Source organism: Corythoichthys intestinalis, chromosome 7 (assembly GCF_030265065.1).
Source record: "Corythoichthys intestinalis isolate RoL2023-P3 chromosome 7, ASM3026506v1, whole genome shotgun sequence".
NCBI classification, from domain to species: domain Eukaryota; kingdom Metazoa; phylum Chordata; class Actinopteri; order Syngnathiformes; family Syngnathidae; genus Corythoichthys; species Corythoichthys intestinalis.
The window spans coordinates 44233637-44305725 of record NC_080401.1 but is presented as its reverse complement, the minus strand read 5'-3'; the positions used below and the strand labels follow the sequence as shown (position 1 = coordinate 44305725).

Sequence of the window (72089 nt, the reverse complement as noted above, 5' to 3'; positions counted from 1 at the left end):
AGCTGAAGAGCTTAATTTAGGCAAATATTAATACATTTTTTAATTCATTCAGTCTTATCATACTATTCGACGACCCCCTCTTTTTCAAGACTCGTTTAAAAAAAGACTTTTTGAACACCACATTAATATTTATACAGAAAATAATTACAGTACATCCGAAACAAATGGTTATAACAATAGAAACCACATGTTATTTTGCCTCATTCAAACCTTAATATCTGAACATTTAAATATGTAAACTAAAGTGCAATCACATTTGTAAATGAATGGCTTCTGGTTTTTGAAATGTACAGTGGGGCAAATAAGTATTTAGTCAACCACCAATTGTGCAAGTTCTCCTACTTGAAAAGATTAGTGAGGCCTGTAATTGTCAACACGGGTAAACCTCAGAGACAGAATGTGGGGAAAAAAAACAGAAAATCACATTGTTTGATTTTTAAAGAATTTATTTCCAAATTAGAGTGGAAAATAAGTATTTGGTCACCTACAAACAAGCAAGATTTCTGGTTGTCAAAGAGGTCTAACTTCTTCTCACGTGGTCTAACGAGGCTCCACTCGTTAACTGTATTAATGGCACCTGTTTTAACTCATTGTCGTTATAAAAGACACCTGTCCACAAACTCAGTCAGTCACACTCCAAACTCCACTATGGCCAAGACCAAAGAGCTGTCGAAGGACACCAGAGACAAAATTGTAGACCTGCACCAGGCTGAGAAGACTGAATCTGCAATAGGTAAAACGCTTGGTGTCAAGACTTCAACTGTGGGAGCAATTATTAGAAAATGGAAGACATACAAGACCACTGATAATCTCCCTCAATCTGGGGCTCCATGCAAGATCTCACCCCGTGGTGTCAAAATGATAACAAGAACGGTGAGCAAAAATCCCAGAACCACACGGGGGGGGGACCTAGTGAATGACCTACAGAGAGCTGGGAGCACAGTAACAAAGGTTACTATTAGGGTTGTTCCGATTATGTTTTTTTGCTCCCGATCCGATCATTTTAGTTTGAGTATCTGCCGACCCCGATATTTCCCGATCCGATTGCTTTTTTTTCTTCTCCCGATTCAATTCCAATCATTCCCGATAATTTTTCCCGATCATATACATTTTGGCAATGCATTAAGAAAAAAATGAATAAAACTCAACATTCAACATACAGTACTTAAGTACTGTATTTGTTTATTATGACAATAAATCCTCAAGATGGCATTTACATTATTAACATTCTTTCTGTGAGAGGGATCCACGGATACAAAGAGTTATTTTGTATATTGTGACTAAATATTGCCATCTAGTGTATTTGTTGAGCTTTCAGTAAATGATACTGTAGCCATGCCCAAATGCATGATGGGAAGTGGAACCATGACTGTGCGTAGTGCTACCAATTGATATATCTACTCTGCGTTGTGAAATAACATAAGGTGTTAAGAAATAGATCAATTGCTACCTTGCTTCCCCACATTGCTTCCCATGATATTTCTAATCGTAGGGAAAGGGATTGTAAGGCTTCAGCCAGTTAAAAAAAGGCTCCAAAAGCTGCCAAAATTCACTACTCATTTGAAGCTGCCTTTTATCTCACTATATAGGTAAAACGGCGCCATTACAGATTGAGCACGACAATGCGTGAGTGGGTCGTGCAACGCATGCATTAATTGCGGTAAATATTTTAACGTGATACATTTTTTGTTTTTAAATTAATTACTGCCGTTATTGGGATAAATTTGATAACCCTACCTTAAGCCTAAACTAAAGACTCTGGATGAGTATAACATATTATGTCTGTAACGTTAAATACAATTAGAGAACGATTTAATTAAAAAAAAAAAGATATATATATTAAAAAAAGGCATGGCCGATATTTTTTTGCCGATTCCGATACTTTGAAAATGACGTGATCGGACCCGATCGATCGGGATGCCGATCGATCGAGACATCTCTAGTTACAATCAGTAACACAATGCGCCGCCAGGGACTCAAATCCTGCACTGCCAGACGTGTCCCCCTGCTGAAGCCAGTACACGTCCAGGCCCGTCTGCAGTTCGCTAGAGAGCATTTGGATGATCCAGAAGAGGACTAGGAGAATGTGTTATGGTCAGATGAAACCAAAATGAAACTTTTTGGTAGAAAACACAGGTTCTCGTGTTTGGAGTAGAAAGAACACTGAATTGCATCTGAAGAACACCATACCCACTGTGAAGCATGGGGGTGGAAACATCATGCTTTGGGGCTGTTTTTCTGCAAAGGGACCAGGACAACTGATCTTTGTAAAGGAAAGAATGAATGGGGCCATGTATCGAGAGATTTTGAGTGAAAATCTCCTTCCATCAGCAAGGGCATTGAAGATGAGACGTGGCTGGGTCTTTCAGCATGACAATGATCCCAAACACACAGCCAGGGCAACAAAGGAGTGGCTTTGTAAGAAGCATTTCAAGGTCCTGGAGTGCAAAATTAGTCAAAATCCAGTAAAACGGCCGGGAGCGAAGGGGGTTGCACCGGTGAAAATGGCTGGGAGTGAATGAGTTAATGTCAAAAATTCTGAACTTCAAACTTTAACTCCATCAATTTGCCTGCCCCAATGACAGCTATATATGTCAATTCATGACGTCCATAACCATCAGTTCAAATTTGCCGCTTTATTATTCTATTGATGTAAATGCTAATGATGATCCTGTGTATGCTTGCAGGTGTGCCTGCGGTACCACTGTAAGCTGTACTCTGAGTGGAGAAGAAAGGATCAGCAAGTGCATCTGCTCATTCCCAAAACCAAAGAGGCCGCCTCTTCCCAGAATCCTTTGCAGTCCCCATTGCCTCGCAACACACTTTCTCCCGAGACTTTAGTATGAGACAAATGTGTGCTATTTTTCCTGTGTTGAACCTCATTTTGCAGCCATGACATTGACTGGCTTTGACATCCAAACCATTTGAACTGAATGATCATGTTTCATTGTTATTAATTGCGAGAGACATCCAATGCATTTGGACTGGAAAGCAATCCCTCCCAGTTCAAATGGATTGGACGTCTATTGCTGTCAATGGCAGCATAAGAGTTAATGATTCAGTTGTTTTAATTGAGCTGACAACAGTCTACCAACAACTCCTGGTATCGTTTAAAAAGAGAGGAAAAAAAAAAACATGCTTGCACTTTGTTGACAGTATAATGTCTAATTTTATTTATTTGAATTCATTGTTGAGTGCTCTTATTTCCTGGCTGCGTGATTGTATTTATATTGATGATTCTTATTAAAAAAACATTTTCTGTACATACAAGCACTGACATGAAATGGACAACAAAGTCCTTGCCCACAAAATGTTTTTCAATGGTTTTGTTTGTGTTTTTAAAGAGCGTTGAAAGGGGGCCACGAGGGGATCATCTGTTTTACAAGCTTATGAGCGGTTTGTTTATCCGTGTGTTTACAGTTTAGTGACGAGACTCCGCCCAGATCATCATCAGATGCCAGGGAACATTCGTTATGTTGTCGTTATGTTTACGGCCCCAGCCTGCTTTCAGTTTGGATGGATTTCTTATATTTTAGAACTTTTGTTTCCTTATTTTGTATTTTGTTTTTGTTAGTTTTTTTGCTCAATTGGGCACATCTACAAGGAGATTCCAATTTTGATTCCTTAATTTGTTATGAATTTTAAAAAATATATTAAATGTACATATATGATATTTAAATGTTTGATTTGCTTGGTTTGTTGAATTCTTAAATTTGAATTATAACTAGGTACATTTTTAGATTTACAATTTTGATTGCAGTTACAATTGAAAATTTCGAATACAATTACAATTTCACAATTTAAACTAAAAATTAGGGCTGTCAAAATTATCGCGTTAACGGGTGGTAATAATTTTTTAAATTAATCACGTTAAAATATTTGACGCGTTTAACGCACATGCCCCGCTCAAACAGATTAAATTGACAGCAGTGTCATGCCTTTTTTTTTTTTTTTGTCGCCCTCTGCTGGCGCTTGGGTGCGACTGATTTTATTTTACAGCAGGGAGCCCATGTGACGTCTCGCTCTGCGACATCAACAATGGTGAGCTACTAGTTTATTTTTTGTTTGAAAATTTTACAAATTTTATTAAAAGAAAACATTTAGAGGGGTTTTAATATAAAATTTCTATAACTTATACATTTAGCTTTTAAGAACTACAAGTCTTTCTATCCATGGATCGCTTTAACAGAATTAATAATGTTAATGCCATCTTGTTGATTTATTGTTATTATAAACAAATACAGTACTTATGTACCGTATGTTGAATGTATATATCCATCTTGTCCAATCTTTCCATTCCAACAATAATTTACAGAAAAATATGGCATATTTTATAAATGGTTTGAATTGCGATTAATTACAATTAATTTTTAAGCTGTGATTAACACGATTAAAAATTTTAATCGTTTGACAGCACTACTAAAAATGCGTACTTATTTAAATTTCAAGTAATCTTAACAATCACAATTATACTAGAACAACGTGCAATTTTTTGGTTGGGATATTTCATGCTTTTTTAATGTTAATGTAACATTGTTTTTCATAAGAAATGAGCACTTACGTTTGCCTTTTTAAAGTTGTTTTGAATTGTGATTAATTACGATTAATTAATTTTTAAGCTGTGATTAACACAATTAAATTTTTTAATCATTTGACAGCCCTACTAAAAATGCGTACTTATTTAAATTTCAAGCAATCTTAACAATTATAATTATACTAAAACAAAGTGCAATTTTTTGGTCAGGATATTTCATGCTTTTATTGGTTATTTTTAACCAATGTAACATTGTTTTTCATAAGAAATGAGCACTTACGTTTGCCTTTTTAAAGTTGTTTTGAATTGCGATTAATTACGATTAATTAATTTTTAAGCTGTGATTAACACGATTAAAAATTTTAACCGTTTGACAGCCCTACTAAAAATGCGTACTTATTTAAATGTCAAGTAATCTTAACAATCACAATTATACTAGAACAAAGTGCAATTGTTTGGTCGGGATATTTCATACTTTTATTGGTTATTTTTAATGTTAATGTAACATTGTTTTTCATAAGAAATGAGCACTTACGTTTGCCTTTTTAAAGTTGTTTTGAATTGCTATCAATTACAATTGATTTTTAAGCTGTGATTAACACAATTAAAATTTTTAATCGTTTGACAGCCCTACTAAAAATGCGTACTTATTTAAATTTCAAGTAATCTTCACAATCACAATTATACTAGAACAAAGTGCAATTTTTTGGTTGGGATATTTCATGCTTTTATTGGTTATTTTTAATGTTAATGTAACATTGTTTTTCATAAGAAATGAGCACTTACGTTTACCTTTTTAAAGTTACGTTTTTTTCTCAGCCATTTTCAAAGAGCCAAAAATAGCAAAGAGTGTTAAAACTCATGATTTGATTTCGATGGGTTAAGTTTCGCCCAATTATCTCCCAGAAGTGGCAATAGCAACTAAACTCAATGTATTTATTGATTTAGAGACGCGAACGCGTCATGTCCTTCAGCACCATGTTGAGGTCTGAAGGGGTTAAGTACAATCTCAAATTTAATATGATTTTCATTCCATTCATTTGATATATAAAACTTTTTTTGATATATGGTGGAAAACACAGACAAGGCTGAAAAAGCATATTCTGCTCTCGCACCACTCTTTAAAATAAACTGCTGTATTTTAAGCCAAAACAACTGTTGTGTTTGATAGAACAATGTGTCTATATACTGCCGTAGCAGTTTCATGGTGCATTTAGCACCCCAAGCTATTTTTATTCGTCTGTTTTACCCTGGGGACCCATGTTTACAGACATCGCGCAACCGCTTTTGTGTCAACCCAGTCAAAAAAAGAAGGTAAGTACCGTACTGGCCCGAATTTAAGACGTTTTTTGCATTGAAATAACACTGAAAAAGAGGGGATCGTCTTATATACGCGGTCTAGACATTATACCCATTCACGACGCTAGATGGCGCCAGATATCATTGAAGCGATGTTCTGTCATGACAGATCTCAGCTACTCTCAAGTTTAATCAGTTTGCATTATTTTATTGCAATGTTTTTCTTTATTCAGATTTGTTTCAAGACTACAGTTACAGTTAGACTTCACTTTGATGGTTAATGCAGTTATTGCAATTTTTTTTGTTTTATCGCAATAGATTGGTTTATTTACATTTCAAAAACCAGAAGCCATTCATTTACGAATGTGATTTCACTCTAGTTTACATATTTAAATGTTCAGATATTAAGTTTTGAATGAGGCAAAATAACATGCTTTTTCTCTCAAATATATTGTTATAATCATTTGTTTTGGGTGTACTGTAATTATTTTCTGTATAAAAATTAATTTGGTGTTCAAAAAGTCTTTTTTCAAACGAGTCTTGAAAAAGACGGGGTCATCTTATAATCAGGGCTGTCTTACATTCGGGCCAATACGGTAATTTTAGTTATTATTCGAAATGTCTATCATTTTTAGCTCAGAATCATTAATTGATGTCTAATATTTAGTTAAAAAAAAAAAAATTAAAAATGATTCACTCGCATATTTTAAACGTTTTAAACAAATTACGTCTCAATGAAAAAAATAGTGTCTGTAAATAGTTACGAGATATCCGTGACCCATCGCTTAATTGTATTTTTCTGTTTGTTGCATTTCCCCTGATATTTCAAATATTAATAATCGATCCAAACAAACAAAAATTGGGAAAAACAAGAAAGCCCACAAACAGTTTGCTGATGACATGTCAACAAAGTACATGGATTACTGGAACCTACTGAAATCCTATGGTCTGATGAGATGGGTGGGCTTTCTTGTGTACAGTCTTCAGAAGAGGCTTCCTCCTGGGGTGACAGCCATGCACACCAGTTTGATGTAGAGTGCGGCGTATGATCTGAGCACTAACAGGCTGACCCCCCACCTCTTCAATCTCTGCAGCAATGCTGACAGCACTCCTGTAACGAGTGACATGACATTTTGGAGGGAAAATGACAAGCAGTACTCACTTTGGACATTTAGGGATGTACGGAGTTCCCATGCGGTGGACTCACTTTTGTTGCCAGGGGTTGAGATATTAATGGCTATATTTTGAAGGGAAAATAAATCAACTATTATATAAGTTGCACACAGACTTTTCCATTGTGTAAAAGTGTCATTTTGTTAGTGTTGTCCCATGAAAAGATATACTTGAATATCCGCAGAAATGCGAGGGGTGTACTCACTTTTGTGATGCACTGTACCTGTAAAATACATATATACAGCTTGTAAGTATTGACAAAAGTATTTGAAAATATTACAAATAATTTTTGTTGGCTCAGTTTTATTTTTCAAACATTTAATATAATCAATGTTTAATTGCTAAACTACTTTATCTGTAAAAAGTTTTGTTATGAAGCTATAATAAACCAATTTATTAAAACTGAACTTAGTAAAGGCAGAACATTTTTGTCTATTTTCAGCAACTCCAAAAATAAGACAAAGATTTTATTCATTTTATTGTAAACATTAAGTTTTGAACTCTTTCCCCCTAAAAAAAAAAACAAAAAAAAAAACAAGACAACTCAAAGCATTAAGCGTTCAATAAATACACAATGACGTTCTATAAATATATTTGGCATGACGCAAAAGAAGGCGGACGGGGAGCCACTAATACTGCTTGACTGCCATTAAGACTTTTTGGTCAGGGCTGAAATGCTCGCTGGCGGCGGCTCGGTGAGCATTCAACATGTGTCTTTGATGACAACGTGGGGGGAAAAAAAGTGCTTGTCCTAGGTGATTTCAGGTTGAAGAATGATGAGGGGTCACAGGTTCTGGCAGCATTGCACTCTGGGCCCCTTGTGGCCGTCGCTGGTAGGCGGGACGCTTATGTCCACCACGTTGTTGCCCGGCGACTCGTCGTGGGCGCACCGCTCAGCCATCTGCTTCTGGGACACGATGCGGTAGATTTCTGCAAAGGAAGTGATTAAAAAATGAGAAATAGTGTTTTAAGTGAATTAACGCTTACAGGGCACTTTAACTCATGGTCATTGCGTCAAAATGGATTGGACGCCTCGTGCCGTCAATGGCATGCAATGAGTTAATACTATGGGGGGGGGGGGGATCAACTTGTCTTTATTTCATCGACGTACCGTTTTTTTTTTTTTTTTTTTTCATTTTGACGGTGAGACGATACCGAGCTAAATCTCGGGAGACAAACATAATGAGATGAATGCCTATTTTTGTCTTACGAGAACATAACAGACGAAAATGCGCCAGTTTCCAGCATGTTTACAAATTACAATGTTTGATATTTTCTTCTTGTATAGTGGGGCATTTAGTCAACCACTAATTGTGCAAGTTCTCCCACTTGAAAATATTAGAGGCCTGTAACTGTCAACATGGGTAAACCTCAACCATGAGAGAGAATGTGGAAAAAAAAACAGAAAATCACATCGTTTGATTTTTAAAGAATTTATTTGCAAATCATGGTGGAAAATAAGTATTTGGTCAATACCGAAAGTTCATCTCAATACTTTGTTATGTACCCGTTGTTGGCAATAACTGAGGCCAAACGTTTTCTGTAACTCTTCACAAGCTTTTCACACACTGTTGCTGGTATTTTGGCCCATTCCTCCATGCAGATCTCCTCTAGAGCAGTGATGTTTTGGGGCTGTCGTTGGGCAACACGGACCTTCAACTCCCTCCACAGATTTTCTATGGGGTTGAGATCTGGAGACTGGCTAGGCCACTCCAGGACCTTGAAATGCTTCTTACGAAGCCACTCCTTTGTTGCCCTGGCTGTGTGTTTGGGATCATTGTCATGCTGAAAGACCCAGCCACAACTCATCTTCAATGCCCTTGCTGATTGAAGGAGATTATTACTCAAAATCTCTCGATACATGGCCCCATTCATTCTTTCCTTTACACAGATCAGTCGTCCTGGTCCCTTTGCAGAAAAACAGCCCCAAAGCATGATGTTTCCACCCCCATGCTTCACAGTGGGTATGGTGTTCTTCGGATGCAATTCAGTATTCTTTCTCCTCCAGACACGAGAACCTATGTTTCTACCAAAAAGTTCTATTTTGGTTTCATCTGACCATAACACATTCTCCCAGTCCTCTTCTGGATCATCCAAATGCTCTCTAGCGAACCGCAGACGGGCCTGAACGTGTACTTTCTTCAGCAGAGGGACACGTCTGGCAGTGCAGGATTTGAGTCCCTGGCGGCGCATTGTGTTACTGATAGTAGCCTTTGTTACTGGGGTCCCAGCTCTATGTAGGTCATTCACTAGGTGCCCCCGTGTGGTTCTGGGATTTGTGCTCACAGTTCTTGTTATCATTTTGACACTACGGGGTGAGCCCCAGATCGAGGGAGATTATCAGTGGTCTTGTATGTCTTCCATTTTCTAATAATTGTTCCCACAGTTGATTTCTTTACACCAACCGAAGAGTGAAGAGCAACAGAAAACCTTTGGCCTCCGTTATTGCCAACAAAAGGGTACATAACAAAGTATTGTATCTGTGCATTGTGTTACTGATAGTAGCCTTTAGAGGTGGGAATCTTTGGTCACCTAACGATTCGATTACGATTCAGAGGCTACGATTCGATTATGAATCGATTATTGATGCCCCCCCCCCCGAGGGGCCGGGTAATGACAAGCATGATGTTTAGCTACGCTCGCTCCGTTCCTCATTGTGTCCCGAAGACCGCGCGGCGCACTGAGTGTGTTTTACTTCCGCTTTATTTGACATGATTCAATAATCGGAATTTGGATGTTTGTGAATCCTTCTCGAATCTTCCACGGCTGAATCACGAATAATCTAAGAATCGGAAATTTCGCACACCTCTAGTAGCCTTTGTTACTGTGGTCCCAGCTCTCTGTAGGTCATTCACTAGGTCCCCCCGTGTGGTTCTGGGATTTTTGCTCACCGTTCTTGTTATCATTTTGATGCCACGGGGTGATATCTTGCATGGAGCCCCAGATCAAGGGAGATTTTGCCTTGTATGTCTTCCATTTTCTAATAATTGCTCCCACAGTTGATTTATTTACACCAAGCGTTTTACCCATTGCAGATTCAGTCTTCCCAGCCTGGTGAGAGTCTACAATTTTGTCTCTGGTGTCCTTCGACAGTTTTTTGGTCTTGGCCATAGTGGGGTTTGGAGTGTGACTGACTGAGCTTGTGGACAGGTGTCTTTTATACCGATAATGAGTCAAAACAGGTGCCATTAATACAGGAAACGAGTGGAGCCTCGTTAGACCTTGTTAGAAGAAGTATGACGTCTTTGACAGCCAGAAATCTTGCTTGTTTGTAGGTGACCAAATAGTTATTTTCCACTCTAATTTTCTTTAAAAATCAAACAATGTGATTTTCTGTTTTTTTTTTTTTTTTTTTAACCACATTCTGTCCCTCATGGTTGAAGTTTACCCATGTTGACAATTACAGGACTCTCTAATCTTTTCAAGTAGGAGAACTTGCACAATTGGTGGTTGACTAAATACTTATTTTCCCCACTGTACTATCCGGTGCGCACAAGATGGTTTAAATTTATTTTATTTCTGTCGATGTCCCTTTAGGGGCTCCATAGTATTTTAATAATTGACACATTTAATGACACTTATTTATTCAATTCCCATTTTAACCGATAAATGACACATTTAAGTATTTATTTAAAGATTTATATATTTCATTCTGTCTCATTTGGTCCTCTATACATGAAAGGGTTTAAAAAAAAAAAAAATCTTACCTGTTAGGATGTTCTTAAACGCTTCTTCCACATTTGTGGAGTCCAACGCGGAGGTCTCGATGAACGCCAGTGTGTTCTTTTCTGGACCAGGGAATAAGTTCAAAATATGAGGTCACTTCTGAAAGGGTCCATTTTTTTCATTTGTCGTATTTACCCGCAAACACCCGCGCCTCGTCGGTGGGCACGGCCCTCAGGTGTCGCAGATCGCTTTTGTTGCCCACCAGCATGATGACGATGTTGTTGTCGGCGTGGTCCCTCAGCTCCTTCAGCCAGCGCTCTACATTCTCGTAGGTCAGGTGCTTGGCGATGTCATACACCAGAAGAGCGCCCACAGCACCCCGGTAGTACCTGCCGCCGAGATATTTTCAGTGTTAACTTAAGGTCAGGAAAACGGAGCCGTCGGCGGCTGACACTAACGCCGAGGTGATGGCGCGGTAGCGTTCCTGTCCGGCCGTGTCCCAAATCTGAGCCTTGATGGTCTTGCCGTCCACCTGAAGGCTGCGCGTGGCAAACTCCACCCCGATGGTGCTCTTGCTTTCCAGGTTGAACTCATTTCTGGTGAAGCGAGACAGTAAGTTGCTCTTGCCCACTCCGGAGTCGCCAATCAGCACAACTGCAGGCAAAACCAGAAAAAAGGGATACCAAAGGTAATACCAGTATGTATGAGACAGAAAACATTGCTCACCGTTTTAAAAAAATTAAAAAATTAAGGTAACGTACAAGAAATTTTACCAAAATTTGTCACATTACAAGACAAATACACACGAAAAAGGCGTATTTTCATTATGCAAAACATTCCTACATATAATTATAATATATACAATATATCGAAATGGTGATATATCGTGATACTTTGCATCCCAAAAAGTTATCGATATGCTCCTGCCAAGAATCGAGACATTGTTTGAAATACAGTGCCTTGCAAAAGTATTCGGCCCCCTTGAATCTTGCAACTTTTCGCCACATTTCAGGCTTCAAACATAAAGATATGAAATGTAATTTTTTTGTCAAGAATCAACAACAAGTGGGACACAATCGTGAAGTGGAACAACATTTATTGGATAATTTAAACTTTTTTAACAAATAAAAAACTGAAAAGTGGGGCGTGCAATATTATTCGGCCCTTTTACTTTCAGTGCAGCAAACTCCCTCCAGAAGTTCAGTGAGGATCTCTGAATGATCCAATGTTGTCCTAAATGACCGATGATGATAAATAGAATCCACCTGTGTGTAATCAAGTCTCCGTATAAATGCACCTGCTCTGTGATAGTCTCAGGGTTCTGTTTAAAGTGCAGAGAGCATTATGAAAACCAAGGAACACACCAGGCAGGTCCGAGATACTGTTGTGGAGAAGTTTAAAGCCGGATTTGGATACAAAAAGATTTCCCAAGCTTTAAACATCTCAAGGAGGACTGTGCAAGCCACCATATTGAAATGGAAGGAGCATCAGACCACTGCAAATCTACCAAGACCCGGCCGTCCTTCCAAACTTTCTTCTCAAACAAGGAGAAAACTGATCAGAGATGCAGCCAAGAGGCCCATGATCACTCTGGATGAACTGCAGAGATCTACAGCTGAGGTGGGAGAGTCTGTCCATACGACAACAATCAGTCGTACACTGCACAAATCTGGCCTTTATGGAAGAGTGGCAAGAAGAAAGCCATTTCTCAAAGATATCCATAAAAAGTCTTGTTTAAAGTTTGCCACAAGCCACCTGGGAGACACACCAAACATGTGGAAGAAGGTGCTCTGGTCAGATGAAACCAAAATTGAACTTTTTGGCCACAATGCAAAACGATATGTTTGGCGTAAAAGCAACACAACTCATCACCCTGAACACACCATCCCCACTGTCAAACATGGTGGTGGCAGCATCATGGTTTGGGCCTGCTTTTCTTCAGAAGGGACAGGGAAGATGGTTAAAATTGACGGGAAGATGGATGCAGCCAAATACAGGAACATTCTGGAAGAAAACCTGTTGGTATCTACACAAGACCTGAGACTGGGACGGAGATTTATCTTCCAACAGGACGATGATCCAAAACATAAAGCCAAATCTACAATGGAATGGTTAAAAAATAAACGTATCCAGGTGTTAGAATGGCCAAGTCAAAGTCCAGACCTGAATCCAATCGAGAATCTGTGGAAAGAACTGAAGACTGCTGTTCACAAACACTCTCCATCCAACCTCACTGAGCTCGAGCTGTTTTGCAAGGAAGAATGGGCAAGAATGCCAGTCTCTCGATGTGCAAAACTAATAGAAACATACCCCAAGCGACTTGCAGCTGTAATTGGAGCAAAAGGTGGCGCTACAAAGTATTAACGCAAGGGGGCCGAATAATATTGCACGCCCACTTTTCAGTTTTTTATTTGTTAAAAAAGTTTAAATTATCCAATAAATTTTGTTCCACTTCACAATTGTGTCCCACTTGTTGTTGATTCTTGACAAAAAATTAAAATTTTATATCTTTATGTTTGAAGCCTGAAATGTGGCGAAAGGTTGCAAGGTTCAAGGGGGCCGAATACTTTTGCAAGGCACTGTAGGTGTCAATGTTCAAAAAAAATAAAAGGAACCAACAAGTTGCTACCAAAATCTTCCACCATAATAGTGTCTCAGTTAACTATATGGCTTCAGTCTGTTAAGACTGGGAAGGGGGAATGAACGGTCGTTCATTCGAAACCATTCTTTCCGATTTTCAGGGTATTTGGAGGTCACTTTCAGTTCGTTTGAGGGCATTTACAGGTCATTTCCTGTTGAGTTTTAGTCACTACCTATTAAGGGTGTAATGGTACATGTATTTGTATTGAACCGTTTCCGTACGTGGTGCTCGGTTCGGAACGGAGGCGTGCCGAACGAGTTTCTGACGTTATGTAACCCTTACTTTTCGAGGCTGTGAGCTTGTGTAGATTATATTTACTCCGTCTTCTCTACTATAATGAGGACCAACACGGTAGGACAGTATAACCCAGAAATGTCAACGGCGCGACAACGTGGCCGCCGCGCAGTGAAATGTGGGCGTTAAAGTTAATCAGCCAATGCACAGCAGTCGCAGTGAGGCCGCGTGTTAGACGCGTCCCAGAAGCGGCTCAAAGCGGCGCACGCGAAAAGAACGGCAGAGTTTATTATTTGACGCGAGACGCGACCCTCCTGCGTCAATACTACTACCGGTAGCTAGGATCGGGCAGACCGGAAGTCACTCGTGTAAAAATACGGTGGATCCGGTCAATTTTCAAACTAATATGCAATTGTAACCCACTTTTTGAGTCCATCAGATCTCGAGTGGTAGATCGGGGCACAGTTGACTTGTCTTTGTTGATTTACTGCTGTCTTCTCTGCTGTAATAATAACCAACACGGCCCCGTGTTCAATACAAAACCCTCCTACCACAACAAAACAAGTAGGAACTAATATTCACATAGGAACTAAAGTTATACGACATAAAATATACAATATAAATGAATACTACATCACATTTGTAAAATATAAACACATAATAAAATAAATACTAGCCCATTTAAATAAAATAAATTGAAATGAGCTAAAACACCTGTAAATAATAATAATACACAGATCCTGCTTACACAATGAAATTTACTAATTTCTGTGAGGCGCTTTAACTTGAGAAAATCCACCAATAAAGCTTTTGAAAACCGTTCATAAGAAAAAAAAATGATTCATTGAGGCATTTCATTTGTAAAATACATGTAAAATCATTGTCATTGGGATTGCTTTTCTCTTTAGCACAGGACTTTTTTCTTTCTTTCAGAAAGAAAGCTGACCAATATGCGGGGTCTGAAAGGCCAATTGCTGTTGGATTATCTTTAAATACCCGCTACTTTTTGAGCAGAATTCTAGCTTTGTATAGACCCTACTCACCTACGTCACAAAATGACGTGTCGCTGTATCCGGCCACCATATTGTCCGTCATTTTTTAGCCCTATTCTCAATGGTTTCAATTAGTCGTGCAATTTATAGAGCAATTCATGGAAGCCCTGGTGTTATCTGACGCTGTAAACTCATTGGATGCGTTGCATAAAATGCGTTATGTAGAAAAGCTTCAGTTTATCCATTCGCCAGATCCATATTTGATGCCTAAATCGATGTTTTTCCACCCGCTGTCTTCGCCGTCTCTGCCTGACATCTGCTACCCTGATATTTACAACTATCTTGTCCACACAAAATCAGCCTATTCTCACGAAAGTTTGAAAAACTAAGAGCTTGGAGGCTTATAAATACTTCGTTGCTGGTTGGGTGAAACAGGTCCTCGTCCACGAAAATTTGGCAGGAATCTATCTTGTGCTCAGGAAGGTGAGTTATGAAATTTTCAATTCAAAATCTTTTGTTCTTGCTAACATCCACTGTCAAGTCTAATGTATTTCATGTCATTTGTCAATAGAGCTAGGGCTTTTAATGTTTATATGGTTTAGCTATAGCACTCTCACTACATACATATATTATATGCAATAAATATGAAGTGCGATAGCACTACTCCAGATTATCCCTAGTTTAATTTATTTTTTGGCTTTTGACCTCAATAGTGAAATTGTAAATTAATTGTATGACAACTGTCTTATTATCCCCTTATATATTTTCAGGTAGTTCATTCACAACGTCTGAGTGTATGTTGTCGGCGATTAGCCTAGCAATGATCTTAATTGTGGTTGTCAGCCCAAAACCCTCTAAATATATATTAAATGCATTTTACCAGATATAAAATGACTACTACATAATCTGTGGTAATCGTTTGGAGCCCAGTTTTCTCGTCGAATTGCAGCAGCCATCTCGCTCTCCTCTCCGGGTCTCTCGGAAACCGGTAGAACTTCAAGTCTCTCCGTCTATCTTCTCTGTTATTGCAACCGACCGCCACACACGCCTTCACCATTTTGATTATTAATGTTAACGAGCAGAAAAACACGCCATAATAGGAGGAATTTACGTAGCGGTAATGCATCAACAGTGACGAGTTGACGGACAATATGGCGCGGGGGCGTGGTTGTGACGTCATGTGAGTAGGGTCTATAGGCTAATGTTCCTATTGTCGAAAGCACAAAAGTGTATAATAAACAACTAGCAAATTTATATTTTGTATTTTGTTTTCTTACTGTAACGAAAATGAACCGAACCGTGACGTCAAAACCGAGGTACGTACCGAACAGAGATTTTTGTGTACCATTACACCCATAGTTTGCACACATTTTCTTAACTACACATTTTCTAAACTACAGACACAATTCCTGCTTTACACTCATATTGCAGTTCTAAAACACTTTTTTTTTCAAAACAATGTGCAAATTTAAGAATTTTTTTCTGTCGTTGCGTGGGTTATAAGAGAAATTCGAACAAAGGAGCGAGGCACATTGTAGTCAGCAGTGGTCAGCTAATCCCTCAGGTAGAGCAGTTTGATCAACAAAGGAGGCTAATTGCGTCAGTCGTCATCTTGGAATGTGATCGCAAAAAGGCCCTGGTCAATCATTCATATGTATATCAAATAGTCCCAAGAAAAAAAAAAAAAAAAAAAAAGACTTGATAACCTTTCAATAAGTGCAGTATAGAGGACAGAGGGTGTATTAGAGGTACCTTTGTGTGTGTTTTCTATTGTATTTCATAGTTATGGTTTGCTGTGATAACCCTTGTTTGAATCCTGTGCATCAATAAATACCAGAAAGAAAAGACAAACAAACTGTATCAGACTTTTCAGTTTTACATTTGATACTGATTCAGTGTTCTAATTTCTGCAGGCATCACAAACATACTGTTATAACAAATATGCAGAGGCCAAATCGGCCATCACTTGGGAATATTAGGAGTATCTGTCCTAGGAAAGGCCGATTCGGCCTCTGCTGGGTTTTCTAGTGTTAAGCATTTACTCACAAGAATTTTCAACAGAAAAAGCTTTTTGTTTACATATGGCGGCCGCTAATTTCCTTACTGACTAGCCTCATAGTTCACAATATTTACGTAAAATAAATGCTACCTCTACGTTTTGTTTTTGCTTTTAACCAAGAATCAAGACTGTTTTACGTCCATATCTATAAAGAATTCAGGGATTTAAGCATTTATTCATAAGAGTTTAACAGAAAAAGTTTTTTGTTTACATATGGCGGCCGCCAATTTCCTTACTGACTAGCCTCATAGTTCGCAATATTTACGTAAAATAAATGCTACCAGCAAGTTTTCTTTTTTTTGCTTTTAACCAAGAATCGAGACTGTTTTACGCCCATATCTATAAAGAATTCAGGGATTTAAGCATTTATTCACAAGAATTTTCAAGGGAAAAAGCTTTTTGTTTACATACGGCAGCCGCCAATTTCCTCACTGACTAGCCTCATAGTTCGCAATATTTACATAAAATAAATGCTACCTCCATGTTTTTTTGCTTTTAACCAAGAATCGAGACTCTTTTACGTCCATATCTATAAAGAATTCAGGGATTTAAGCATTTATTTACAAGCATTTTCAACAGAAAAAGCTTTTTGTTTACATATGGCGGCCGCCAATTTCCTTACTGACTAGCCTCATAGTTCGCAACATTTACGTAAAAATTCTACCTGCGTGGTTTTTTTTTTTTTTTTTGCTTTTAACCAAGAATCGAGACTGTTTCATGTCCAAATCTATAAAGAATTCAGGGATTTAAGCATTTATTCACAAGAATTTTCAAGGGAAAAAGCTTTTTGTTTACATATGGCGGCCGCTAATTTCCTTACTGACTAGCCTCATAGTTCGCTATATTTACGTAAAACAAATGCTACCTGCACTTTTTTTTTTTTTTTTGCTTTTAACCAAAAATCGATACCGTTTAATGTCCAACTCTATAGAGAATTCGGGGATCTAAGCATTTATTCACAAGAATTTAAGGGAAAAAGCTTTTTGTTTACTTATGGCGGCCGCTAATTTCCTTACTGACTAGCCTCATAGTTCGCTATATTTACGTAAAATAAATGCTACCTGCATGTTGTTGTTTTTTTGCTTTTAACCAAGAAGCGAGACCATTTTACATCTATCTATAAAGAATTCAGGGATTTAAGCATTTATTCACAAGAATTTTTAATTGAAAAAGCTCTTTGTCTGTGTTTCCACAGCTTTGACGGAGATAGGCCCCCTATAAATCGGTCAATACATTATGAAGTCTATGATGGAACATTCGTCCTAGTGGTTGGAGACTTTGAACGCACCTAAGGTGGCAATGTCATCATGATACGCTAGGCCGGCGAGCAAAATAAAAACATCATTATTTTTGTCATTTACAATGACAAAATCTGAAGCTTGTTTGTCCAAAAAAAATACATAAATAAGCCACTTTGTCACTAAAACTGCAGGGTACAAACGGAAACAAATTGATATGTTATTGGTTCCCTTTGTATTATATAAAAACCTCACATTTAAAAATGGGTCACGCTGACTCATTGTGATGGGTCACATTTGGGTTTTTGATTTTTTTTAATTAAATTGGGGATACTGCTGTGTGGGATAATTGTCTGTACGCCTGTTCAACCGAAACTATAGCGCTTCCAGGAAAATTTAATTGCAACCTCTACCTCTGCTTTCCTCTGCCTCGGGCAATGCAGATGTTAATTGTTTAAACTTGCATAAGATCCAGTTGCCAAATAAAAGCATGTTGTGTATACAGCAGTGAAAACCCCTAAGGGGCTGTTTTGTGTTTTTATATGACTGGCAGCAGATGTTCAATTCCATTTTAACTAGGAGGACAAGCAGCGAATGAACTGTCAGACCTGAAGTGCAAGGTGCCATTAAGTCATTTCTTATCAACATTGATCCTACAGCTACAGGCAGGTAAAATTCAATACTTTTTAATGCCATTTGAAAACAAATACCCTCATGCTACATTGTCTAGATTTTTTGTAAATTTTGGAATTTCTCATCTTAAATCAAAGACAACACATATTAAAAAAAACACCAGAGAGCTGCTATTTCCAGGGGGTGTCTAAAATGTCCTGAATTTCAAAATGCCACCTGCTGAGCTTTCTAAGGTATTGCAGCAATGCGATTTTACTTTTGATACTGAAACATAGCATTTTTACATTTTTTGTAGCATAGACACCCATTATAATTCCAATTTTTGAATGCATTGTAAACCTAATGTGCAAAAATGCATTTCCCGCAATTACCACATCAATTGCTTTATTTACACTTGTTCAGACGTATGCATGCCAATTTTTTGGGTTGAGAGCATTTACACCCCTTCACCATTAGGTAACGCCAGAGGCTCGCAAATGATTTTGCCTTTTTGCAGCCGGCTGCAAAATTTTGCATCTTTGTTCAACAATTCCGGTCGGGATTTTAGTAGGGCTTGGTGGGGACCTCCAGAAATGACTGGCCGAGTTCTTTTTCAAAAAATAAAGTGTTAGTTTGAATTTTGTACGTCTACGCAATACGCATGCGTGTGAGCGTCTTTAGTTCAAACGGATGTTCTGCATAGAGATTGGCTCAGATTTCAAATTCAAAGGTTACGTTTTGAGTTACGTTTTTGAATCTCAACTATGATTGGTCCGCCTCGTGTTTGAATTTATTAGCCCGCGATTGGTCATGCTCCGATTGGTAGAAAGAGGAGGCGCTCCTCTTCTTACACAGCGTCATCCTAGCGAACGTCAGGATGACAGGAGTCATAATAGTCGGGTCGGATCCATCGGGCAGCGCCGATCATACTTATGGAACTCGGAAAACAAAAAAGTGATATGCCATCCAACCAACGAAGTGGCTGGACATTACGTCCCTGCGCGAATCCCCACGCCTGGCCCCACGTTGTATGCAGTATGATGCCAGATGAGCAGTCGGGAGACGGCGTTTGCGTTGTTTGTGAACCAGGAGATCGTCGCGAAAATAGTCGCAATGACCAACATCCAAGGGCTCCGATCGCTCAAGAACTGGTCTCCCCTCACGCCTTAAGACCTGCGCGCGTATATCGGACTGCTTATCCTGGCTGGAATGTACCGCTCCAGGCATGAAACGACGAGCAGCTTGTGGGGCGTCAAGACCGGGCGTTCGACGTTCCCCGACGCCATGGCTCATCGGGGGTTCATGGAGATCAACCGAATGCTCCGGTTCGATGATAAGCTGCTCAGACGTCAGCGGTACCATGCAAGCAAACTGTCGCCGATTTAAGATTTGTGGATCAGCTGGATTTTCCGGCTGCAGGAAATGTATAACGTGGGACGTGACGCGTGCGTGGACGAACAGCTAATTGCCTTTAGAGGACGCTGCAGCTTCAAACAATCTATGCCGTCAAAGCCCGCAAAGTATGGCATTAAGATTTGGGCCCTCTGTGACGCTCGTACCTCCTACGCATCAAAGCTGGAGGTCTACACCGGCAACCCTACAGGGGGCACGCGTGAACACAACGTGGGATTGCTTGTGGTGCAGGGACGCACTGACTGATTGCTTTATATAAATTCTGTTATAAATTCTTCATAGCTGTTGTGACTTTCCTTTTCAAGGTTATAGTGTATGGATAGCTCTGACTCCAGAGAACTTGACCTTTTCAAGGCTCTAATTGTCTGATATGAAATTTTCCAATTCATGTTTCATATATATATATATATATATATATATATATATATATATATGTATGCAGCATAGTTTGTTTTGGTTATAGCACAGTACTGCTTTTATTGTCCATAGAGGGCAAAACATACAAATAAAAAAATCAAAACTATATATGTATGGATAGCTCTGAGGCCACTGAATCATTTTGAGTGGTTGAATGTAAAAAAATATTCAGAAATGACTTAGTTATCGCACCTCAAAACATTTACAATTATTGTAAACAATTGTATGTTTAGGGCTATTATACACAAAAACCGCCATTGCCAAAAATGGGCATGGATTAAAAAAATCTGTTGTTATAACTCTTTGACCTTTTCAAGGCTCTAATTGTGTGATCTGAAATTTTCCAATTTAATTTTCTTTTATACATATATATCCAACATAGTTAGTTTTGGTTGTAGCACAGTACTGCTTTTATTGTCCACAGAGGGCAAAAAATACAAATAAAAGAATAAAAACTATATATGTATGGATAGCTCTGAAGCCACTGAATCATTTTGAGGGGTTGAATGTAAAAAAAATATTCAGAAATGACTTAGTTATCGCACATCAAAACATTTACAATTATTGTAAACAATTGTATGTTTAGGGGTATTATACACAAAAACGGCCATTGCCAAAAATGGGCATGGATAAAAAAAATTCTGTTATTATAACTCTTTGACCTTTTCAAGGCTCTAATAGTGTGATATGAAATTTTCCAGTTCAATTTTGTTTTATACATATATATCCAACATAGTTAGTTTTGGTCGTAGCACAGTACTGCTTTTATTGTCAATAGAGGGCAAAAAAGTACAAATAAAAAATAAAAACTATATGTGAATAGATAGCTCTGATGCCACTGAACATTTTGAGTGATTGAAAGTAAAAAAAATATTCAGAAATAACTTAGTTATCACACTTAAAAAACGTTTACAATTTTTGTAAAAATTTGTATGATGCGTAATATTTTTTTTTTTGCTAACACAAGGGTTAAGAACTCAAAAACCAAAATGAATTCATCTTCTTTGCCACTTATCTACGGAGCTCCAGACATGACATGAATGAAAAAAAATTTGTGCGCACTAAGTATTTATTTCATGCAGTGCTGCAACGATTAATCGATTAAATCGAGTAATTTGATTAGAAAAAAACTTTCGACTCAAATGTTGCTGCTTCGATGATTCGTTTGATTAGAGTGGCACTGTAATGATTTGTTTTGAAAGTGTTGCATTTAGTTTTATTGATTTGGGTGGATACACTGCCCTCTAGCGGCAACAGTGAATATGACATAGCTCGTCTATCATGGCTGAATCCGGCTGCTCCCTGTTAAGACCAACATAAAGTTGTAAGTTTTTGTTTGAGCTAATATGTTTATGCTAGGCCTGTCAAAAATAACGTGTTAACGACCATGATTAATCTGGAAATATTAACGTAATTTACCGCTCACACTAAGTTTGGCCACAACAACAAGTCCCACACGCTGATGTTTACATTCTCCGCGCGGCAATGCAGGAAAAAATGCAGCCAGCTAACCCTGATGACCCAGGACTGCTTCATGGCAAATTCCGTTTTAAAAAGCTGCCAGAGTTGTGTGCACATACTGCTGTGATGAACTGTCCTTCCATCGAAGCACAAAAATTCATGAACTTTTTTGAAAATGAGAAGGCAACGAAGGTGGACCAACTAGCCAGAGCTACGTTTGTTGCACTGACATCGGTAAGCAACCATAAGTATCTCGGAGTAACGGCACACTTGATCGATGATAGCTGGCGGCTGCATTAGTTGGCGTTATGTGTTGTGAAAACCGAAGAAAGACATTTCGCTGAAGCATGTGCTTGTCAGTTTCTGGATGTTGCTATGGGGTTGGGGGGTAACAGACAAAGTTACTACTATTGGAACAGATAGCGCTCGAAATATGATGGCAGCAGGCAGGAGTCTGCCATTCGAGCATTTGCCTTGTGCTCCGCACATGATACAGCTGAATTTATTTGTGTGAAATGTTCAATTTAACAGACAAGTTGTTTACACATTTTTTGAAACACTAGCTATTGTTACTAGGGATGTCCCGATCCAGGTTTTTGCACTTCCGATCCGATACCGATATTGTTTTGCACTTCCAATCCGATACAGATACTGGCCGATACCGGAGCATGTGTTTAAGTTTCAAGTTATGTAGCCTCCTTACTTAGTTGTCAGACTCATGTTGAAAAGGGTTTTAGTACTCTTGATAACAAACAGCCAGCTGAATTAGGTGAGTTTGAATAACACACAACGGTTGGTAACAAGAAACTGACCTGTTTATTCAGTGACAAACACAAAACACTAAATAACAAACAGAAATGGCATTGTCAGTCAGTGAAACGTGCAAATAATATTGTAAACTGTCTTAAAAAAGCAAAACACACAACCTCAGTGGAAAATTTTAAACATTTTAAAACAGTAAATAAAATACTCAAGTCCCCATTCTGTATCAGCAGCTTTAAACTACATTCAATTCATTTAATTTTGCGAATCAACTGTTAAAGTTGTTGAAATTGCTCCCGTTATTCCATAATTTCCCTTCTGTCTACTTTTGACATGTTAAAGTTTTAAAACTGTTTTGAAGATAGACTCAAGCCAAGATTTTGCCGATTTAGGAGTATTTTAGATAAAAAGTTAATTAGGTTCGCTTGGAAGGTTCACAACAGCCTACTTGGGAAGTCTCTGCTTTAAGATGGCGGCTGTTTACTAATGCATGTAATTTTCCATACTTCAATGTTGCTAACGCCGTCGAGTCTGTCATCTTGCATCTAGTTCTATATACATATTATATCTATTATCTACAGTAAAACGATGTTGACGTAAATTGTAGCGGCTGTCAGCAGCAGTCAGGTATTGTTGTGTTTTTTATCCAGCGGCATGAGTTGAGCTAAAGCCGTGAGTCGAACACTGGCATTACCCGGGTCATGACAAGCATGAGGTTTACTCTCGGGACGCAATGCGATCCGTTTCTCATTGCGTCCCGAAGACCGCGCTGTGTATTAGTTCCGCTTTACTTGACATATTTCAATAATCGGAATTTGGATGTTTGTGGATCGTTCTCGAAAATTCCACGGCCGAATCGCTGAAGGATGTAATGACGGCTGGGCATGTTGTACCGTGGTTCTAAGTGTTGGATGGTGCGTCTTTACTCACGAGAGATAATGGCTCGTCATCCAGAATGAATTCTTCGGCAATGACTCTTGTTATTCCCTAGGCTTTGGGACTGTCGAGTGCCAGTTTGTCACGCATAGCATACGTTTCTGCCAGCGTTAGTTGCGTAGGACCTTTCTTTTTGTCTTCGGTTTTCTTAACATACTCCTCATATTGTTTGTGGTGGTATTTCGCTTGATTATGTGGCTGTATTAAAACTTCTTACAGCTTTACCACCACGCTTGACTTTATTGTGGCATATGTTGCACTCTGCCTCTTCGTCTTTGTCGTCCTTTAAGGTGAAATGATCCCACACAGCTGACATTTTTACCGATAAAGTCTCTCGGTAAATTGGGAGACGGTAATGTAGTGTGTTGAAGGTGTGCTGTAAAATGCGGACCGGATTTTAGGCAAACCGATGCAAAAACTGGAATGGATTATGGAAATTGGTGCGTTCGGACCGGACTTAAAAAAAAAAAAAAAAAAAAAAAAGGATCGGAAGTCTGGATCGGAATTTTTCCGTGTCAGCCGATCCGATACCGATGCGCATTTTTTTGCCCATATCGGCGTCCGATCCGATCCAAATATCAGATCGGGACATCTCTAATTGTTACTGTATTGTGCTTCTCTGCTCTTTAAGTTGGCAGTTCATTTTGGGTAGTACGCCAAACGGTAATTGAGCTACTGTGGCGGATGCGATGCGGGACTCTTGGTGGCTCGTTGAGTAGACGAGTTGCTGTGTCCGGTGTTGTGTCGAAAAATAGCTGCCCCGCGTGAAATGTCCCCCCTGACGGGAACGCTTATTTATAACGCTTTATTGAGTGTTTATTTTATTTATTTTTATTTATTTGTTTATTTATTTTATTATTGAGCGCCCACACGTCACTCGTACAAACAGCTTTTTCGTACCAATCGATGGAAATTGAAACGATTTTCTTGTACCGTGAATATGTATTATTTTACTCTGCTTGAACTAATAAATGTCATATCTGTGTGATTGTCATTGGGATATGGTCGTGAAAACCTGTAGACTAATACATTTCTGTTCAAAGATGGTTATGTGGCCCAGTCCATGATTTGTTACTAAAATACAGTACAAGTATTTTGTGTAATTTATTTATTTAAAACTAGGGTTGTTCCGATCATGTTTTTTTGCTCCCGATCCGATCCCGATCGTTTTAGTTTGGGTATCTGCCGATCCCGATATTTCTTGATCCGATTGCTTTTTTTTGCTCCTGATTCAATTCCAATCATTCCCGATATTTTTTCCCGATCATATACATTTTGGCAATGCATTAAGAAAAAAATGAATAAAACTCGGACGAATATATACATTCAACATACAGTACATAAGTACTGTATTTGTTTATTATGACGATAAATCCTCAAGATGGCATTTATATTATTAACATTCTTTCTGTGAGAGGGATCCATGGATAGAAAGACTTGTGACTTTGTATATTGTGACTAAATATTGCCATCTAGTGTATTTGTTGAGCTTTCAGTAAATGATACTGAAGGCCATGCCCAAATGCATGATGGGAAGTGGAACCATGACTGTGCGTAGTGCTACAAATTCATATATCTTCTCTGCGTTGGGAAATAACATAAGGTGTTAAGAAAAAGATCAATTGCTACCTTGCTTCCCCACATTGCTTCCCATGATATTTCTAATCGTAGGGAGAGGGATTGTAAGGCTTTAGCTAATTAAAATAAGGCTCCAAAGGCTGCCAAAATTCACTCTATTCATTTTACGCTGCCTTTTAGCTTTCTTTATAGGCAAAACGGCGCCATTACAGATTGAGCGCGACAATGCGGGAGTGGGTTGTGCAGCACATGCATTAATTGCGTTAAATATTTGAACTAAAAAATTAATTACTGCCGTTATTGGGATGAATTTGATAACCCTACCTTAAGCCTAAACTAAAGACTCTGGATAAGTGTAACATATTATGTCTGTAACATTAAATACAATTAGAAAACAATTTAATAAAAAAATATATATATATATATATATATTAAAAAAAGGCATGGCCGATATTTTTTTGCCGATTCCGATACTTTGAAAATGACGTGATCGGACCAGACACATCTCTATTTAAAACTGATTTTACAGTCGTAGATCCATTACTGTAATGCGTCCATGAAAACGTGATGTTTTCACCTCAATAAAGCGTTATAAATAAGCGTTCCCGTCAGGGGGGACATTTCACGTGGGGCGGCTGTTTTTCGGCACAAAACCTGTTGGCCGCTTGGGACTCTCTGTGAACTCTGAATTCAGCCGTTAGCTGCACGGCTCTTAAGTGTCTGTCACATGACTGTGATGTAGCTGGTAACGCGCTCGGCCAACTATACACACAAGTTCCGTGGGTGAATTATGTCATATAATGAAGGGTCACCACACTACATTGTTAGTCTGAGGCATTTCACTCTGTTAAAGCTCTTTGCTGTATAATACATTTTATTTTATACGTGCTGAGTTGTTAAATAAAATTTTAAAACTCTATTTGGTTAAGTATTAATTCATTCACACATCATACATTTAATCTTAAAACAAATTTTAAGTCAATTATAGTATTTTCCTAGATTTTTTTTTTCCTGAAGAGCAACTTTATTCATCCCGAGGGAAATGTGATTAATCATGATTAATCACGATTAATCACACACTTGACATATGATAATTTTTTAATCATTTGACAGCACTAGTTTATGCATTCATTATTAAGTATATTTAGCAGTTTTTTTGTGAGAATATGTTTTGGAACGATTTGTTAAGAGCATTGTTAAAAAAAAAAAAAAAAAAGTAGCATTTTATAGCATTCAGGCTAGCAGACTTTTGCTATGCAAGTTAGCCAATTGTTCTTTTGTTGTATTTCGACCCTCATTTATGTATTTTTACATCGTTTGAGGTCAAGCTCAGGTATTTTAATTTAGTTTTAAATGCATTTATTGATCTTGTGACATGAAAGTGCAATCCTGCATCATTTGAAGAAACACTCAGGTATTTTATTTTGTATTTGCATTTAATGCTCTTTTGAAAGTGCAATCTTAGCTAGCCAAAATAAATGTTATTGCAGGCATAAACACTTGTTTCACATCTCCGAAAATGTATTCTGCACCGCATTAAATGTTCGTCATCCGACCACTCAATTAGTCAAACTAACTAATCGATTACTTAAATAATCAATAACTGCAGCTCTAATTTCATGTGTACGAAATCGTTACAGCGAGCTCACGAAGTATATCTAGCACCGTATGGGACACGAGGGTAAACACATGGAGCGCACTTTGTTTGTTATTTCGGCTAAAGCTACAAGATGGACAGAGAAGACATGATTGAATTTTATTTTAGGCTGAGGATGCATAAATATAAAGACGTATTAAAAAGCCTGGCATTGTGAGAAGTCTTTATTAGCAGAAGATATTTAAACAGAATACTGAGAGAAAGGTTGCTTTATCGGCTGAAGTCTGACTTGGACGCCGGCATAGATTTTAGGGCTTCAGCTATCGATTATTTTAGTAGTTGATTAATCGATGAACTAGTTAGTTCGGATAATCGAGTAATTGGATAAGGAACATTAAAAAATACAAACACAACATCATGAATATAAATACAAAAACAATACCTGAGCTGAGCCTCAAACGGTATAAAAAAAAACACAAAAATTAGGATCTACAGTGGGGCAAATAAGTACTTAGTCAACCACTAATTGTATAAGTTCTCCCACTTGAAAATATTTGAGAGGCCTGTAATTGTCAACATGGGTAAATCTCAACCATGAGAGACAGAATGAGTGAAAAAAAAAAAAAAACCAGAAAATCACATTGTTTGATTTTTAAAGAATTTATTTGCAAATCATGGTGGAAAATAAGGATTTGGTCAACACCAAAAGTTAATCTCAGTATTTTGTTATGTACGCTTTGTTGGCAATAATGGAGGCCAAACGTTTTCTGTAACTCTTTACAAGCTTTTCACACACTTGCTGGTATTTTGGCCCATTCCCCCATGCAGATCTCCTCTAGAGCAGTGATGTTTTGAGCTGTCGTTGGGCAACACGGACTTTCCAATCCCTCCACAGATTTTCTATGGGGTTGAGACCTGGAGACTGGCTAGGCCACTCCAGGACCTTGAAATGCTTCTTACGAAGCCACTCCTTTGTTGCCCTGGCTGTGTGTTTGGGATCATTGTCATTCTGAAAGACCCAGCCACGTCTCATCTTCAATGCCCTTGCCGATGGAAGGAGATTTTCACTCAAAATCTCTCGATACATGGCCCAATTCATTCTTTCCTTTACACAGATCAATCGTCCTGGTCCCTTTGCAGAAAAACAGCCCCAAAGCATGATGTTTCCATCCCCATGCTTCACAGTGGGTATGGTGTTCTTCGGATGCAATTCAGTATTCTTTCTCCTCCAAAAACGAGAACCTGTGTTTCTACAAAAAAGTTCTATTTTGGTTTCATCTGACCATAACACATTCTCCCAGTCCTCTTCTGGATCATCCATATGCTCTCTAATGAACCGCAGACGGGCCTGGACGTGTACTGACTTCAGCAGGGGGACACGTCTGGCAGTGCAGGATTTGAGTCCCTGGCGGCGCATTGTGTTACTGATAGTAGCCTTTGTTACTGTGGTCACAGCTCTCTGTAGGTCATTCACTAGGTCCCCCCGTGTGGTTCTGGGATTTGTGCTCACAGTTCTTGTTATCATTTTGACACTACGGGGTGAGCCCCAGATCGAGGGAGATTATCAGTGGTCTTGTATGTCTTCCATTTTCTAATAATTGCTCTCACAGTTGATTTCTTTACACCAAGTGAAGAGTGAAGAGTCACAGAAAACGTTTGGCCTCCGTTATTGCCAACAAAGGGTACATAACAAAGTATTGAGATGAACTTATGGTATTGATCAAATACTTATTTTCCACCATGATTTGCAAATAAATTCTTTAAAAATCAAACTGTGATTTTCTGGGTTTTTTACCATATTCTCTCATGGTTGAGGTTTACCCATGTTGACTATTACAGGCCTCTCTAATCTTTTCAGGTAGGAGAACTATCACAATTGGTGGTTGACTAAATACTTATTTGCCCCACTGTATATCGACACTTGATGGGTCTAATCAAATGATGTTCAGTAGACGTGCTGGTTTCCACATTGTAATGGAAAGCAAGGTGGATGACGGCTAGAAATCAGAGCAGTTCTTGAACACGACACGAGCAATACCTCGCTCATCTGCACACGACCGAGAACTTTCTACCTACTCTATCCTTCCTACTGCAACTCCGCCCGACCACGTTGGAAAAAAGTGATATTGGAAAATTTCTCACGACACACCAGACGATTTCTCACGGCACACCGGTTGAAGAACACTGCTTTAGACAGTGAGTAATTACATATTTTCCCATGTAAAAACACACGCACACACACTTACACTATGGCCATAACAGAAATAAACTGATAAATGTTTTTTTCATTTCAAACTAACAAAATATTCAGATTTTTAAGACTGACATTCATTAATTAATCGCTAAATGTTGGCCTGATGCGTTTGAACTCTATTTGTGGTATTTCAATTTGCTGTTTCTATTTTTAGCATGAATTTTTGTATTCACAAAGCACTTCATGTTTCTGTATTTGGGGAAATACACTTACTTATCTTTGTGCGTTGTCTGCACTTTTCTAAAGCAAATATGCATACTCATAATGTTCCTTTTAGCCAGTGCGTTAAGTGCGTTTTTAAAAAAAAAAATTTTTAAACGACTTTTATTACAAAATTTCAACCTTTCATGCACGAATTCTGATATTTTATTTCTTAAATGTTTCTGTTATTTTCTCATAGGACAGGGCTGCTAAACTTGCGGCCCATAGGACGATAATTTGCAGTCCCCATTTGACATCCAATTGTAGTTATGGTGCCCGTATGTATCTTGCGATGGGAAATAAAAAGTAGAATGCAGTATAATTATATATATATTGTATACCGTAATTTTCCCACTATAAGGCGCACCCGACTAAGACACCACACACCAAATGTGGCACGAAAACGGCATTTGTTCATTGACAAGCCGCAGCGGTCCTCACTGTATTATGGGATATTTACACCAAAAGATATTAACCAGTACCACTTTATTTGACAGCGGCATCATACGACTGTCATAAGACCAAATGAACCACCAACAAGCTTTGAATCCATTGGTTACAAAGCTTCATTGCTTCAAGAAGCTTCATTTGGCCATCACTGATCCCTTGGGGGAGACAGTTAACCTCTGCTGCCACCTGCCGTCAACACTGCTGTTGTCCAACATGCCTCCTAGCATGCATTGCAGCTTTCCAGATGTAAACAACAATCAACATTCATGCTATGTGCTAAATATTTATTCCGTTTAGTGCTGATACGATTAGTTGATTAACTTGAGTATTCGATTAGGAAAAAAAATTATTCAAATCAAATTTTGCTGCTTCGAGTATTTGTTTAATTAACGTGCCATTGTAATGGTTTGTTTTGAAAGTGTTTGCATTTAGTTTTATTGATTTGGGTGGATACACTGCCCTCTAGTCTACCTCATTTCACATGGCTGAATCCAACTGCTCCCTGTTAAGACCAACTTAAGCTAAGTTTTTGTTTGAGCTAATTTTTTTTAATGCATTTGTAATTTAGTTTAAAGGTATATTTAGCTGTTTTTTGTGGGAATATGTGTTTGAACTATTTAAGAACGTTAGAAAAAAAAAACCTTGGCATTTCATAGCATTTAAGCTAGCCGTAAGTTAGCCAATTGTTCTTTTGTTATACATATATCCCGTGTATATATATGTATATACCGTTTGAGGCTCAGGTCAGGTATTTTACGGGTATAATATTTTATGTTCCTTCTCCGATTACTTGATTATTCGAACTAACTCGTTCATTGATTAATAGACTACTAAAACAATCGATAGCTGCAGCCCTAATTCAGCTACTGTTCTAGTTGTTTCATTAATTGCTAGTTATGGATTTGGTCACACTATATATCTGGCAAATTATCTCACTTTGAATGGATGTAAAAGATCCAAGCTGGACATGACTGGAGTTAGTCACTTAATTTGCCGGATGACACTTAATGAAATCTGTCATAATCATTCAGTAATGCCCATGATAGTAATGAAACAACTGGAACAGCAACTAATTAAATAATTAGGACAGAACATACATTTTGATTGTTATTTACAGCTGTAGTGCTGCAATGCATGCTTGGAGGCATGTGTTACCTATTAAGCCAAATAAATCAACAAATGAGCCGCACTGGACTATGAGCCACAGGATTCAAAAAGGAAAAAAGTAGCGGCTTATCCGAAAATTACTGTAATTTTAAATAAAACTAAGGAATTAATTGAAAAACTGATTTTGGAAAAGAATTACGTAAAAAATGCAAATAAAAAAAGAGGAGGAATCAATACAAGTTATTTAAAATGAAAAATAGAAAAAAAAAAACATTCATATAATTGTGGCCAGTTTGTATTTTGTTCTGGGATTTTTATTGTTTTGTTTTATAGATCTCTTGTGACTTCACATATCTTATGTCCAATGCATTTTATCGCTTCCATCCCCTCCCAACGGAGATGGATTGGATTGCTGGCAATAGGTGTTTTCAATGTCAATATCTTTTACTAACTACTAAAACACATCTTGTAACCTGTGCTAGCAGTGAAGGAATTAAATCAGTGAGTCAAATAATCGGCAATCAAGACCTACCACATCACTACTGAAAACTACGAGAACAATAAAGCTTTGGGAATTGAATTAGAATTAGCAATTAGCTTGCGAGGCTAAACGACAGCAAGCTATTTTAAATTCGCTAACAAGAGCAAAACCTGTTGCTCTATGCAAATGTAATGACTCCAAACCTAAATCGTCAATAATATAATGTTAGTACGAGATGACATGCTTGGTAATAGTGACAAAGAGGTGGTGAAAAAACACTGGCTATTTAGCATTAGCCGCCGTACGTCACCAGCATTTGCCTGATGCTATATAGCACGCATGCTAATCGCCGTACACTTTTACCGGCACGTCAAAGAAAAGCCAGCGTTTTACCTTTAAAGAGAAAATCATATTCGTCGTCTCTGTTCGCCATGTTGTCATTGACGGTCTGTGACTCAATCGGTCCTTCTTTCACTGTGTGCGAGGACGGAAGAAGTGACGTCACCTTTCAAGCGTTCCGTAAACGTCCGGTGACGTCACACATCTACTTCGGATAATCCTTGCGAAGGCAGAGAACAGCTGAGTCATCGGCCTTTTTATTATTGCATCACGTTTTAAAATTAATCGCAGTGCCACGTCATAGTTTCTGAACTGAAGAAAAAAAAGCAAGTGTTTTTTTTTTTTTTTTTGTAATGAAAAAAAAAACGTAATTTCTGAAGTATTTTATCCCATTGTATTTAACTCATTTTATACCAGTGATGACGATCAAAGCCAATTAAACCGGGACGGTTGGCAACGAATGCTCATGTTTCAATTAGCGCTGTAGCTATTGATTATTTTAGTAGTTGATTAATCGATTAATTGGTTAGTTAGAATAATCGAGTATTCGGATGAGGACCATAAAAAAAATTAAAATACCTGACCTGAGCCTCAAATGGTAAAAAAAAAAAAATTTAAATGAGGATCTAAGTACAAAAGAACAATTGGCTAACTTACATAGCAAAAGTCCGCTAGCTTAAATCTATAAAATGCTAAGTTTTTTTGTTTGTTTGTTTGTTTACAATGCTCTAAACAAATGGTTCAAAAACATTCCCACAAAACGGCTAAATATACCTATAAACTAAATTACGACTGCATTTAAAAAAAAAAAAAAAATCAGCTCAAACAAAAACTTATGTTGGTCCTAACAGGAAATAGCTGGATTCAGTCATGTGAAATGACTTATGTCATATTCACTGTTGCCGCTATAGGGCAGTGTACCCACCCAAACCAATAAAACTTAATGTAAACACTTTCAAAACAAACCATTACAGCGCCACTTTAATGAACTGAATACTCGAAACAGCAAAATGTAATTCAAATCTTTTTTTTTCTAATTGAATTACTTGAGTTAATCGATTAATCGCTGTGGCACTAGTTTCAATGCCATTGATGGCACTAGAAGTCCAATCCATTTTGGCTTTTGAACTTTCATTCGCTCCTCTTTGCGCCATGCGTGTCCTGTAAGGGTTAGAAAAAAATAAAAGTAATCCCAATGAGTGCATGAAAGGGTTGAAATTAACAACATGGATTCATGAAAATGGCTTTAAAAAACATTTGATGCCATTAATATCACCAACAAAGTGTTGTTCTGAAAAGTTCTGAACTGAAATATGAAAATAATAAGACTATTTTTTTTCCTGAATAGTTCAGATTAAAAAAAAAAAAAAAATCATTATATATTTGATAAAACTACACAATTTATATATCTTTTCTATGTTCTGGCTAAGCCTTGTTTACGTGTGTTCAATAAGGGAAAAAAAATTCTAATAAAAAGACGTGAATCGTAGAAAACTGAACCAACATGCTAAATTGAAATACTGAAACCGTCCCGCAAATATTACACTAGTCCTTCTCAAAAAATTTGCATATTGTGATAAAGTTAATTATTTTCTGTAATGTACTGATAAACATTGGACTTTCATATACTTTAGATTCATTACACACAACTGAAGTAGTTCAAGCCTCTTATTTTTTTAATATTGATGATTTTGGCAAAAAAGTCAAGAAAATCCAAAAATCCCTATCTCAAAAAATTAGCCTATCATGAAAGGTACTCTAAAAAGCTACTACACTAATCATCTGAATCAACGAATTAACTCAAAACTACTGCAAAAGATTCCTGAGGCCTTTAAAAACTCCCAGCCTAGTTCATTACTCAAAACCGCAATCATGGGCAAGACTGCTGACCTGACTGCTGTCCAGAAGGCCATCAAGCAAGAGGCTAAGACACAGAAAGAAATTTCAGAGCGAATAGGCTGTTCCCAGAGTGCTTTATCAAGGCACCTCAGTGGGAAGGAAAAAGTGTGCCAGGAAACGCTGTACAACCAGAAGAGGTGAACGCACCCTGACAAAGGTTGTGGAGAAGGGCCGATTCCAGACCTTGTGGGACCTGCAGAAAGAGTGGACTGAGTCTGGAGTAGAAACATCCAGAGCCACCATCAGAGGTGTGTGCTGGAGCCACTTTTGAACCTGAAACAGCGGCAGAAGCACCTGACCTGGGCTAGAGAGAAGCAGCACTCGACTGTTGCTCAGTGGTCCAAAGTACTTTATTCAAATGAAAGAAAATTTTGCATGTCATTCGGAAATCAAGGCGCCAGAGTTTGGAGGAAGACTGGGGAGAAGGAAATGCCAAAATGCCTGAAGTCCAGTGTTAAGTACTCACAGTCAGTAATGGTCTGGGGTGCCATGTCAGCTGCTGGTGTTGGTCTACTGTGTTTTATCAAGGGCAGGGTCAATGCAGCTAGTTATCATGAGATTTTGGAGCACTTCATGCTTCCATCTGCTGAAAAGCTTTATGGAAATGAAGATTTCATTTTTCAGCACGACCTGGCACCTGCTCACAATGCCAAAACCACTGGTAAATGGTTTACGGACCATGGCATTACTGTGCTCAATTGGCCTGCCAACTCTCCTGACCTGAACCCCATAGAGAATCTGTGGGATATTGTGGAGAGGAAGTTGAGAGACACCAGACCCAGCACTGTGGATGAGCTTAAGGCCGCTATCAAAGCATCCTGGGCCTCCATAACACCTCAGCAGTGCCACAGGCTGATTGCCTCAATGCCACGCCGCATTGAAGCAGTCATTTCTGCAAAAGGGATCCCAACCAAGTATTGAGTGCATAGCTGATATAATTAATGGACTTTTTTGTATTAAAAAACACTTTTTTGTATTGGTCGGATGAAATATGCAAAATTTTTGAGGTAAGGGTTTTTGTTTTTTTCTTGACTTTTTTGCCAAAATCATCAATATTAAAACAATAAAAGGCTTAAACTACTTCAGTTGTGTGTAATGAATCTAAAATATATGAAAGTCTAATGTTTATCAGTACATTACAGAAAAAATGAACTTTATCACAATATGCTATTTTTTTGAGAAGGACATACCGATAATAATATAATAATACATAAAATGTGTAAAATCAATAAAAATTAAATGAAACTATTTAAAATGTTAAATTACAATTTAAATAATGAACATAAAATATTTAAACCAACGAAATATTTTCATGTCATGTCTCAGTCAAGCGCAACAGGTTGTCCAGGTCCTGAAAAAGCAAAGCAGATCCAGACCATCACACCACCGCAACTACCACCACTATGTTTGATTGTCAGTCCAATATAATGTTCTTGCTGTGTTTAATGACAGATGCTGGTCTTTCAATGAGGGGAAGCTCAAAGTGTGTCCTACTGTGAGTGCTTAGCAGCCAAAAATTGTACACAAGTAAGAGTACCGTTACTTCAAAATAATATTACTCAAGTAAAAGTAGTCATCGTAAAAATTTACTCAAGTACAAGTGAATAAGTATCCAGTGAAAAGAAGACTCAATGAGTGATTAATATTGTGAGTAGCTGCTTATTTTGTTTGATTTTTTAAATTTTTTTTAACACCAGTCATTTTTTTCTCACCACAAACTTATCTATATAAACTATTCGTCAAACCCTTTTTTGTATCCCAGGCAATAGAAGGTAGTTTTATTTACCTGACATGTTTCGGCGGGCACTTCCGCCTTCGTCAGAGGGTCGCTGATGTTGGTGTGATGCGTCTTTATCAGCTGATGGATGAAGGCGTGACTCACCTGCCAGAATTACAGGTGAGTCACGCCCTCTGCTGCCCATTCACTCTTCCAAGATGCCGTTCCAGGTCGTAGAGAGCATGTATGCCCCCTCGTCCCTGTTGATGGTCCTCGGGCCCCGCTTGCGGATCTCAATGGCCTCCCTGATTCTGCGTTGATGTTTGTTTTGTTCGGTGGGGATGACTCTGGCCTTTTCCCAGTCCATGATGTGTTTTTCCCTTTTGCAGTGATCGGTGATGGCTGATTTGTGATGTTCTTGTTGTGATTGTTCTCTTATTGCCCTTGTTTGTCTCATTGTTGTCTCCTTTTCGCATTCCTTCTTGTGTTCTGTTTTTCTTGTAATGAAGCTCCTCCCTGTCTCCCCGATGTATGATTTATTGCATGATTTGCATGGAATTTCATATATTGAGTTGCATTTGTTTTCTGGATGGATTTTGTCCTTTGGGTGGACCAATATCTGGCGGAGTGTTGTGTGTGGTTTGACCGGTGGTTTTATGTTGTATTTTTTCATGACCCTTTGGATACGTTCCGTGACTCCCCTCACGTACGGCAACGTCACCATATCTGTGTGTTCTTGTTTTGTTTGTTTTTTCCTTCCCCCCTGTACTGTGTTGTTCTTGTTTTTGGCCTGTCCTGCACCTTTTTCTATTGCCCACTGTGGATACTGACACCTTTTTAATGCCTGTTGTATATGTTTTTCTTCCTGTGTTCTGTCTTCCGGGTCCGTTATTATTGTCATACGTTCATATAGTGTTCTGACTACTGATAGTTTGTGGATAGTGGGGTGTTCCGATGTCCATAGAAGGTATTGGTCGGTGTGTGTGGATTTCCTGTGTACTTTTATTTTGATGTCGCCGTTGTCTGTGTGATGTATATTTATGTCCAGAAAGGCTATGGATTGATCTATTTCTTCTTCAGGGGTGAATTTGATGCTGCCGGTGGTGTCCATGGTGTTGAGGTGGTCCGTGAGTTGTTGTGTATGTCCTGATTTTACTTTTTCCAGAATGTCATCTACGTAACGTTTCCATAGTGTGGGTCTGTATTCATTCGGAGCTGTCGTGAGTGTTTTTTGTTCCAAATCCTCCATGAAAAAACCGCACATGATGGCAGACAGTGGGTCACCCATGGCGAATCCTTCTTTTTGTCTGTAAATTGTGTTTCTGTATTGGAAGTACGTGGAAGTGGCGATGAAATGAAGTAGCTGAGTAATGTCCTGTACTGTTAAATTTGTGCGTTTTTTGAGTGCTCTGTCTGCAATTAACCTGTTGTGAACTATATGTATGGTGGCCTGTGTAGGTGTTTTGGTGAAGAGGGAAATGACATCGTGTGATTTGAGCATTTCATCTTTCTGTACTTTTATGTTTGCGAGGTCTGTGGCAAGTTGTTTTGAGTTTTTGCTATGTTGATCTGTGAGTCCCAGTAATGGTTTCATTATTTCTGCGAGTGCTTTTGAGAGGTTATATGTAACTGATCCTATGCTGTCTACTATGGGGCGGAGAGGTGTACCTGGTTTATGGATTTTTGGTGTGCCGTAGATCCTGGTGATGTTTGCTGTGGGTAATAAGTAGTTGTATGACTGTTTGTCTATTTTCTTTTCATTAAGTAGCTGTTTAAGTTTGTTCTTCTTGTTTTCTGTTGGTTCCTTTTTTAACACCTCATAAGCATCATCCAGTAATAATTGCTGCATCTGCTTTTCATATGTGTCCGTGTCCATAATCACTACTGTTCTGCCTTTGTCTGCTGGGAGGATTGTGATATCTTTATTTTTTGATAGTGTCGCGATCGCTCTTGCTTCCTGTTTGGTAATATTGCTGGGTGGTGGTTTGGCCGTTTTTAGTATTCCTGCTATTTCATTACGTAATGCTGCTTTTTGTCCTGGGTTGTGTATTTTTTCGCATGCTAGTTCCGTTGCTAAAATAAATTCCTCCCGCGGTATCTTTTTGGGTGTGACGGCGTAGTTGAGTCCTTTTGACAATATGCTGCGCTCGGCCTGCGTGAGATTATGTTGTGACATGTTTTTAATCCATTTATCGTTAATGTGCGTGTGGTCCGGTTCTGCCTTCTTTTTCTGTGCAATGAGTCTGTCCAGTTTGCGGATGTGTCGGCATTTGGTGGTGTTGGTTGTGTATGTTGTCCAAGTGTGCATGTATTGTTGCTACCTTGTTGTTGTCCAGGGGAAATCGGCGTTCAAACCTCTTCACCAAAACACCTACACAGGCCACCATACATATAGTTCACAACAGGTTAATTGCAGACAGAACACTCAAAAAACGCACAAATTTAACAGTACAGGACATTACTCAGCTACTTCATTTCATCGCCACTTCCACATACTTCCAATACAGAAACACAATTTACAGACAAAAAGAAGGATTCGCCATGGGTGACCCACTGTCTGCCATCATGTGCGGTTTTTTCATGGAGGATTTGGAACAAAAAGCACGACAGCTCCGGATGAATACAGACCCACATTATGGAAACGTTACGTAGATGACATTCTGGAAAAAGTAAAAACAGGACATACACAACAACTCACGGACCACCTCAACACCATGGACACCACCGGCAGCATCAAATTCACCCCTGAAGAAGAAATAGATCAATCCATAGCCTTTCTGGACATAAACATACATCACACAGACAACAGCGACATCAAAATAAAAGTACACAGGAAACCCACACACACCGACCAATACCTTCTATGGACATCGGAACACCCCACTATCCACAAACTATCAGTAGTCAGAACACTATATGAACGTATGACAATAATAACGGACCCGGAAGACAGAACACAGGAAGAAAAACATATACAACAGGCATTAAAAAGGTGTCAGTATCCACAGTGGGCAATAGAAAAAGGTGCAGGACAGGCCAAAAACAAGAACAACACAGTACAGGGGGGAAGGAAAAAATAAACAAAACAAGAACACACAGATATGGTGATGTTGCCGTACGTGAGGGGAGTCACGGAACGTATCCAAAGGGTCATGAAAAAATACAACATAAACACACCGGTCAAACCACACACAACACTCCGCCAGATATTGGTCCACCCAAAGGACAAAATCCATCCAGAAAACAAATGCAACTCAATATATGAAATTCCATGCAAATCATGCAATAAATCATACATCGGGGAGACAGGGAGGAGCTTCATTACAAGAAAAACAGAACACAAGAAGGAATGTGAAAAGGAGACAACAATGAGACAAACAAGGGCAATAAAAGAACAATCACAACAAGAACATCACAAATTAGCCATCACCGATCACTGCAAAAGGGAAAACCACATCATGGACTGGGAAAAGGCCAGAGTCATCCGCACCGAAGAAATCAAACATCAGCGCTGGATCAGGGAGGCCATTGAGATCCGCAAGCGGGGCCCGAGGACCATCAACTGGGACGAGGGGGCATACATGCTCGCTACGACCTGGAACAGCATATTGGAAGACTGAATTGGCAGCAGAGGGCGTGACTCACCTGTCATTCTGGCAGGTGAGTCACGCCTTCATCCATCAGCTGATAAAGACGCGTCACACCAACATCAGTGACCCTCTGACAAAGGCGGAAGTGCCCGCCGAAACATGTCAGGTAAATAAAACCACCTACTATTGCCTGGGATAAAAGAAAGGGTTTGACGAGTGGTCTTGTATGTCTTCCATTTTCTAATAATTGCTCCCACAGTTGATTTCTTTACACCAAGCGTTTTACCTATTGCAGATTCAGTCTTCCCAGCCTGGTGCAGGTCTACAATTTTGTCTCTGGTGTCCTTCGACAGCTCTTTGGTCTTGGCCATAGTGGAGTTTGGAGTGTGACAGACTGAAGTTGTGGATAGGTGTCTTTTATACCAATAATGAGTTAAAACAGGTACCATTAATACAGGTAACGAGTGGAGCCTCGTTACACCTCGTTAGAAGAAGTTAAACCTCTTTGACAGCCAGAAATCTTGCTTGTTTGTAGGTGACTAAATACTTATTTTCCACTCTAATTTGGAAAAAAATTATGTAAAAATCAAACTATGTGATTTTCTGGAGTTTTTTCCACATTCTGTCTCTCATGGTTGAGGTTTACCCATGTTGACAGTTACAGGCCTCTCTAATCTTTTCAAGTAGGAGAACTTGCACAACTGGTGGTTGACTAAATACTTGTGTGCCCCACTGTACCGAGCCTAAGCAGCCTGATATAGAATTCCCCTCAAAAAAGATGGGAAACAAAAAAAAAAAACGTCATTTTCGACTTATTATTATAAATATTCTTGTAAGTTAATTGTATTGCTGACACTGCGTTTTGGAGTCATCAACATGTTGTGCAAACTCCGCCTATGACAGGTAGATATACATTTCTTTCCTTTTCATCCTGTTTGTTGCAGCTTTTGGCCAACTTTGGCTTGTCAGACAGGTTCTACTTGAATGATTTTCGACTGAACCGGTCTGGAGACCATAAGGCTCGCGTGTGGTCCGTGAAAACAAAGCTTTTAGCAAAAATGTTTTTAACTACAGTTGTTTATTTACATAATAAGGGCGGCAATTACTTTTTCAAACAAAAGATTTTTGTCCGCTGATATTTATGCATTTATATCACAGCTGTCACTTTAAGGCGTTAATAATGTCGTCAAATTCCTTTTTTTTTTTTTTTTTTTTAAATGCACGATAAATTATGGTCCTGTAGTTTGATCAACGTACACCTTCGAACCTGGCCAGTGGTATTGCTAGGTTCACTTAGGGCTTCAAGCAAGAAACCAATTGTATACACTGAAAAAATGTGTTTTTTGTTTACATAAATGCACAGCAAATAAATAAACAATGTACAGTGGTATGAAAAAGTATCTGAAGCTTTTGGAATTGTCTCACATTTCTGCATAAAATCACCATCAAATGTGACCTGATCTTTGTCAAAATCACACAGATGAAAATGCAGTGTCTGCTTTAACTAAAACCACCCAAACATTTATTTATTTATTTATTATTCATTTTCATATTTTAATGAGGCTAGCATGCAAACAATGACCAAAGGGGAAAAAATAAGTAAGTGAATCCGCTGCCTAAGGAGACTTAAAGAGCAATTGAAACCAGTTTTTACCAAACATTTTAAGTCAGGTGTGTGCTCAAACACTGATGAGTGGTTTAATGCTGCCCTGCCTACTATAAAACACACCTAGTAATAAATGTCTTGATGAGAAGCAAGTCTGGATGTTCATTAATTGACAGTCAGAGAAGTTGTCTACAAATGGAGAGAGTTTGGCACTGTTGCTTCTCTGCCAAGGATTGGCCGTCCACCAAAGATGTCGCCAAGAGTCCAGCGCAGGATACTCAGAAAGGTAAAAAAGGAACCCTAGAGTGTCTGCTAAAGACTTACAGAAATCACTGACACAGTCCAATATCTCTGTGCACACATCAACTATATGTAAAACTATAGCCAAGAATGGTGTTCAAGGGAGGACTCCAAAAAAACATTGTTGCTCCTTTAGTGTTCGCAAAAAGGCACTTGGAAACTGCACAGAACGTTTGGCAAAATATTTTGTGGATTGATGAAACCAAAGTTGAATTGTTTGGGAGTAACACAAAACGTCATGTGTGGAGGAAAAATGGAACAGCTCACCGACATCAACACCTCATTTCCACCGTGAAGCATGGTGGAGAGAGCATCATGATTAGGGGCTGTTTTGCTGCCTCAGGGCCTGGACAACTTACAATCAATAATGGAAGAATGAATTCAAAAGTTTATCAGGATGTTTTGCAGGAAAACCTGAGGCCGTCTGTCAGACAGTTGAAGCTAAAAAGAGGATGGATGCTGCAACAAGACAATGATCCAAAACACAGAGGTAAACCAACTTCAGAATGGTTTCAGAGGAACAAAATACACGTTCTGAAGTGGCCAAGTCAAAGTCCAGACCCTATTGAGATGCTGTGGCATGACCTAAAGACAGCGATTCATGCCAGACATCCCAGGAATCTGACTGAACTAGAGTAGTTTTGTAGAGAAGAATGGGCCAAGATTAGTCCTGATTGATGTGCCAGACTGATCTGCAGCTACAGGAAGCATCTGGTTGAAGTTATTGTTGCCAAAGGGGTTGGGGGCACAAAATATGAAATGTGATGTTTTTCTTACTTATTTTTCCGCTTTTTGTCATTGCTTGCATGCTATCCTCATTATAATATGAAAGCCTATACATGTTTGGGTGGTTTTAGTTAAATAAGACACTGTTTTTTCATCTGTGTGATTTTGACAATGATGAGCTCACGTTTGATGGTGGTTTTATGCAGAAATGTGAGAAATTCCAAAAGGTTCAGATACTTTTTTTTATACCACTGTACTATTCTCTGATTCATTATATTAAGTGTGTTACAGTAATACAAACAGTCAAACAGTAAAGTACAAGAAAAGATACAATTCCCTTCATGTGCTTCAATGGAAATTCTAATTAAGTGCCTGTCTTGATGTGGGGTTTTTTTGTGTGGAAAGACTTAACCCAAATTAAAAAACATTATAAAATCTAAAATTGTTCAAAGTTCCCTCGTTGGAGGGGAAAAGCCAGTATGGCCAGTTATAGTTCTGGTTTTCCGACCTGCACCCAGGTGCTTTCCGCGTGTGGGGCGTGCTTAAAGACACATAAAGACACACCTATCGAGGACCAATCCCCGGAAGAGCCAACTATATCTTCTCGACCTGAGTGTTAGGATCTTAATCAAGGATATGCTTTGGTATTGCTGCTGAAGAAACTTCATTCAAGATGAACAAACGACAGAACTACCATGAGGGCTTCTTGGATAAGCGGTCGTTCAAAGACAAGGTAGAATAAAACCCAAGAAATTTTGTGTGTAAAATCTCAAATTGTATTTGGTAGTATACTCATCTTCAAAACAATTTAAACATGTTAATGGAGATTTTTTTTTAAAACTTGAGGAATATTCATCATTTACTACTGATTTCAATTTTAAATTTCCAATTTCATGTACACAGCAAAACTGGAAGCAAATCCCGTTTTATTTTTTTTGGACTAAGATCTACTAGCATTTTTATAACTCTAATGATGATTAAGTTTTGTTACCTCATTCTCGGTTTCTGCTTGAGGTTTGAGTAGCACAATGTGTGGAAATGACCAGTCACGACTTACAACCAGTGCAATCAATGAGTTTTTTGTTGTTGTTGTTCTTTGAGAGTGCTTGCCAACTCAGCACAAAGCGGTAGCAATTATATATTTGCTGGGTGCCAGACAAAGAAAGTGAATCATTAGTTTACACACAACTACACTAGTTGTTGTTCTAGTACACTTTGTCCTTTGTTCATACATTACACTGAGGAAAAAAATTGAACAAAAATGTCATTTGAGTTATAATTTTATGCTGTGTAAACCAGGGTCGTGTAGAGACCGATGTAGGTGCTCATAGATCAAAAAGGGCATATGAACAAGAACTTAATACACTTTACAACAACATAACTTCCATTTTAACCAGCATTACAGCATAATCGGCTGTGCCCGTGACAGACTATAATTGGGGGTGGGGAATAGTAAATAGAAATCAACACTGTGATCAACACTTTCTGGCTGTGAGTCAGTCAGTCTTATCAAAACTTATTTCCTCAACTGGTTGTTCATCTGAGAATAAACCACATCAGATGTTCACTGAGCCAACATCAGCATAGTTTATTCAAAACTATTATTTCAATATTATGCATATTTGACACCTCTAGCACCTAATAGTAAATAAAGTAATGACAATAAATGTTATGGAACAATAACTTTGTGATTTTGTTAATAATTGTTGGGTTTTATACCTGAATATCCTTGCAAACTGTGTTATTCTTACCCAGCTGATGAGGGAACAATATAATATAAATATAATATATATAAATATATTTGAAATAAATATACATTTTTATTACAAAATACAATAGAAAAGGAATTACCAAATTATCGCATTAAGATTTATACAAAATCAAAGAAGATGAAATAAAGGGATGGATTGTAAATATTAAATTTAGATTGAAACGGGAACTTAAAAATATGTACTTTTGTAGGTAACCTTGTGAAGAGAACTGAAAAATATGGTTGTCTATAGAGAGTAGAGACACGTGGATCGAAATAGCCAAGGGGCGGGGGGTAATTAATTATTAAAGTAGAAAACTATATAAGAGGAAATTACGTGTTATTATTATTTTTTTAATCCCCACAATAAACCTAGTGTAAGAATTTTCACTATTCGGTCAAACACGGTATGTAAAGGTAACACCGTTTGTTTCTAACCACCAGAGGTCCTCGTACTCCTCACCACACACCCAGGTCAAAAAAAAAAAAGGGGGGGGGGGTTATCCGGCTTTTAGCGTGAAGGAGATACATAGTACCTTTTCTCTAGACACCGTCTCACTGTTTGCTTTACTCTAACACACAATATAATCAATCAAGGAATAGTATAGTTTCTCGTATTTACCGTTTGACTGTTTGTCTTACTCTAACACACCCAATATAAAATCAATAGCACTTATATAATAGTTTAAGGAAAACAAGCAGAATAGGGCATAAGAGATAAACAACGCCTTCTTATCACGGAAGCCCAGCGCGTGCGTCATTCAACTGACTTAGCAAGATTGACGCACCAACTCCCGCAATGCGTTCTTCTGGACAGTCCAGAACAAATGGCGGGACACCCTGTCCCAACACAAGGAAAACCAACGCCCGATATCCAACTGATAACACGACTGACAAGACTCCAAGAGCCCCTTTGACGCTGAGGTGGCAAAATCCACAACCCTCGTTGCCCTGACAAAAATAACTCCCAAATCTTCCTGTCCAATCCACAAACAGAAAATAGTCTTAAACAAACACTCCCTTCTTCCTGCCCACGGCTCGCCTGGCTAGAGCCTTCAAAAGACTAAATGTTTAACTAAGCGTTGTCATTTTTCCCAGGAACCTTTTGTTGACGTTTGATAGGGTGACCTTGCCTCCCCGCCTGAGTGTTTCTGTTTCGTCTTGCTGTTTTGATCGCTGTCGACCTGAATAAATTGTCAACTTGTTTTCCGTTAGCCTTCTTTAAACCTTTCAAAATGGAGTCTGTACAAAAGGTTAAGATTAAGGTGAACGGGCGGAGTTTGGCCTTCTGGCTGGATTGCCGGAGTCACGCCGGCCCGGCTCGTTGGATCTGGGCCAGCGCGGGTCCGGCGGTTCGGCTGTCACAATTCCAGCGGTCTGATCAGAAGTTCGGATACCTTCAAGCGGCACACAGACGTCTTTTGTTTTTTTTTGGTGTTCAAGTAAAGTACTTGGTGGCGTGACTGCACAGTTGGCCAGCGCACACATATGCACAAAAAAAAAAGCCCAGTCAAAAGGGGCACTTTGGGCATGTAGGGGCAAAGGGGCAGGTGCTCAAGCACCCTCCCACCCCCCTCTGCACGTACCTGGTGTAAACTATCATTGGCATGCTGATTCTAAAACCGCAGTCATTTTTTCCCCTAACATGTCGAGTCCACCGCAGCTTGCCTACTTATGTGTTTACTACTTGTACGCAATTATAATTACATTGCAATAGCTTCTGTAAAAACATTCATGCTATTTTTTTTCATATTTCAAAGTATGTCAATATTTGAAAACTAGCATGCAGTATGTTAGGTAAAGTATTTTCTATATATTTTTTAAGAAAACAGGCACCCTTTAGACAGCTTTGACAATGTAATTTAATCTCCAGTAAGGGCAACCTAACACAAATGGTAGCATTCAGTGCATATTTTGACACTAAATGGGAACTTTATTCATGTTTCTTTGTGCTTTTGTTGGTCTTCTGTGTTCTGGCACAATGCCATGAGGCAAAACTAGTCCGACCGTCTGGTCTTGTCAATACATAGCACGGCATGATGCCAAAACTAGCTGGCACGTAAACCTCTAAAAACCACATGATGATATGTGTACTAGTTTCAGTGGAAAATATTTCATAATCATACTACTGTAAATTATTCTAGATGACAGAGCATTGTCTCTTTTCAAGTTACATCACCACCTCCTTACCTTCCATCTCTTGTTTCTCGTAGACATCTCGTAAAATGTGGACTTGTCTCTGCGGCAACGTGCTTTATTTCTACAACGACAAGAGGGAGACTGAAGTAAGTAGCGTTTGAATTAAATTATAGTAATCCAAATCATTTACTCTAGGGAAATAGGTTTGGTCTCAACATTGGTAGGGACGATATTACCGTAATGCACATAATGCAAACAATGATCCAAATAAGGGACGGCTAGCTTGACTTCGATGTTCCTTGTGGAGGCTGGCCTGACCGCAGTAGTTTTGCCGGTTAGCAAATTTAATGTTATGCTAACTCTGATGTAGGGCTGCAGCTATCGATTATTTTAGTAGTCGATTAATTGATTAACCATTAGTTCCAATAATCGAATAATCGGATAAGGAACATGAAAAATTAAATTACCTGAGCTCAAACGGTATAAAAAAATTTTTAAAAAAAGGAGATCTATGTACAACAAAAGAACAATTGGTTAACTTAGATAGCAAAAGTCCGCTCGTTCAAATGCTATAAGATGCTAACTTTTTAACAATGCTCTTAACAAATGGTTCAGACACATATTCCCACAAAAATAGGCTAAATATACCTATAAACTAAATTACAAATGCATTAAAAAAACATTAGCTCAAACAAAAATGTAACTTATGTTGGTCTTCACAGGGAGCACCTGGATTCGGCCATGTGAAATGAGGCAGACTAGAAGGCAGTGTATCCACCCAAATCAATAAAGCTAAATGCAAACACTTTCAAAATAAACCATTGCAACGAGACTTTAACTCAACGAATACTCGAAGCAGCAAAATTTAATTCGAATCTTTTTTTCTAATTGAATACTCAAGTTAATCGATTAATCGTTGCAGCACTAGTCTGATGCAGGTTGGACTTTTAGTAGCAAAATTTGTAGTTTTTCCCCCACTTCCACAACATTTACGTCTTTTTACATGACTTACAGTGGCTGCTGCTGGCCGAAAAAAAACTTCTAATAACCCTCCTCTCTGAAGGGGGTGGAGTAGGTGGCATGTTGTCGACATAAATCTGTTGGGGCTGTGTGAGTGTGTGTGTGTGTTTGTGTGTGGGGGGGTCTTTGTGGCGGGATGGGGGGGCTTCAACTCATCAGCCGACCAAACGTTCGTTTGAGGTGGGTGGTGGGGGGGTGGACCGGCACATTCAGCAACTGAAAAGGGATCAATGTAAGTCTGAATATAATGAAAATAATTTACTTAATAATGGTAGGGTCTATTATGTCATTACAATATATGGGAAGACAATCTAAATTACCTATATAACTGAACTCTTTATATAATGCAAATTAGGTTGCTTAAAAGTAGGGCGGTCAAACGATAAAAATTTTTAATCGAGTTAATCACAGCTTAAAAATTAATTAATCGTGATTAATCGCAATTCAAACCATCTCTAAAATATGCCATATTTTTCTGTAAAATATTTTTGGAATAGAAAAATAAGACACAAGACGGATATATACATTCAACATACGGTACATAAGTACTGTATTTGTTTATTATAACAATAAATCAACAAGATGGCATTAACATTATTAACATTCTGTTAAAGTGTTCCATGGATAGAAAGACTTGTAGTTCTTAAAAGATAAATGTTAGTACAAGTTATAGAAATTTTATATTAAAACCCCTCTTAACATTTTCGTTTTAATAAAGTTTGTAAAATTTCCAATCAAAAATTAAACTAGTAGCTCGCCATTGTTGATGTCAATAATAATTATGGTAGTGAAACCCATAAAATCAGTCGCACCCATGCGCCAGCAGAGGGCAGCAAAATACCAAAAAACACAAGTAACAAGTGGAAATGACACTTTGCTGTCATTTTAATCAGTTTGAGCGGGGCATGTGCGTTAAATGCGTCAAATATTTTAACTTGATTCATTTAAAAAATTAATTAACGCCCGTTAACGTGATAATTTTGACAGCCCAACTTAAAAGCTGGTGGGGACAATTTGAGCATCCTGAAAAGTTGGTAGTGTTATCTCCCTACCATCCCTATGCAAACCTACGCCCTTGCATTTACTCAATTAAAAACTCCATTAATGTTTCAACAGTGCACTTGGAAGTTGGACCTTGGAACGCTAGTGTCCATAACAGATGACAACACAGTGGATCAAAAGTTGGACGTGGCTAAACTCAACATTCAGACCAAAGACGGCATCTACAAATTTGCTGTAAGAGGAAGATTTGAACACATTAGTAAAAAATACATTGACATGCATCTCACGGTAAACGATTTAATTTCCAGGCACCGAACGCGGAGGCTCGTGAGTTGTGGAAGGGCTTGATTAAATCTGTAGCTGAGGTTTGTTCCACCGCTCAAACGTGTTATTAACATTGCTTTTGTAGTAATATTAATAGCGGGGAAACGTATGCGTTGCAGCTGTCCGTGCCCACGAAGCTGAACCTGTTGCCGGGACAGATGGTCATGCTGGAAGAAGTTGTGAAAAAGGAGAAAGAAAGACTACGAAATGCTCAACAAGACATGCCCAGGTAAGAATTTTTATTCATGGAGTTGTCTGATATTATCGAGTAGCCGATAATATCGGCCGATAAAAGCATTTTAAAATGATATCAGATAATATCGTCATCGGTTTTTCATTATCGGTTTTGGGCCAATATGCATGTTGTCTTCAAAGTGAATGAAGAAACGTTCTGCCTTTGTACAAGGGCTGGTCACAGCTTAGCACAGCTGTTATGCTTCTTGACCAGTAGATGTCTCCAAATTAGGGATGCAGCTATCGATTATTTTCGTAGTTGATTAATCGATGAACTAGTTAGTTCGAATAATCGAGTAATCAGATAAGGAACAAAAAATAAATAAAAAACCCCAAACGCTATAAAAAAAATAAATAAATAAATAAATAAAACACACAAAAGAATAATTGGCTAACTTACATAGCAAAAGTCCGCTAGCTTAAATGCTATAAAATGCTAACATTTTTTTTGTTTACAATGCACTAACAAATGGTTCAAACACATATTTCCACAAAAAAATGGTTAAATACTGTAAATAATAAATAATAATAGTAATAATAATAAATTTGAAATTTTAAATAAATAAGTAATAGTAATAATAATAATAAATAATAAATAATAATAATAGCATTAAAAAACATTAGCTCAAACAAAAACTTATAATATTGGTCTTCACAGGGAGCAGCTGGATTCAGCCATGTAAAAAGGAGTTATGTCATATTCACTCTCGCCACTTGATGGCAGTTTATCTTGAAGCAGCAAAATTTAATTCGAAACTTTTTTCTAATTGAATTACTGGAGTTAATCGAGTAATCGTTTACCGTTTATTGTATTGCCATCAGAACAAAAATAATTCAAATTTTTCCATAAAAAGCATGTGTGTATGACTTGTATCATGTTTACATTATACACACACAATCTCTCTCAACACAGACAGTTGCCAGAGAGAAAAAAAAGCACGTTTACCACCGCTAGCCACACTAAACGCGCTGCAGTTAACTCTTGTAGCTGGTGGGAAACATTCATGACTGTGTTTACTAACCTTTAATTTTGTGTAAATGCAAAATCATATTGGAGGTATTGCCTCCTCGGCAGCCACTCTCCGCAAACATCTTTTACATGTCGTTTGGCCCTCCCTAAGCAGCGGCCGTCTGTAACTTTTCTGTAGCCAAAATATTCCCATATCAGCAATTTTGTTTTCTTCGATGGGGGAAAAAGTTCAGGAGTTTCACCCCCTCCAGCCATCTTGTAGCACAGCTGACTCACTGACACTGAGCAACAACTGGTGGGGGGAGGGTTCAGCCTTTCAGCTGCAAGCGAGGGATTTCTCCCCACATTTTTGGGACATAAAAAAATAACCTAATACCTTAGGGACGGTATGGCGGAAAGTTTTTGCGGTTTTGAAATAGTGACGTTTACATACCACGGAAGACCTTGAAACCGGTAATCAGCACATGTCTATACGTTACATTGCTTAAATGGAGCTGCTGTTGAATGAAGCGAGCACTCACAAACACGCTGAATTGTTTTCTGCTCCGGTACAACTCCGCTAAAAAAGGACACCTAAGTGTTTTGCTTGAGGCAATTTGAGTATCGACACCTTATAGTTCTCTTGTATGTTCACAGTAATTAAAACCTGTTTACCGTCACTCTAATGTACGTGTCATGGAAGGCTTTCACACGATCCGTCAACTACAGCGCCCTTTTTTATGTACCTGTACTTGAATATGTTGCTGTTTAGTAAGTTAGCAATCCAATAATTAGCATGTTGCGGTGCCAAGACAGTGTCAGAATTTTTCCGCAGTGTCATTTGAAATTGTACGAGACTTGCAGTTTTGCTCCATGTTAATGTATGTAGGTGTTACAGGTCGGCCTTTTACAATGGGGCAAATAAGTATTTAGTCAACCACTAATTGTGCAAGTTCTCCCACTTGAAAATATTAGAGAGGCCTGTAATTGTCAACATGGGTAAACCTCAACCATGAGAGACAGAATGTGGAAAAAAAAAAAAACAGAAAATCACATTGTTTGATTTTTAAAGAATTTATTTGCAAATCATGGTGGAAAATAAGTATTTGATCAATACCAAAAGTTCATCTCAATACTTTGTTATATACCTTTTATTGGCAATAACGGAGGCCAAATGTTTTCTGTAACTCTTCACAAACTTTTCGCACACTGTTGCTGTTATTTTGGCCCATTCCTCATTGCAGATCTCCTCTAGAGCAGTGATGTTTTGGGGCTGTCGTTGGGCAACACGGACTTTCAACTCCCTCCACAGATTTTCTATGGGGTTGAGATCTGGAGACTGGCTAGGCCACTCCAGGACCTTGAAATGCTTCTTACGAAGCCACTCCTTTGTTGCCCTGGCTGTGTGTTTGGGATCATTGTCATGCCGAAAGACCCAGCCACATCCCATCTTCAATGCCCTAGCTGATGGAAGGAGATTTTCACTCAAAATCTGTCGATACATGGCCCCATTCATTCTTTCCTTTACACAGATCAGTCGTCCTGGTCCCTTTGCAGGAAAACAGCCCCAAAGCATGATGTTTCCACCCCCATGCTTCACAGTCGGTATGGTGTTCTTCGGATGCAATTCATTAGTCTTTCTCCTCCAAACACAAGAACCTGTGTTTCTACAAAAAAGTTCTATTTTGGTTTCATCTGACCATAACACATTCTCCCAGTCCTCTTCTGGATCATTCAAATGCTCTCGAGCGAACCGCAGATGGGCCTGGATGTGTACTGGCTTCAGCAGGGGGACACGTCTGGCAGTGAAGGATTTGAGTCCCTGGCGGCGCATTGTGTTACTGATAGTAGCTTTTGTTACTGTGGTCCCAGCTCTAGGTAGGTCATTCACCAAGTCCCTCCGTGTGGTTCTGGGATTTTTGCTCACCGTTCTTGTTAACATTTTGACGCCACGGGGTGAGATCTTGCATGGAGCCCCAGATCGAGGGAGATTATCAGTGGTCTTGTATGTCTTCCATTTTCTAATAATTGCTCCCACATTTGATTTCTTTACACCAAGCGTTTTACCTATTGCAGATTCAGTCTTCCCAGCCTGGTGCAGGTCTACAATTTTGTCTCTGGTGTCCTTCGACAGCTTTTTGGTCTTGGCCATAGAGGGGTTTGGAGTGTGACTGACTGAAGTTGTGGACAGGTGTCTTTCATACCGATAATGAGTTAAAACAGGTGCCATTAATACAGGTAACAAGTGGAGCCTCGTTAGACCTCGTTAGAAGAAGTTAGACCTCTTTGACAGCCAGAAATCTTGGTTGTTTGTAGGTGACCAAATACTTATTTTCCATTCTAATTTGGAAATAAATTCTTTAAAAATCAAACAATGTGATTTTTTTCCCACATTCTGTCTCTCATGGTTGAGGTTTACCCATGTTGACAATTACAGGCTTCTTTAATCTTTTCAAGTAGGAGCACTTGAACAATTGGTGGTTGACTAAATACCTATTTGCCCCACTGTATTGATTCACGTTTAAAAAAACAAAACAAAAAAAAAACATTAATGTGATCTGTCTTGCAGTTGCTTTCACCCCGTGTCCCGCATGGAGGCCGAGCTTCTGCTGGAACGAGAGGCCAACCGAGGAAACCTGTTGCTGAGGCCTAGCAGCGACGGCAACGGCTTCGCTCTCAGCACCAGGGAAGAGATGAAGGAGTATGTAGATGCTCCACCCAACCCGTGTCTTATTATTTGAATTATTGTTATTCATAACCTCGTGTTCCGTGCATTGTCTTACCACTAGGGCCATCTACAAACACTACCACGTTAGCCGCACGCCGGAAAACGGCTTCAGCATCGATGTGGATAATCCTGTAAGTACGCCCTGAAACTGTCAAATCATAAGCTCTTAATTCTCTCGCCTTCAATGGCGGAATGGAGAAAACAAACTTGTTTTAACCAATTGTATGTGTTGGGTGTGGTGTGGGATTCAACAATGAGTAAGGTATAAATATATACAAGTAGAAAATAAACTTAATCGTAAAAATAGGGCAGGGATGGGCGAATTATGGCTCACGCGTCATAGATGTTGCGCTAAACAAGTCCGTCCATTATTTATTTTTACTCCTAGAATTGGTTAATTGTTGAAAATTAAAAAAAAAAAAAAGGATTAAAATAAAAGTGTATGTTTATGTATAAATTGAACGCTTTAAAAAATGTATTGGTTAAATATATATGGCAGCAGTGATGTTACCAGGATGCCAGGTGTGGGTGGGCATTAGTTTTACCTAAGGGGGGGGGGGGGGGGGGGGGGGGGCAAAAAAAAAACAAAAAAAATTCCAATGCTCAAGTGGGTCGAAATCTAGCGTAGGGTTACTGCACCTTAAAACATGTTTTGTTTTCTCTTTGAGATAACTGTTGTTGTGAGTAGGTCTAAACAAATTAAAGTTTATTTTTATTTTATTTGACTTAGAACACATCCATAACTGAACAGTATGGAAATGCAGGTGACAATGTTTTTTTTAGGTAAACTATTGTGGTTCCTCGGTTTTATTATTATTATTATAGTTATTCTTTGTTCCGCAGCTCCTTTGAGCTCAATTTGACCCCCTTAGAATGCTTCAAAATGCACCAAAATCGGCAGGAAGGTCAAGACAGTTGCAATCTTTGATACCGTGTAAATGCAAATTCCAAATCCACTATGTAGCGCCCCCTAGCAGTCATTCTTTGTCCCGTCGACACTTTGAGCCCTACTTTGACCCCCTCAGAATGCTTCAAAACTCACTAAACTCAACAGCCAGGTGAACACTGGCGAAAACTTTGATAAAATGTAGAAAAAAAACATCTAAATATACGGAAATATGTGTAGTACCCCCTAGAAACAAAACCAACATTTCATTTCATTTTTTTTTTTCTAAAGGTGAAAGAGGAGGTAACAACGCAAAGGTTAAAACTTAGAATACATCAGTACTATATGAATGGGATACCATACGCGGTGCCCAGACTACCGTTAGTACATCCAGTTTTCTTTGCGTGGGCAGAGCGTGACCGTGGGTGGGCACTGCCCACCCCGGTAATGTCCCTGTATGGCGGAAAACACTCAGGTTCCGCTCTGAGACCCCCAATTTGGCCTAATTTCAAAACTGTCCTACATGCATGTGCGATACATCATTGGAAAGCTTAAAAGCTTAATTTTCTGCGGAAAGAAAAATTTTGAGCAGGAGGGCATTTTTCAAAAAAGAAAAAATTTAAACCCCTAAACCCTAACTTGAGATGAGAGCTTGAGAGAGCATTATTAAAGACATTATGTCTTTAACGAGATATTATCGCGTACTTACCTTGTTTTGATCCAAAAACTCATGTCCGGGTGTCAAGACACAGCTGTGAATTGCCACAGTTGGACTTTTGGGGGATTTTATGGGTGAAACACGGTAATATAGCAAGGGTGGCAATGCAGAAATCGCAGACATCAAGAAGTGGTTGGAGATTTTCTTTTTCAAATATTTACCTTTTTAAACTTTTTTTTTTTCACCAATTTTTCTTTGTTTGGATCGATTATTTATCATCTAAAATATCAGTGAAAATGCGACAATAACAACAACAAACAAAAAAATACAATTAAGCGATATTTATGAGGTACATAATATCCGTGACCTATTCACAGACGCTATTTGTGAATAATTTGTAATGTAATGTTATTTGTTTGAAATACATGAGTGAATAATTTTATAAAGTCGTTTTTTTAAACTAAATATTAGACATCAATTAATGATTCTAAGCTAAAAATGATACATTTTGAAAACTTAATATAATTACTTCCCTTCTTTTTATGGCTAGGTTGAAACAAAAGCGGTTGCGCGGTGTCTGTAAACGGGGGTCCCCAGGGTAAAACGGACAATTAAATGTAGTTCAGAGGCTTAATGCGCCATAAAACTGCTATGGCAGCATATCGACATATTGTTCTATCAAACAAAACAGTTCTTATGGTTAAAATAATGCAGTTTATTTTAAAGAGGGGTGCAAGAGCAGAAACTGCTTTTTCAGCCTTGTCTGTGTTTTCCGCCATATACAGTGGACAGCTAATACTAAAGGCATTTAACTAGGGTTGTTCCGATCATGTTTTTTTGCTCCCGATCCGATCCCGATTGTTTTAGTTTGAGTATCTGCCGATCCCGATATTTCCCGATCCAATTGCTTTTTTTTTTGCTCCCGATTCAATTCCAATCATTCCTGATATTTTTTCCCGATCATATATATTTTGGCAATGCATTAAGAAAAAAATGAACAATATATATACATTCAACATACAGTACATAAGTACTGTATTTGTTTATTATGACAATAAATCCTCAAGATGGCATTTACATTATTAACATTCTTTCTGTGAGAGGGATCCACGGATAGAAAGACTTGTGACTTTGTATATTGTGACTAAATATTGCCATCTAGTGTATTTGTTGAGCTTTCAGTAAATGATACTGTAGCTATGCCCAAATGCATGATGGGAAGTGGAAGCATGACTGTGCGTAGTGGTACCAATTGATATATCTTCTCTGGGAAATAACATAAAGTGTTAAGAAAAAGATCAATTGCTACCTTGCTTCCCCGGATTGCTTCCCATGATGTTTCTAATCGTAGGGAGAGGGATTGTAAGGCTTTTGCCAATTTAAAAAAAGGCTCCAAAGGCTGCCAAAATTCAATCTACTCATTTTACGCTGCCTTTTATCTCTCTATACAGGTAAAACGGCGCCATTACAGATTGAGCGCGGCAATGCGTGAGTGGGTCGTGCAGTGCATGCATTAATTGCGTTAAATATTTTTATGTGAAACATTTTTTTAAAAATTAATTACCGCCGTTATCGGGATAAATTTGATAACCCTACCTTAAGCCTAAACTAAAGACTCTGGATGAATGTAACATATTATGTCTGTAATGTTAAATACAATTAGAAAACGATTTAAAAAAAATATATATATATATTTAAAAAAAAGGCATGGCCGATATTTTTTTGCCGATTCCGATACTTTGAAAATGACGTGATCGGACCCGATCGATCGGGACATCTCTACATTTAACCTTTTTTAGAGAAGTGACTATTTTTGGTCATTTAAAAAAATATAAAACAATAGCAATTAAAATATTATTATTTATTATTGATAATTGCTGTATTTTAAAATATATTTTAAATGAATAATTAATGCATTTATAATTAATAATGATTATTAAAAACTAATAAATGAAGTCAAAATGAATAAAAACAGAAATGCACTCTGTTATGACGCTGAGTTTTTTTTTTTCTCCATTGTATTTAACTCATCGCATGCGATTGATGGCAAGACTGGATATAAATGCTCATGTTTTAGTGCCACTGACGACTAGGACTGTCAGTGACAGCCAATTAAAATCAAAATTTCTACAATTATTAAGATTTTTAAGGAATTGCTAATCTGCTTTGCATAAGAACGAGGATAATAATTATGCTGTCTTTAGCTCAGCTATTTGGGACCGTATATACTGCACGTATACATGAAGGTGATTGACACCGCTTGCGTTTGTAATTGCAGGTCGCATGTAATTCGTTGCACGAAGTCGTCAAGTACCTTTTAGAGGCGACAGCTGGAGCTCTGACGACTCTGGACAGGGAGGAAACCTATCAGAAAAATATTTGTAAGTAATTTACATTCTTTTTTTTTTGTGTGAGGCATCGCCTTCTCATTCTAACTTTCCCCCCCTCAATCTATAGTTTGCATTTCCACGGATGCTGAAAATGGGGAGAGGAGAGTGCATAGTGCCAACACATCCGTGCACATCCCGCTGCAAGGGCTTCACCCCAAGCAAGGTACAAAGACAAACACAGTTGTCATCAGACAATGTTGATGAAAATATATTAACAAAACAACGTTGAATACAAGTAAAACACGTCTTGTGCAAAACGATCATTTTGTAAGACTCGTTCACTGCCATTTACGGTAGGAATATTTTCGTCAATGGTAGCCAATGAGTTCAAATATCTGCATTCATCTTGCGTTTTCGCACCCTAGTCTTTACTTTCCTCTCTCATGGACGTCTATCCTTGTCAATGGCAGCTATAGAGTTAATTTAACATTAATAGTTTTCCATGTACTTTCTAAATGTTGTTTTCTTAAAGGGAACTACAGATAGAAAGACTTGTAGTTCTAAAAAGAATAATTTCATATTAAAACAGCTCTTAAGTTATCATGTTTATACAATTTGTAAAATTTGTTTAACTAGTAGGTCGCCATTGTTGTTGATGTTGCAGGGCGCTGCCAGCTGCCGGGCTGCCAGAGTATGACTTTAGTGAGATTAAACATGTAATCTGTTCAGCCCTTTCAATTTGAACCCGAGAGGAACATTAATGAGCATGACAGCACTGTCGATATTTCACAAAACGAGCAGCAAAAGCAAAATGAACAGGAAAGACGGGATGAGACGAGAGTAGGACAAAACCGATATTCTGCTAAAATATGCTACATCAACAAAACGTCCTACAAGAGGCGAATTTGACACCCAAAGACACACAAAACAAAACAAACATATTGTTTTTGAATTCTTTTTCAGTTAGTGTTAAAATCACGAAAAACACCTCCCACTAAAGTCCTTTTCAAGCAAAATATTTGTTTCTGCAAAACGCCATTGTGTGAGCTCCCGTGCGCTTTCAGCTTGTATTGTTTAGATGCATAAAGACTGAACATACTAAAAATGCCTTTAGAAAATACTTAAACGTAGTAATATCAAGTAAGTGTGGTTTAAGTACGTTACGTGACCAGTGTTGTCAATCTTACTTTAAAAAAGTAATTAATTACAGTTACAAATTACTTTTCCCAAAAAGTAATTGCGTAAGTTACTCAGTTACCTGAATGTAAGAGTAATTAGTTACTTGGCAAAGTAACTGGTGATTACAAAAAAAAAAACAAAAAGAAAAACACATCACACAATGTGAAGTTTAAAGGTTTTGGGGGACAATTGGCCCTAGCCCAATTCTTTACCCTAAACTTAACTAGACACAGGGGTATTCCGGATATTGCGATAACTAGATAGTAACCTTTGCTATGTGTGGAAGTCATTTAATGATTTAATGTTGTTAATCAACCGCTAAAGTTTTTAAAATTGCTAAAATTGCTCCCGTTATTGCATTAGTTCCCTATTTTCGACATGTGTAAGTTTTAAAACTGTTTCATCATTTAAAGATAGATTTAAATGATTGGTATAATGGAGCCTGTGAGCGCGATCGTGATTGCGGGTCACGCGAATGGCTGCGTGGGACACTCAGAGGGCGAAAAGCTTCGCTAAGAACGAGCTTCATGCTTGTGGAAAGAGCCTAAAAATTGTTTAAAACGCTGCCCGTTGGAAAACAATCTCAAACAAAGGCAAGAGGAGGAAAGAAGTCGCGTATACTAACTCGGATTGTTTCCAGCCAACTAGCATTGCTAGCTTGCTGGCTATAGACCCTACCCACATGACGTCACAACTGCGCCCTCCTAACTGGTGCCGCCCAATTGTCCGTCAACGCATCGTGTTTACCTGTTACGGCTACGTACATTCCTCCTATTTCCGGCGTGTTTTTCTGCTCGTTAACATTAATAATCAAAATGGTGAAGGCGTGTGTGGCGGTCGGTTGCAATAACAGAGAAGATAGACGGAGAGACTTGAAGTTCTACCGGATTCCGAGAGACCCGGAGAGGAGAGAGCGAGATGGGCTGTTGCAATTCGACGAGAAAACTGGGCTCCAAACGATTACCACAGATTATGTAGTAGTCATTTTGTATCTGGTAAGATGCATTTAATATATATTTAGAGGGTTTTGTGCTGACAACCACAATTAAGATCATTGCTAGGCTAATCGCCGACAACATACACGTATGTATGTAGTGAGAGTGCTATCGCTAAACCATATAAACATTAAAAGCCCTAACTCCATGGACAAATGACATGAAATACATTAGACTTGACAGTGGATGTTAGCAAGAACAAAAGATTTAGAATTGAAAATTTCGTAACTCACCTTTCCAAGCACAAGATAGATTCTGCCGAATTTTCGTGGACGAGGACCTGTTTCACCCAACCAGCAACGAAGTATTTATAAGCCTCCAAGCTCTTAAAGTTTTTCAAACTTTCGTGAGAATAGGGTGATTTTGTGTGGACAAGATAGTTGTACATATCAGGGTAGCTAGCAGATGTCAGGCAAATACGGCGGAGACAGCGGGTCGAAAAACATCGATTTAGGCATCAAATATGGATCTGGCGAATGGATAAACTGAAGCTTTTCCACATAACGCCTTTTATGCAACACATCAAGTGAGTTTACGGAATCCGAAAGCACCGGGTCTTCCATGAAATGCATTATAAATTGCTCGATCAATTGAGACCATTGCTAATACAGACACAAAATGACGGACAAGGGGGCGGAACAATACAGCGATCACGTGATTTTGTGACGTCGGTGGGTAGGGTCTATTCTCGCCTAGCCGCACGCAACAAGCGACACCTTGACCACACCATTTACAACGCAATGCCGCCGAAAAAAGGTCCGACACCAGAGGAGTTTGAGGACATAAAACATTCTCTTACTTCCTTGATTGAAGAGGTGACTGCGATCGGAGTACAGCAAAGACAACTTCTGGGGCTGCTGGAAGAGGTCAAACAACTTCACATCCAAAATGTGGAAAAAGATCGGCGCATCACTCAGCTGGAGAGGCGAGTGGACGAGCTGGAGCAAAGTGCCCGTAAAAACGACGTGGTTATCACCGGCACCAAGATCCGACCGCATACTTATGCACCTGCGGTGGCCACGGACGACGGGGAACCCAGCCAGCAGGAGGAAAACTCGGTGGAGCAACAAGTGGCATCTTACCTTCGGAGCAAGGGAATAACGTGGGACTTGGAGCACATCGAGGCGTGCCACTCGTTGCCGATGAGGAATGACAGACCGCCAGCCATCATCATGAGATTATCAGTCAAAAAAACAAGACAATGCTGCTGAAACAAGGTCGCAAGTTAAAAGGTACCGACGTATATATGAACGATCACTTAACACGGAAGAATGCTGATATCGCCAAAAAGGCAAGATATCTTAAAAAGCAACGCAAGATTCAACACACGTGGGTAGTCAATTGTAAAATATACATTAAATTGAACGGAACGCCTGAGGAAGCAAAAGTGCTGATGGTGCGAGATATTGAAGAGCTTGAAAAGTACTGATACCTATCAAGACCAGGTACCATCTCTGCATACATTGACTATGAACGATACATCAAACACACGAACTGTACTCAGGGATAAGAGCGATATTGATACACTACTGCGAACCCTTCAACACAAACAAATAGAACTTGAGGCCTTTGAATCCAACGAGTCCAACAAAACAGACCCTAATATAGCTATTGATCCTGAAAATCATTTTTTTCCCTTCTACTGTTACCAATTGTAATTATTTTACACAACATCTGTATGAAAATCATATCAGCTCAATGGGCAAACTGTCAATTATACATTTCAACAGCAGAAGCATGTACAAAAATTTCAGCTCTATCAAAGACTATCTGCCACAATTTACACACCCCTTCAGCATAATTGCTATCACAGAAACGTGGTTTAATATTGATAAAGGTATTGATTTTCTTATGGATGATTATGAATTAAAATACATAAATAGAGAAAAGAAAACTGGTGGTGGAGTTGCCCTATATATACATAAATCAATTCAATGTATAGTATTAACAGATATGTCAAGAACACTGGATGGGTGCATGGAATGTTTGACAATAGAGATCTACAATGAAAAAAAGAAAAATATAATTGTCAGCTGTATCTATCGATCACCCGGCTCATGTATTGAATCCTTCACTGAATGGATGGGCCAATTGTTTTCCACTATTAAGCAAAAAACATTATTCATCTGTGGAGATTTGAATATTTATTTATTAAATCCAAGCAAACTGGCAGCAATAGACAATTTTTTGGATACAATGTATAGTATGTCTCTTTACCCAACAATAACTAAACCAAGTAGGATTACATCACACAGTGCTACAATTATCGACAATATCTTTACTAACAACTTGGGAAATCAGATAGTCAGTGGCTTGCTCATATGTGATATTACAGATCATTTACCGGTTTTTACCTTATTTAATTGTGATATCTGGAAAAGTAAGGATAGTGACTTGGTATATCAACGAAAAAGGACCGAAGAAAATATTAAAGCATTCAATAACAGTTTGATGGTCCAGGATTGGACTACTGTATTTAGGGAATCAAATGTGGACAGTGCGTATGATAAGTTCCTAGAGAAATTTACTTCTCTTTATAATACACACTGTCCTGTTGAAGGAAACAGTACAAAGAAAAGGGAATTCAAATGCCCTTGGTTGACAAAAGGAATAATCAACGCCTGCAAAAAGAAAAATTATTTATACAAGTCGTTTATCAAGTTAAAAACCAAAGAAGCTGAACTGAAATTTAAGTTTTACAAGAACAAATTAACAGCTATAATAAGAACTAGTAAAAAGCTATACTACAACAAGCAGTTATATGAAAATAAAAATAATATAAAAGGCACATGGAACATATTGAACAAATTAATCAAACAAGGATCTACCAAGGCAACACATCATGACCACTTCATTGAAAAGAATGGTATAAATTATGATATGAAAAAAGTTGTTAACAGCTTTAATAGTTTCTTTGTAAAAATCGGTTCAGAATTGGCTGCAGTGCAGGTATTCCGGACCAGGACCCCGACCACTATTATAAAAGAATTAAATGGAATCAGAATTCAATCTTTATGCAACCAGTGAGCAGGAGGTGATAAATACTGCATTGAAGTGCAAGAGCAAGCTGTCCACCGACTGTCACGATATTGACATGTTTATTGTTAAAAAAGTTATACATAGCATAGCAACGCCCCTCACTTATATTTGTAATTTATCATTTCAAATGGGTCAATTTCCACACAAAATGAAAATTGCTAAAGTAATTCCAATACACAAAAATGACAGTAAACACAGTTACACAAATTATACACCGATATCACTATTACCACAATTTTCTAAAATCTTGGAAAAACTATTTACCTGCCGAATTAATAATTTTCTTGATAAACACAACATAATTAACCAGGGCCAGTATGGGTTTAGAACAAAAACAACCACCTCAATGGCAATTACAGATGCAGTAGAAGAAATCACAAATGCATTGGATGAAAAAAAACATGCAGTTGGAATTTTTATTGATCTAAAGAAAGCTTTTGACACAATTGATCACACAATTTTACTCAAGAAACTACATCTATATGGTATCAGGGGGGTTGCTGGGGAGTGGTTGAGAAGTTATTTAACAGGAAGGGTACAATATGTGAAAATGGGGAAATGGTCATCAGAATATCTCAGTATCTCTCATGGGGTCCCTCAGGGGTCCGTTTTGGGACCAAAATTATTTAATATTTATATCAACGATATATATATACTGTATCTCAGTTATTGAAATTTATACTTTTCGCAGATGACACAAACATATTCTATAGTAGTGAAAACCAAAATGAATTGGTAACTAGTAACTACCGTAAATGAGTAATTAAGTAAATTAAAGAGGTGGATGGATATAAATAAATTATCACTTAACTTAAATAAGACAAAGGTAATGATATTTAGTAACCTAAAATATAACGCAGAACTACAAATAAAGTTGGATGGGGTCCCAATCGGGAATGTAAATGAATTCAAATTTCTAGGAGTTATTGTAGACAGTAAATTATCATGGAAACCCCACATCAGACACATCAAAACCAAAATCTCCAAAAGCCTGTCACTAATAAACAAAGTGAAATCATACCTTGATGACAGTGCACTCCGCACTTTGTACTGTTCTCTAGTGCTCCCATATTTCACTTATTGTATTGAAGTGTGGGGAAACACTTACAAATCTACCATCAATTCATTAGTCACATTGCAGAAACGTGCGGTACGAATCATACATAAGGTTGGATTTCTCGATCACACCCACCGTTTATTTGCTCACTCAAAACTATTAAAAATCAAAGATCTTGTAAACTATCATACAGCTATAATGCTATTTAAAGCAAAAAAGGAATTACTGCCCCATAATTTACAAAACCTATTTAAGGTTCGAGAGAATATCCATAGTCTGCGAGGCTCTGGAGATTTTATGTTGCCAAGATTTCGAACTACTTGCAAACGTTTTCGTGTGTCTGTATGTGGAGTGAAACTCTGGAACAATTTAGACAATCATTTCAAGCAGTGTCAGAATATCAAAAAATTTAAATCGTTGAATAAAAATATGGTCTGGTCACAATATAATGACATTTGCTGACAATGTGTGTTGCTGTTTTTGTCAATTGTTGTAAATATTGAAAATATTGTGAATGAGCCAACATTAGTTGGTTGTCTGTTGGTTTAGTTGTTTTTGTCTGTTTTTCCTTTTTTCTTCTGTTTCATTGTGTGGACAGGAGTATCCCACGAGTAAGGATGCTGGACAAAGATCAGGGGTGGGATAAAATAAGTTTTTTCTTCTTCCCACTCCCTTTCGAGTGCAATTATTTTTGTTGAATTATATTGTAATTTGTATGTTTTATGTTTCTTTTGTGTGTGCATGCTCGAAATAAAAAAGTTTCATCATCATCATCATCATTTAAGTTAAGTTTTGCCGATTTAGGAGCATTTTAGATAAAAAGTTACTCAGGTTCGCTAGGAAGGTACTCTACAATAGAGCCTTCCTGAGAAATCTACTGCTTTAAGATGGTGGCTGTTTACTAACGCATCTAGTTCTTCATACATGTTCCTAATGCCGCCGTGTCTGTCATTTGCATCTAGTTGTATATATTTTATATCTACCAAAGAATCATGTGGGCATAGTTTGTAGGCTATCGGCTACAGTCAAGTATTATTGGAGCCACCTAGCATAGTAGCGTTTGCAACGGCGTCACAATCCCTTGCCTCATCCCCACTCCTGCTCTGCTCTCTCGTCTCCGTGAGTCCGTCTTTTTTAGACTTTTCTCGCGTCAGTCAACCAACATCGTAAAGCATAGTAACGCACGGTTTTCCCGCCTCAGTAACGATAACGGCGTTGCAAAGATGAGAAAAGTAATTAATTAGATTACTCATTACTGAAGAAAATAATGCCGTTAGTAACGCCGTTATATTCTAACGCCATTATTAACAACACTGTACGTGACTAATATAGTCAACAGATCAACAATCTGCTTTAAAGCTACCACAAAAAAACACAATGCTTAGAATTATGAGAGGGAAACACATGCAAAAAGTATTTTTAGGCAATGAAAAGGTAATAAAAGACTCAATAAAAACACAAATACTAAGTACTCGCCGCTTTTAACCGATGTGCGCATGCGTTGGACGTCTCGCCGCGTAGGAAGGAATTGCAGAACACCGGTAGTGTTCGTCTAGTGTCAGTGACAAACTACGTTATCACCCCGAGCGTCCATCGCGCGCATAAAACGTACTAAATGTCAATATTTTGTGTGTTTCTAACGACATATTCTAGTAAAAGAGAATAATTGTGGCTTATTAGAGCCGACAAGTCTTTAAGTCCGAGATTCCCTTTAAATCATGAAGATTTAAAAAAAAAAAAAAAAAAAATACATGTAAACCAAAAAAATCCTCAATACTACAATTAAACAAATTTAGTTTAAATCTCTTCGTTTAATTTATTTAGTGGATCACTTCAGCTAAGGCAAGGCAAGGCAAATTTATTTATATAGCACAATTCAACACAAGGCAATTCAAAGTGCTTTACATCACATGAAAACCATAAAAATCACATTTAAATCAACACAACGTAAAAACCAAGACAAAAGATCGCATTTAATCACAGAATAAAAATAAATAAATAAAAATAAAACAAAAATAGCTAACATAAAAACACATTAAAAAATTCCAATAAAACAAAAAAAGTCATTAAAATAGCTTATTACATTTATTTTCCCAAAAATTTCCTGTTGCATTTGTTTGCCAGGATGAAGCATTTTGAACTATATATGTTCACCATATTATCTAGATGGGCATAGAGTTTACACAAAGCAATAATGAACTTCCAACAAAATAAAAATCTTTCAAACTAAATAATTTGATCACAAGAGAAAAACTTTCAAAAAGCAGTTGAAAATTCAATGCAAACATACACAAACACACAAAACAAACGCATTGTTCTTGAAGAATTTTCAGTTAGTTTTAATGTTAAAATCCCAAAATAAACAGAAAACACACCCTTCTTAAGTCCTTTTAAAGCAAAATATTTGTTTCTTCAAAACATTGTGTGGACCAACACTAAAGAGATGATTGCTGTTGTGGTTGTGTTTGGACTGAAAAGCTTGTCACTGACTGACAGCTGTTAACACCACTAATGACACGTTTCTACCTTTTTTTCGCAGCTTTGCCAAGAGTGCCGAGTGAAGAGCAGGAAGAAAATGTCTATGTGAATGACAATAGTGAGTACCTGTCATCCCTTGTTTGTCTCTAACTAGCCTGGCTTCATTGTTGTGCTCTTCTTGACCTATCCTTTGTCAATCACAGTTCCCGACGATTCCACCGTGGAGCTGTCGCCAGGTAAGCTTGATGACTTTTTTCCATTGAGATCTTTTTGATACGTGTTCGGTGGCTGGCTTTTTTTTCAAGCCCTTATAAAGCTTACTATAAGTTAACCTCATAAATGCCTGACATCCATTTATGTGGGCGTCACATTTTGTCACATAATATAGCCTACTCGGAAAAGTGAGTTTAATAGGCCAATCCGTTATCAAGTTATCAGGAAATCCATTTTCTGAGCTCTCGGACCTTGGACTTTATGATCTCAAAATTTAATCAGCCCATTTCATGAAATAAGAATGACCTGTAAGTTTGATATTTTAAGAACGAGTAAAGGAAATGTCTTCAACACGGAAGTTTTTCGGACTGCAAGTCACACCCGAGTAGGGCTGCAGCTATCGATAATTTTAGTAGTCGATTAATCTATCAAGTAGTTAGTTCGAATAATTGAGTAATCGGATTAGGAAAATTTAATGCAATGTAGAATAACTTTTAGGAGATGTAAAACAAAGGATTGCTAAGATTGCACTTTAAAAAGAGCATTACATGAGTGTTTCTTCGAACTGCAGAATTGCATTTTCATTTTAAAATAAATTTTAAAAAACCTGAGCTTAGCCTCAAACGGTATAATAAATAATGAGGTTCTAAGTACAAAAAAAGAACGATTGGCTAACTTGCATAGGAAAAGTCCGCGAGCTTAAATGCTATAGCCTATAATGCTTTTTTTTTTTTTTCTTCCCAATGCGCTTAACAAATCGTCGAAACACATATTCAAACAACAAAACAGCTAAATAAACCTATAAAACCTATAAACTAAATTACAAAAGCATAAAAAACATTAGCTCAAACAAAAACTTACCTTATGTTGGTCTTAACAGGGAGCAGATGGATTCAGCCATGTTATATTAGTTATGTCATATTCACTGTTGCCAATAGAGGTCAGCGTATCCACCCAAATCAATATACCTAAATGCTCAAATACGCAAAGCAGCAAAATTTGATTGGAAGCTTTTTTGTAATCGAATAACTCGAGCCAATCAATTAACCGTTACAGCACTACATCTGAGTATAAGTTGCACCAGACAAAAACTGTCCAATGAAGAGCAAAAAGGAAAACATACAGGTTGTCCTCGGGTTACGACAAACCCAATTTACGTGATTTCGACTTTATGACGTCCGAGAATCGTGCGCCATTTTGTCTCCAGTCGTTTTTTTTTTTTTTTTTTTTTTTTGTAGACACATAAACAGTATTTTATTTTTACTCTATTTTATTAGTATGACTGTTCTGCCCTTTGGCGAAATATGTATTTGGTTATAATGTTATAACGTTATAACGACATATAACACATGTTTTTGGATAGTTATTTTGAGATTCAGGGGGTTTTAAGGAGCACTTAAAGGGTTAATTCCAATTTATGCGGAAATTTGGGTTACGTCGCCAGCGTAGAACTCGTCCGTAACCCGGGGACTACCTGTATAAGTCGCAACGGAGTATAAGTCGCATTTTTGGGGGAAATTTATTCGATTAAATCCAACACCAAGAACAGACATGTCATCTTGAAAGGAAATGTAAAATAAAAATAGAATAGAGAACAACAGGCTGAATAAGTGAACGGTATGCTAACGTTACATGACGCATAAACAATGAACTGAAAACATGCCCGGTATGTTAACGTAACATGGCTATGAAGAGTTATTCAGAAAACTATGGCATAAAGAACGTGCTATAGCATAAAGAGCATGCTAACAAGCCCCTCGCAGTTGTTTATATAAGTGACCGCCAATGTTGAAACATAGGGCTTGAGCGCCCTCTTACGGTTTAGTGTGAAAATAACATGTGAAATGATCTCATAATTAGGGCCGTCAAACGATTAAAATTTTTTAATCGAGTTAATCACAGCTTAAAAATTAATTAATTGTAATTAATCGCAATTCAAACTATCTCTAAAATATTTTTCTTTAAATTATTGTTGGAATGGAAAGATAAGACACAAGACGGACATAAACATTCAACATACTGTACATAAGTACTGTATTTGTTTATCATTATAATAAATCCACAAGATGGCATTAACATTAACATTCTTTCTGTTTAAGGGATCCACCGATGGAAAGACTTGTAGTTCTTAAAAGATAAATTTGAGTAAGGGTTATAGTAATTTTATATTAAGAAAAAGAACGTCTCCTGCTCCGCCCAAATGCATAATGGGAAGTTGAGCAACCATGACTGTCAGTGGTGGCTGGAAATGGTATACAATATGTTCTGCGTTGTGTTCAATTAAGCCTGTTTAAAAAAAGGTCGTATCTTGCTCCACCCAAATGCATGATGGGAAGTTGGGCAACCAAGACTGTTAGTTGTGGCTGCCAAAGGTTGAGCCAATAAAAGGCGCTGAATGTCCACTCGCATTTCTCTGCCTTTTCGCTCTCATTGTGTTAAAACGGAGTCATTGTAAACTGTTTGATGCAACGCATGAACGGGTCATTCCGTGCGTGCGTTAATTGCGTCAAATATTTTAACATGATTAATTGTAAAAAATTAATTACCGCCCATTAACGCGATAAATTTGACAGCCCGACTAATAACGTGTTAATAATTTCCTACATAAGTCACTCCAGAGTATAAGTCACCCCCCCGGCAAAACTATGAAAAACACTGCAACTTATTCCGAAATATACAGTATATTCCGCAAGAATACGGTAATGTACTCCTTCTGAATAGGTTTAACCGACTGTCAGAAGTAATTAATACAATTAAAATGTATAAAAGCAGAAATGCACTCTGGTTATATAGGCCAATAACACTATAGGGTAGATTTTTTTTAGTTTTGACACCAACAAACCAATTCATTTGAACTCAGAGGACTAGCTATGAATGCTCACGTTTCAGTGCTGTTTACGGTACTAGTGGTCCAATCCATTTTGACTGGAAACCTCCCAGTCAAATTGGATTGGATGCCTAGTGCTGTCAATGGCAGCCAATAACTTAAACGAGTTATCACCATCACCCTCCAAATTCTTTAAAATACTTTCTGCTGCAAATCCGGTCTGAGACAATGACTGATAGATAACTCAGTATGACTCACAAGTTCAACAGAATGAATATAATGTTTGGTTCCGTGTTTCGATAGCATGTTTGGCAACAGATATAATGTTTGATTTCTTGTTTCGATATCATTCAAATGTCATATCTGCTCTCTGCAGAGCCTGAACCCAAACAGCCGGCTGGAAAATTGCCTAACGTCTCAAAGCTTGAAACCATAAAGGAGGCTGAGAAATCACCAAAAGCGCAAAGGCCAACGCCCGAAAGAAAAATACCAATTGGGAAATTGCCGAAAGCATCGACGGCAGACGCTAAACCGTCGCCTGGGAAATCACAGAAAGTGTCGCTGGCAGACACTCAAGACACTCACACTGGGAAATCACCAAAAGCGTCCTCGCCAGATGTTAAAGAACCAACTGCAAAATCGCAGACAGCGCCGACGCCTGCCCCCCGCAGATGTCCACCGTCTACCTCGCCGCCCACCGTCAAGTCCTCACTCAGCAGGGACATCAGATTGAGGCACCACAACACGGACTCCCACGTCCAAGGTACCTATTCACACCAAATTTTGTGTATTAACGATTCCTTTATATGACAGAAATACATAAGGCGGAAAACACAGACAAGACTGAAAAAGCAGTCTCTGCTGTTGCACTCCTTTTTAAAAGAAACTGCTATATTTTAAGCCAAAACAACTGTTGTGTTTGATAGAACAATATGTCTATATGCTGCCATAGCAGATTCATGGTGCTTTAAGCCCCCGAACTATTTTCAATTTGTCCGTTTTACGCCGGAAAACCCCGTTTACAGACGTCACGCAACCACTTTTGTTTCAACCCAGCCATAAAAACGAAGGTATTTATTATATTTGTTATTCGAAATGTCTGTCATTTTCAGTTTAGAATCATTAATTGATGTCTGATATTTCGTTTTTTTTTTTTAAATAAACGACTTTAAAAAATTATTCACTCGCATATTTTAAACTTTTAAACAAATTACGTCACAATGAAAAAAATGGTGTCTGTAAAAAAGTCTCGGATATCTACCCAAAGGCACAGGTTTGGTCTCAACATTGGTAGGGACGCTATAACAGCATAACTTGCATGTACACTTTTTGCTGGGGACGGGACATTAATAAGACCAAACAGATTGGCTACATTTCTCAAAAATAGCTGGTTCCTACATAAAAATGAAAAAAAGTTACAGTAAAATTATTTTCATGGGAGGAATAAATGCACAGTTGAATTACAGTGCCTTGCAAAAGTATTCGGCCCCCTTGAATCTTGCAACCTTTCGCCACATTTCAGGCTTCAAACATAAAGATATGAAATTTAATTTTTTTGTCAAGAATCAACAACAAGTGGGACACAATCGTGAAGTGGAACAACATTTATTGGATAATTTAAACTTTTTTAACAAATAAAAAACTGAAAAGTGGGGCGTGCAATATTATTCGGCCCCTTTACTTTCAGTGCAGCAAACTCACTCCAGAAGTTCAGTGAGGATCTCTGAATGATCCAATGTTGTCCTAAATGACCGATGATGATAAATAGAATCCACCTGTGTGTAATCAAGTCTCCGTATAAATGCACCTGCTCTGTGATAGTCTCAGGGTTCAGTTTAAAGTGCAGAGAGCATTATGAAAACCAAGGAACACACCAGGCAGGTCCGAGATACTGTTGTGGAGAAGTTTAAAGCCGGATTTGGATACAAAAAGATTTCCCAAGCTTTAAACATCTCAAGGAGCACTGTGCAAGCCATTATATTGAAATAGAAGGAGCATCAGACCACTGCAAATCTATCAAGACCCGGCCTTCCTTCCAAACTTTCTTCTCAAACAAGGAGAAAACTGATCAGAGATGCAGCCAAGAGGCCCATGATCACTCTGGATAAACTGCAGAGATCTACAGCTGAGGTGGGAGAGTCTGTCCATAGGACAACAATCAGTCGTACACTGCACAAATCTGGCCTTTATGGAAGAGTGGCAAGAAGAAAGCCATTTCTCAAAGATATCCATAAAAAGTCTCGTTTAAAATTTGCCGCAAGCCACCTGGGAGACACACCAAACATGTGGAAGAAGGTGCTCTGGTCAGATGAAACCAAAATTGAACTTTTTGGCCACAATGCAAAACGATATGTTTGGCGTAAAAGCAACACAGCTCATCACCCTGAACACACCATCCCCACTGTCAAACATGGTGGTGGCAGCATCATGGTTTGGGCCTGCTTTTCTTCAGCAGGGACAGGGAATATGGTTAAAATTGACGGGAAGATGGATGCAGCCAAATACAGGAACATTCTGGAAGAAAACCTGTTGGTATCTGCACAAGACCTGAGACTGGGACGGAGATTTATCTTCCAACAGGACAATGATCCAAAACATAAAGCCAAATCTACAATGGAATGGTTAAAAAATAAACGTATCCAGGTGTTAGAATGGCCAAGTCAAAGTCCAGACCTGAATCCAATCGAGAATCTGTGGAAAGAGCTGAAGACTGCTGTTCACAAACACTCTCCATCCAACCTCACTGAGCTCGAGCTGTTTTGCAAGGAAGAATGGGGAAGAATGGGCAAGAATGTCAGTCTCTCGATGTGCAAAACTGATAGAAACATACCCCAAGCGACTTGCAGCTGTAATTGGAGCAAAAGGTGGCGCTACAAAGTATTAACGCAGGGGGGCCGAAAAATATTGCACGCCCCACTTTTCAGTTTTTTATTTGTTAAAAAAGTTTAAATTATCCAATAAATTTTGTTCCACTTCACGATTGTGTCCCACTTGTTGTTGATTCTTGACAAAAAAAAATTAAATTTCATATCTTTATGTTTGAAGCCTGAAATGTGGCGAAAGGTTGCAAGGTTCAAGGGGGCCGAATACTTTTGCAAGGCACTATAACGTTAACAGTAGAAAAAATACAGGAAGACACGTCTCTAAGCAGCTTTCTACTCGAGTTTTACGGGTTAGCAAGTTCACACAGTTTATTGTTATGCTAACTCTGATGCAGGTCGGACTTTCAGTTGCAAAAATAGTGGTGTGTTCCCCACCTTCACAATATTGACGCCTTTTTACATTACTTACAGTGGCTTCTGCTTCTGGCCAGAAAAAAAACGTCTAAAATCCCTCCTCTTCAAAGGGGGCAGAGAATATGTCGACATGTATTTCTGTCGGGATTGTGTATTGAATGCGGGGGTTCTAGTCATCAGCCAATCAAAAGTGCTTTTGGAGGGGGGGTGGATGGACCAGCACATTCAGCAAGTGAAAAGGATAAATGGAAGTCTGAACATAATGTAGGGTCAATTCTATCCTTACAACTTATGGGAAGACAATCTAAATTACCTATATAACTGAACTCGTTATATAATGCAAATAGGGTTGCTTAAAAGTTGGTGGGGACAATTTCAGCATCCTTAAAAGTTGGTGGTGTTATGTCCCTATTGTCCCTATACAAACCAACGCCCTTGTATCTACCTCATAACTATCGTGTAATTATATATTTTTTGTTACCGTCGCCTTTTCTCCGATATGTTAGATGATGAATAATGGATCCAAACAAAGAAAAATTGGAAAAAAAAAAACGTTTAAAAGGGTAAATATATGAAAAAGAAACTCTCGATCACTCCTTGATGTCTGCGATTTCTGCATCGCGACCCCTTGTTAAATTACCGTGTTTCACCCATAAAATCCCCTGAAAAAATCCAGCTGTGACCATTCACAGTGTCTTGACACTCAGTGATACATGGTAGATGGAGTTTTTGGTTCGAAACAAGGTAAGTACGCGATAATATCTCGTTAAAGTCATGGCGTCTGTAATTCTGCTCTCGCGTGCTCTCGCCTCCAGATAGGGTTTTCCTGTTTAAATTTTTTTAAAATGCCCTCCTGTTCAAAATTTTTCTTCCCTCAGAAATTCAAGATTTTAAGCTTTCCAATGGTGTATCACACATGCAAATCGGACAATTTTGAAAGTTGGCCAAATTGGGGGCCTCAGAGCGGAACTTCAAGTTACCTGAATGTTTTGCGCCATATGATATTGTGAATTAACCTCCATTGTTCTCATCTTTGCAGCATCTTTGGAAGAACTCAAGCTTAAGTTGAAGAAAGTCGGCAAGTGTGTCGAATGACTCCCGTGACCTCTGCAACCTCTGCAACCAATCAATGTGAACGACTGACGACACGTCCGTCGCCATTACGACCAGCTGCACTTTCTCCCACTTCACCCGTCTCGAATTCTCTGCTGCAAACGTGGTGAAGACGGTCGCTGCCATTAGCATGGCAGTAGCAAATGTCCCTCATATATCTATGAACTGCTGCTAGTTAGCCTTTGTATATAATATATAATTATGGGCACAGATGGAAATATTGCCCCTGTATTATTTGATTCCTGTTTTGTACCGAATACAAATTGTTGGACCTGATGTCAATAAAAGTTCAAATTTGTAACATTGATTTTTAAAACATTACGCAAAAAAAAAAAAAAAAAAAAAAGCATTGCTAAAAAAGATGAAAGGTACAATTGCACCCAGTATGAAGTCAAAGATGTAGTAGCCATTGGCGAGATATCTCGGCCAACCCATAGTTTTTTTTATTTTTTATTATTTGGCTTCCATTGACGGTACAAGACGTCCAATCCAGTTTGACTGGGAGAAGCGAAGCTGCCATGATTAAGACAGGTTCCCTGCAGGGTTCAACAAGGTAGACTTAAGACTTTTTTAAAGACCATAATGAATAAAATTTAAGACCAATTTCACATACAGTGGGGCAAATAAGTATTTAGTCAACCACCAATTGT

General features: G+C 38.3%; 3 protein-coding genes across 4 annotated transcripts in view; 2 read left to right on the top strand and 1 right to left on the bottom strand.

The window, feature by feature from the left end:
- LOC130918740 (E3 ubiquitin-protein ligase MARCHF2-like) overlaps positions 1 to 6690 on the top strand; it is a 33635-nt gene extending 26945 nt beyond the window's left edge. Inside the window, exon 5 of the mRNA XM_057840734.1 lies at positions 2688 to 6690. Coding sequence (XP_057696717.1) covers positions 2688 to 2846 — 159 coding nt within the window. The 3' untranslated portion in view covers positions 2847 to 6690. The remainder of the gene's footprint in view (positions 1 to 2687) is intronic.
- On the bottom strand, positions 4605 to 31648 carry LOC130918741 (ras-related protein Rab-11B-like). Its single transcript, XM_057840735.1, has 5 exons — positions 31499 to 31648; positions 11131 to 11326; positions 10868 to 11061; positions 10714 to 10794; positions 4605 to 7936 (listed from the first exon to the last, which is right to left on the bottom strand). Exons 1-5 carry the CDS (start codon positions 31536 to 31538, stop codon positions 7791 to 7793), a joined length of 657 nt encoding a protein of 218 aa, XP_057696718.1. The 5' UTR covers positions 31539 to 31648; the 3' UTR covers positions 4605 to 7790.
- A 10222-nt stretch (positions 31649 to 41870) lies between these two features.
- On the top strand, positions 41871 to 71721 carry LOC130919386 (signal-transducing adaptor protein 1-like). 2 transcript variants are annotated; one of them, XM_057842025.1, is made up of 13 exons: positions 41871 to 42015; positions 45246 to 45317; positions 47308 to 47427; positions 47502 to 47558; positions 47637 to 47746; positions 51270 to 51401; positions 51490 to 51559; positions 55251 to 55353; positions 55430 to 55525; positions 64112 to 64168; positions 64254 to 64286; positions 67467 to 67853; positions 71366 to 71721. In XM_057842025.1, exons 1-13 carry the CDS (start codon positions 41956 to 41958, stop codon positions 71419 to 71421), a joined length of 1353 nt encoding a protein of 450 aa, XP_057698008.1. In that variant the 5' UTR covers positions 41871 to 41955; the 3' UTR covers positions 71422 to 71721. The 2 variants fall into 2 exon arrangements, with proteins under 2 accessions (XP_057698008.1, XP_057698009.1); XM_057842026.1 differs by lacking the exons at positions 64112 to 64168; positions 64254 to 64286; positions 67467 to 67853; positions 71366 to 71721 and adding an exon at positions 58290 to 58700.
- Positions 71722 to 72089: the final 368 nt, after the last annotated feature.

Bases quoted from the DNA above. Each gene is read 5' to 3' on its own strand.
- LOC130918741 (XM_057840735.1), bottom strand. From the start codon at position 31,538: ATGGCGAACAGAGACGACGAATATGATTTTCTCTTTAAAG. The intron at 11,327-31,498 runs GTAAAACGCTGG...TTTTGCCTGCAG, and splicing joins ATATGATTTTCTCTTTAAAG to TTGTGCTGATTGGCGACTCC. The intron at 10,795-10,867 runs GTAAATACGACA...TCCCTGGTCCAG, and splicing joins CGAGGCGCGGGTGTTTGCGG to AAAAGAACACACTGGCGTTC.
- LOC130919386 (XM_057842025.1), top strand. From the start codon at position 41,956: ATGAACAAACGACAGAACTACCATGAGGGCTTCTTGGATAAGCGGTCG. The intron at 42,016-45,245 runs GTAGAATAAAAC...TGTTTCTCGTAG, and splicing joins AGCGGTCGTTCAAAGACAAG to ACATCTCGTAAAATGTGGAC. The intron at 55,526-64,111 runs GTACAAAGACAA...TTTTTTTCGCAG, and splicing joins AGGGCTTCACCCCAAGCAAG to CTTTGCCAAGAGTGCCGAGT.